The 52647-nt window shown below is 45.8% G+C and overlaps 2 protein-coding genes across 2 annotated transcripts; both read left to right on the plus strand.

Annotated features, from left to right (window-relative positions):
- Positions 1 to 1398: 1398 nt before the first annotated feature.
- On the plus strand, positions 1399 to 32794 carry LOC119456254 (uncharacterized). Its single transcript, XM_037717906.2, has 11 exons — positions 1399 to 1459; positions 5533 to 5625; positions 11756 to 12051; positions 13111 to 13203; positions 17146 to 17283; positions 23111 to 23401; positions 24431 to 24701; positions 25759 to 25860; positions 27882 to 28058; positions 28328 to 28390; positions 30669 to 32794. The coding sequence occupies exons 1-10, from the start codon at positions 1399 to 1401 to the stop codon at positions 28387 to 28389; spliced, it is 1584 nt and encodes a 527-aa protein (XP_037573834.2). The 3' UTR covers position 28390; positions 30669 to 32794.
- A 738-nt stretch (positions 32795 to 33532) lies between these two features.
- LOC119456256 (uncharacterized) lies at positions 33533 to 44688 on the plus strand. The gene is made up of 2 exons (XM_037717908.2): positions 33533 to 33731; positions 44074 to 44688. Exons 1-2 carry the CDS (start codon positions 33712 to 33714, stop codon positions 44315 to 44317), a joined length of 264 nt encoding a protein of 87 aa, XP_037573836.1. The 5' UTR covers positions 33533 to 33711; the 3' UTR covers positions 44318 to 44688.
- The last annotated feature ends 7959 nt before the right edge of the window (positions 44689 to 52647 follow it).

The following is a 52647-nucleotide window of genomic DNA, read 5'->3' on the forward strand; positions in this document are numbered from 1 at the left end:
AGCTGAGTTGCAAGTGTTAGGTAATACTTCTGTCATGTATTGCTCTTGTGGAAGGACTGCGCAATGATCATCGCAGTAAAGGTATTGCTCGCTGTCCTCCGGCCGGAAAAAAAAAGGAAATTTCAAAAGACGCTCAAGCGACATACAAGGGCAAGAATGATCTTCTTTTATGACATACGGCCTCACGATTATTTTTCTATCTTTTTATTTTTCTCGGGAAGGCGCACCAATTTGTAGGTGTATAATATGAACTGCCGATTTAAAATGTCTGAGGTGCAATATTTTTTTGCTGACTCAAACCACTAACGGGGATTGCATCCGAGAAAAGAAAAAAATCAATCCAAAAGAACTTCCCTAAACGCAGCGCTGAAAACTTGCCCTGAACAGAGCAAAGCGTTATAGCACGGAGTGGTGCGCAACAAGGCTGGGGAAACAAAAACAAAGAGCATAATGTTCTGGAGTTTGAAAGGCCTGTTGAACACGGAAGTGCATAAGTTGCTGTTTTGTCGATGGCTGTTATTTTTATATGAGTGGCAAAGTTTTGCGATTTTTATGTATGTCCTTTACGTGCGATTTTGGAGTACAGAGAAAAAGCTTGCATTCAAAGTGAAGTATTCGTTTTTGATCTATTGTCATGTGATCATATCGGAGAAGACCACTAATAGTGCTCTCTGACTGCATACCGCGGTTTCACAAATTTAAAATTGATACTGACAAGCTGGTTTTTGAGACGAACATGATAACTTTCTGAGCGCCTTACCTTTTCGCAGTCATGATCTGTTAAAAGCTCTCCACTTCCTCGAGCACTGCTGTTGACTTGCAGAAGCGAAGCAAACGAAGAAGGCGAGCATGTATCTTAAAATTGTTGCACGCCACCACGCCACTGGCAAGAGCATATGTGATCACATGAAAAAAAAAAAAACTTCTCCTTTATAAGCAAAGCAGTAGCCAGCACCACATTTGTGAACCAAAATATGTTCTTTGAGCATGTGTGTACAAAAAAAAAAAAAAAAAAAAAAACGTCGTGGATTTTGTCTCACAGTTGCTCTGTGTTTGAATTGATACTCTAGCGGTGCGTTTAACTTTAGACTTGGTGTTAGAGATAGTTGCTCACAGGTTATTTCTTTTTTGTTTAATGCTATCTGGTGCAGGAGAGCACGTGAGTATTCCTCTTCAGTCAAATTACCTTTAGTAAAAGCCCCATTTGTCAAATTACCGATCTCTCTACATGCACGTTACTTCTGTCGCTTATGTTTTTGTTTTTTTTATTTGCTTCACTGAAAATATTGCTTCTATTGCTACATTGTCAAATATTCTACATTGTCAAATATTCATTGTATTTTTTCAGCTATTATTGCATAAAAACCTGGCGAGTTAACTCTACTTAGGTTATTCAACATGTACTTTTTTCAGGTTCCTGACGAAGTTGAACAGTTAGATCAGCTTAGAAAAGCAACAGGTAAGTGGGGTTTTCACTCTGTGTGCATGTATCGTTTGGTGCCCGTATTACATAAAGCACTTCCACAAGTCTGGTACGGCAATGCACATGCATTTTTGTGTTTCTTTAGAAGCTTCTTTATTATACTTTCGTATGGACACTTCTGTTCCTGACTTTTGCAATCACGATGCAAGAATGAAAATTATTGCCGCTGTAGTACTGTATTTACCTTGAGTAAATTGGAGAGGTTGTAGTCAGAGATGGGAGATACATTTTTCTGCACAAGGGTGCCGATTCAGGCAGGTTTGAGCGAATTACAGCCAAGGCGCTTTGAAACAGCCATTCGGATATGCCATTACAAGTTCAAGTTTCAGGACATCTTACGCCTGTATTGTCCTGTTAGATACATTGGTTTTCTTTTTAGCTTCGCCCAATTTTAAAAATTGCCTGTGGTAGATACCACAATTATAACCTTTGAACTAAGTTACTCGATGAGGCAGACATTACTTCCGTGAGTACTCAAATTCGTAAAACATAACTAACAGAATATCACTAATTAAGTTTTTACTATTTAATTTAAGGCACAGGTTACAATTAACAAATTGTAACCGGTGAGCTTGAAAAGTAAACCTAAAACAAATTCAGAAGATGACACCGGTTTCGAGATATGCGCCATACGTGCTCGCCCTAAAAATGCGCTGTTGTTCCACTTACTTTTTTAAGAAAACGATTTATGCGCTTAATTGAAGCACGAAAATGACTGCAATGCCAATGCATTTTGTCGCACATTTTGAAAATTAATACCTCGAAGCTGATATCATCCTGAAAATTTGTTCCAAGTGGTCCCGCCTTGCGAACACACCAGCTACATCTCGTAAATTCGAATATGAGCCGTAAAGTTATAATTTAATAAGGCAATTAGTGCAATTTATGAGATAATAAATGTGATCCTTGTGGAAGATGCCTAGCTATCAGATTGTTTTGTCATTTAAGGTGCCGGTGAGCAGAAAAATAAGAAACCATTCTCGCTGAGTGGCGTTCAAAGACAAGACATTCCATTTGATACCAACACGCTTTAACCATTGCTCACGGCTGTTCAATTAAAATGAGTATATTAAGCAGCTCGAGAACAAGTTAAGGACCGCACAAAGAGCGATGGAGCGAAAAATGTTAGGCCTAACGTTAAGAGACAGGAAGAGAGCGGTGTGGATCAGAGAGCAAACGGCGTAGCCGATATGCTAATTGACACTAAGAGAAAAAAGAAATGGAGCTGAGCAGGTCATGTAATGCGTATGATGGATAACCGGTGGACCATTAGAGTGACAGAATGAATACCAAGAGAAGGGAAGCGCCGTCGAGGACAGCAGAAAACTAGGTGAGGTGAAGTTGGGAAATTTGCAGGCGCAAGCTGGAATGAGCTAGCGCAAGACAAGGGTAATTGGAGATCGCAGGGAGAGGCCTTTGTCCTGCAGTGGACGTAAATATAGGCTGATGATGATGATGATGATGATGATGATGATGATGATGCAGCTCGACGCAGTATGGCGAGGCGATTAGACGTACCACTTTGCGACTGCTTGGCAGAGTCCTAGGGCCCGGAGTTCCACTGAAACATTCGTTAGAGAAAATTTCAGTGAATGAGCTGTCTCTATAGACATCATAATAGGGTGTAAACGCGTTATAATAAGCATTAAATTGTTCTGATGTGCTTCTGTAAGCACAGTTATCGCAGAAAACAAGGATGCCGCATGAGTGGCGTAGTTTTGTTTGCCTTCAAAAACATAGTCGCGTAGTTTTTTCTCTCTATTTTGTTAGGTCGCTGCATCTCAACTGCCGTAGTTGAGTAGCTCTGTATTCTCGGTAGACTTGACTAACGGAACTCAAAATTCTAGCCTATATTGTAGATTTCCTGAAAATTTGAATGACGAAAGTTTTCTCAGTAATGTCGAAGTAAGAAGGAAAGCGCAATGGAATATAAACGAGGCACATGAAGAAGCCGGCGTAATTTATTCTCCGAAGGTATACAAGAGGAGCCGAAGAAGCGGAGCGTTGATTAAGGAAAGCAGTTCTTGGAAGGGCTTCATTGTTTGCCGAAGCCAATCGACCGAAGTCGAACTGAGCCGGGAGCGGCGGCACTCGGGCCGAGAGGAGAGTTACTAACATGTGTGACAAAGGAGCGGCGGCGATTCTTATTAGAACAACTTTGTTCGAGTGCATTGCCAAACAACGTTTTCAAACAAAAGAACATTCATTGCTGGAGTGTAACTAGTCGTGACTTTTTCCGCGGGCTTAAAAAAGACGGTCTAGCAAATGTCATTTACTGAAGCGCGCAGCGTTCGCTTCGGAGCACGTCCGAATTCCCGAAGACGAGCCTGCCCGATAACGCCTGCCCCTTCAAAATAATAGCGGTGTCCTTTCGAAAGAAAGGCCGAAAGCATCACGGAATGGTACAACTTTTATCAGTATCTTTATTGTGCGGACACATGTAATTATCCTAGGGCCGAATTCACAAAGCTGTTCGTTTGTAAAAGCTGTTTACCATTGGCGGGGCACTTCCGCTAATGGTATGTCAAATATCAGGATTAACTGGCATACTTGCTATTGCGGTGAACAGTTGTTGTGTAAGAACATTTCTGTGAATACTGACCCAAAACTGTACGATGTCATTTCGTTCACTTCAAGTGTTGTTTACGGTATTGTGAAATGATCATGGAACTTGGTGGGGCTTCAATTTCTGCTTTGAAACGTTCAGGTTTTTTTTTTTTTAAGTCTAAAAATTACGTTCGTGCACGTGAATGTTCCTTCCGTTTTTCACTATAATTTCGAGTTTCCTTTTCAACAAAATGCATTTACTTCAAATCGATCGAGTGGTGGCCTAATGAGAGAGATTCTTTGATTAATATGCAACATTTGAACGGAGAAATCGGAGTTGCGCCCCATATAAGGTTTCCTTTTGCGCATGAGATTTCTCCAGAATTTCTCGTAAGCCTTAAGATCGCCACGTCGTGCGCAACCACGTGGGCGGAGTGTTTTCACGTTTTGAGGGGGCAAAAGAACCGCCGTGAATGCAGTACATTCGAAATATCATTTTCCCCCCTCATGTTTCTTTCATGTGTCTTGTGCTTCAGTTATCGCATTACTGCACACGCCAACTTATTTTTCCTGACTGTTTAGAAAAGGAGATAGAAACAGAGGAAAGGCCGGCAGGTTAACTAGAAAGAAGCCTGGTTAGCTACCCCGTACGTGAGGAAAGGGACTAGTGACGTGAAGAGATAAAGATGCACATATGACAGTTGGTTGTATACTATAAATTAAATAAAGAAAATGAAGGCAGAGAAATTACCACTGACCGCACTGCAACTCTCTATAGCTTTGGCTGCTGACGCCTGAACGGCGGTCGGAAATGGCCTATATGGATAGGAAAGCAACAGATGGGGAGAGAGAATAGTAGAGATGATAGAGATAGATGAATAGGGAAGCGGAAATTGGGACACAAAATCCTCAGGCGGCGAATGTCACTGTCACAGTCTATCTCGCAGGTCCGCAGACAGCAGGAAGCGAACTTTAGCATTTTAGCGCATACTTCCGTTGTGACCACTGCAGTAATATCTTTTGTTCTCGCAGTCGCTGGGATGTCGAGATTCTGTAACGCTCTACACAGCACCGTCCTCTCCTTATTGTAACGTGGGCAGACACACAAAAATATGCGACTGCTCCGTCATAATCGTCACAGCTAAAGCAGTCGACTCATCCAATAAGAAACAAATATGACTTAGTGGATACAAAGCCACAGCCGGTACAACAGAGTTTCTTCAGACCTTGGTAGCGTAGGCGGAAGACATTTCTTCAAATCACGAGCCCGGGAATGTAGGTGACTAACCGTGGAACTCGTTGAGTTCCACAAGGTCAATGTACAATCCCGTACCATCGAGCCAAGTGGAGCTGCTGCTTATGTTCATGAGAGTTGAATAGAAACTCCCCCTAGGTGTGTTAAGAGCAGTCATTGGCACAACTATAAGTAAGTGAAGGTTTGTCGATACAGCTTTGCAGTGCAGACTGGGCAGCTGTACAGTGAAGCTGTTCAATTTGCGCAGGAGCCAAGGTGACGAAACTCGTAGAGGCGGAGTCGTCTCGCATCGTTAACGTGGACGGCCAGGTGCAAGCTTCAAGTAACAAGGAGAAAGCTGGTAAGATATCTTGCCTATAATTTTTCTTCATCATTAAAAAAAATGAGCGTACAGAAGTCGAAAGAAAAAATGTCCTTGGATGTTTAGGGGCCTTCAGTAATAAAGAAAACCCAATGATCAGGCTGCCTATAGATCGCGTAACTGGACCTTACCGACACTGTCCCCTAAAATTTTGGTGCTGTGAAGTATGCATACGGTGCTTACAATTAAAGAATCAGCTGTGAACCAGTCATCGAAACTTTGTGTTTCATTTTACCACTTAGACACATCTTGGTCTGGTCAATATTTCTGAACCAGCACCCGCAATTTCGAGCAATTAACAGATTCGCTGATTTTTAATTTCTAGAATGTCTATCCTATGCTGATATATTAATGTTTTTTTTAACCTGAGCGGCTAGAGTAATGTTGGAACGGTTCAACGGACACAAGAACATATTAGCCTAGAAGGAGGAGGAATAAACTTTATTTAGAGAAATGAGCAGACGCTAAAATCGTCCGAGGTGGGCGGCGTCCCTAGAAGTAATATATTTATAGAGTAAAAAATAGACGACTTTTTAAGATGAACAGCTGCTTTGTATGTCCGAAATGACCCAGTAGTGAAAGGCAGGTAGTGACTTCCAATTTAAATTTCCACATTAATTCATCGTGACGCTTTTAATTGTGGGAAATTCTGGCCGCGTTAAGTTAACCGTGCTCTTGACTATCGTAGCACTTAGTTGGCTCTATTTGTAATGATGGTATTTCGTAATTTACACTTTCCACATTATTTTTTGCCTCCGCATTCGAGCGTGATGAAAGCACACGCGTCTTCAAAGCCCTCATTATTAGTTTTTTTAAATATTGATATGAATAAATAAGGAGATGTTGGCATCGAAATATGGTGCCGACTAGTCCTTTTCTCATGAGTTACATACATCACAGGTTAAGACACATAATCACAAATTTCAAATAATATTAGATATAAACACAAAATGTACATTATAAAATCAGACCTTATAAAGTGACTCATGTTAAGCGTCAGAAGCACCACAGATTCAGTACAGATACACAATGGCAGTAAGAGATAAACGTGCATAGTAAAATTAACCATTATAAATGTTGTAAGCACTACAATACACTACAGATGTACATTTAGTATACATCAACACAATGCGCATACGCGCAGCGAGCGTTTTCACTTTGCGAAACTCAGCCTTTCTCCGCAAGATATGCGACCTCCTTAGATTTGCATTGTATATCAAATGGGGGGATGCGTTTTGTCGGTGTCATTACGAAAGAATCCTGTTACAACACTATTTACATAATGTAGATTCTGCTGCCGCTTGGTCCCTGTATTGCGTTACTTGATGTTCTTACCATTACGGTTTTTTTCAATGCCCAGCCTGATTAATAAATGTTTCCATCCTCGGTATCAAATATTGATACCTGGTTGCTATCCTAGGCTAGCCTGAATCAGATAGCTAAACTTGATCCATCTGCACTGCGTGAGTCTAAGCACTTACAGCATTACTCTAGCAAAGATCTAGTTTCAGTTTAAAAAGCAAAAAAAAAAAACATTAAAAAAGAACAAAGAACCGCAAGATGCGTATCCTTTGAAAACCTGCATCTTTTTGGGGAATACGATTAAGGTCCCTAAGTAAAAAAAGTCTAGGACCTTAAATACGATATGGCCACTGCACCTCCTGGCGGAAGTCTTGCAACCGCTTTATTGCGCAATGGAGGCTTCTGCTTTCATTTCAAACTGACGCGCTGGGCTCAAAACCAAACTTAAGGCAGGCATTAGAGTGCTGATGTGGGGTCATTTGGTTGAACATCGACATTCTTCCCATCGATCTGTTGTTTGCGCTGTTGTTTCAGAATACCCATGTACAACTCGGTAGATGTACAGGGTCGACCACATCTAAGGTGAACACCTCATTAGTATTCAAGACATCATAGAAGCTGATGTTCAGTACATAATTCGAAACATCAGTATTGTGTTTATCGACACCATGATTACACATCGTATAACGAACATTTCACTCGTGAAGTAGAATATACGCCGTAGTTTTACTGGCTTGAATACTAATGAGGTGTTCACCTTAGATGTGGCCGACCCTGTACAAAGAAAACAAACCTTTATTGCGATAGCGCTTCCATGGACTCTCGAGGCCCATTCTCGTCGTCATGCTCTCACGGTATCAACGAGCGTGCGTGGCTCGCGCATGGAGTGTTAGAATGTTTGTGCAGTGTGTTTGGCTGCAAAAGCGACGAAGCCAAGTGTTCCACTCTATAGGCTCTGCCAGAGCCATATATATGACAGTGTTTTGAATACCGCTGATCGCACGAGCGCGCACGCGCACTCAATAGCGTTCCTACAGGACAGCTGTGTGCGTGCCACATCGCGGTGCGTGCACTGATATAAGCGGCACTGGGCTGCGAACGTCGAACCAAATCTATCTAATCCTGTCTTTGGTCGCTGATAGACGCCGGTGGTTTCCCTTCCGTCTCATCTCACGCACCATCGAAGTGCGACGCCAGTAACGCCGCTGGCGGTGCTCCTCATCACGCTTAACTATAGGGAGCCTACAGCGTTGCACGTAGGCTCCCTACGCTAAACGTTGCGAGACAGCGTAACCTTTTCAATGATTTGCCTTCGGGTGAAACTGCACCAACTGCCGATGGCGGTCTTCTTATTGGCGGTTGGCCTCTTTGGTCACGCAGAGCACGCGTGGACAGTCGGGAAGAACGAAGAGTTGCTCAAGTTATTTCGGGTGCATGAAGCTTCTCGACAGTGTTGGCAGAAATTATTGCTGCGCGAATCGGTCGGTGGCACTGCTTCGAGTGACGCTCATTCCAGCACGGTATATTGCCTGTCGCTTGGCGCTTGTCGTCATTGATGCATGCACTGTAAGTTATTGCGGAGCTCAGACAACGTCGCTGGCGTTTTGCGGGAGGCCCAACGCTGTCGCCGATATATGGTCCGATGGTGGCAGTTTAATAAACTCAAATCGATGTGCTAAAACAGAGATTGACTCAGCGGATATGATATTCCAGTGCTGAGCACGAGGGCGCTTGCTCGATTCCCGGCTGTGGAGGACAAATTCATATGGTTGCTGAATGCAAAGCGCTCGCGTACCTCGTTCTGTGTGCATGTTAAAGAAACTCAAGTGGTTAGATTAATCCAGAACATTCTACTACGGTTTCTCTCATAGCCTCTGTTTCGCTCTGGGACGTTAAACTCGGTCAATCGCTAATCGCTCGTCGTCACGTGCGCGTTCGTGTATAACAAGTGTAGGAAGTCGACCAAAAAGTGGGCATGACATATAGTTGCAAATCACTAGGTTTAGCAGACCACTGAGTAAGTGGAACATACAGACAGTCCTGTAACGCCGGCTTATACAGTCGTCACACCACAATCCGGCCAAGGTACTTTTGATTGAAGTTTTTACGTTCTAGTGGCCTATTAGAGAGGCTATAGTTCTCACAGAGGTTCTCCACCTCTTCTATTTCTATCACCCCTTTGCATTATCTCTCCGCTATTATTACTCTCGTTCTCTCCCCCATACATTTCCCAGAGTGCAGGGTAGCAAACCGAAAGCTCTTCCAGTTAACCTCCCTACCTTTCCCAACATATTTCTCTCTCTCTCTCTCTCACTGTGCTCATATCAAGTAACAATGGGCGCTTGCATGTTTACGCAATGGACGCTAGACGATCGAGTTTTTCAAGCTATAGCACACTTGTTTGAGAAAGAAACAGAGAGAATAAACTTGAGTAAGACCATAGCAGATTAAACTTTGGGTCTCATGTTGCTTCAGTGCGTTGTTTCAAAACTGCGTATATACTTATGCAGTGAGCACAGGGCACCTTGTAGTTTAGTGATCAGTCCGTTCAGGATATTTGCTCCACAGAAGTACCCGCAAATTCTTCATTTCCAAGAGTAACATCAATTCTGGACTGCACATGCGAGCTTTTAATTATGGCCAATGCGATATCAAAGCTCCTTAGGGCACTCGCAACAGTTAGTTTCCATCTTTTGAGCACGAATATTCGTGGGTTTCAAAACGTATTCATTTTGCGTACGAAAGCTTGTAGGAGGCGAAAAACAAAGAGATTTCGCCTCTTTTAACAAAAGCATTCAATCATTCAATTTTGTACCACTACATTCTAAAACGAACATATGATACTTTGAGGTCAGATGACCCATCAGAAATATAAACCCTTATAGAAATACGACGAAGCAAAAAAAAAAAAAAAAAAACACACTAATGGAAGCTCTGCCACTGCCGTTTTGGTGTATTGCATTGGTGTTTGCATTACATATATTGCCTTATAATACATTGGTGCTTCCCTTTCCTTCTTGAACTTTCCTTTTTGGCTAGTCTGTGTCGTAGAACTTGTCCACTGCAATGACGCCGAATTCTTTGGAGATATTTACGTCAAGCTTCGTGACGCTGCTCAAAGAAAATATAGTTGCTTAAATGCATTGTTGTGATGGACGCAGTACTTTTGAAAACCACGGCCCGTATTCCCGGAAAAGCTCTTACGCTAAAGCTGTTCTTAAGCGCAGATTGGAACCAATCATGATGTCGGACATGTTGTTAGCGAAGGTGATCGGCCAACCGCGAACAGCACTTACAAACAAAAAGCTTTGTGCATTCGGACTCTGAAGAATTCGCTCGTCTATTCTTTCACCTCTTTCCACGTGTTGACGAGTTGTATGCTGACGAGTTTATGCCGAAGGCCGCAGTGCACGTCAGGAATGTAAATCGTCAAACAGTGTGTCGTTCCACGCATGTGCGGCATGAGAGTGCAATACAAAGAAACTAGGGAGGTTTACACTGTTGACATATAGAAATGTCAGATTCCTTCGGGCTTGTGTAGGAGAAAATGTCAAGCATGCTACACGCGATCCCTTTCTTCGTGGCACTGGTTTCTCTTATCAAAGGGAAACCAGTGCGACGTGACAGTCGACGAACGCATAGGGTAGAGTTTCGTTGCTGTTTGTATTTTTTGGTAGCAACTGACAGCACAGAGCGACGGAAAGGCACGCTCCGCAACAGTGGTCAAAAAATAGGGGTCTTCGTCGTTGGTGTTTATGCCAAACGTGTAGAGCGCGTGGGATTTCTGGAAACCAAGGCGACATGATGGGGAAGAGGATAAACACAGCATACAGGCTCTCCATTGTTGTAGCAGCCGGCACCACCGGACGAAAGAAATACTTGAGGAGTGCATACATAATCCACGGGAATTCTATGAGTTGTACTCGGTTAAGAAGGCATGTGGCGTATAGATTTCGCACTTTTTAAAAAGGGAGAATCCCGCAGGAGTTGTCCTTAGAAAGGACATAGACGTGTAGATAAAATGAAAGAGAAAGGAATAAGGGGAAAGGCGGGATGTTTAAGCGAACGGAAGCATACAATTTGCTACTCTGCTCGTGGGGAGGGGAAAATAAGAAAGGTAAAAGTTAAGGAAAGAGAATGTAAAACACCATCAGGCAGTTACAACACAAGCACGAAAATAAAATACACTTTTTATTTAAGATCTTTCTGGCGTATCCAGAATGACCTTCCTTCTGCATCCGCCAACGCTGGAGTAGCAATCATACGCTAAACATTTCGTATTCGCAAATAATTATTTCTTATCCACAAGGAATTTTCTTATTCGCAAAGAACTTATTCGCAATGAGCACGTGTCTTTCTTCTAAATTTCTGTGTTATTATGCGGCCTGTCTAGCCTTTATTCCCCACCCCCCTCATCCTTCTTACCTTCGGTCAAGTACGTGCACCCCCCCCCCCCCCCCTTAAAAACAATGGCTACTCTATTGCGCAGGTGCCTAAGGAGTCAGGTAAGATTATTCTGTTCATGTGTATCATTTCCAGCACACCCACTGAAGCTGTCCTCATCTCCCCCTCACATTAAGGAGCCCACCATTATCCGCGTACCGATTGAGGAACTCACTGGACAACTTGCATAACGCTTTACCTAAAGGCATAGAATTCTTAATGCACCTTATATAGTACTTGATGTTAACGAATCCAATATCCAGTTATCTGTTCTACGAGAAATCACCTTGTGAAATTTGAATCGGCAGCGATAATAGAACTTTACACATGGCTAAATTGCCCCTTTAATTACAATTGCTTGCAGTGAAGGACGCCAAGACCGGAGCGACGCTTGTGAGCGTCAAGGAGAGCTCGCAGTTGGAACAGCGCGGCCCGGGTGAACGGCCTCACAGCGTGTCACGCACGCAACTAGACGTGCCGGCGCTAGGCATCCACGAAACCAAGGTCGAGGACTCCAGTAACAACAACAACCTGCAGAGGCAGCTGCAGCTGCAGCAGCAACTGCAGCAGCAGCAGCAGCTTCTTCCGGGTCCTGGCCCCGTCGAGAAAAAGAACTATGTCCCTTACTCCTGGAACGCAGAGGAATCGGACCGTACCGACGTGCGTGTAACGGGCGCTGGAAACGTTCACTGCTCATTCTTTGGCTCATTGCTGTGCAACTACATGGAACTCATATCCGGCGTATTTGCTGCATGGCGCCGCATGCGTCGACGCGTTCACTGTGATATTCATTAGGAAGAAATGTAATCTATGTGGTTACTGGAGAGGCTGGTAGTTAACAGTAATGTGTGTCATAGCAGTAGCCACGGCCACCGGATAAAAAAGAAACCTTTTGTTTTATCCAGCGGCCGTGGCAGTAGCATGAATATACATATAAGCAACGTGACGCTGCAAATACGATGAAACTGCGTTCTATGTGGCTCATGGTCTAGAAAGTTCAACTTAAGCTGAACGTCTCATCTTCGATGTTTCACCGTGATATCGATAACGTATTCGGGAATACCTGGGGTAGTCGAGACATACTACGACGATGTGTTGAAAGATAGTGGGTTGAAGGTATTTCTCTGCTGTACGAATGCTGCCCAGCGAAAAAAGTGCACCAAAAAGATCTTTTTAAAGATAAATGCCACTAGCGATATCTGCATCCAACAGATGTAAACCACAGTCGATCATTGCTGCAGGCGTTCTGTCCTTCTCGGTTGATCATGGCGTCACAATGTGTCGTGATTGGTGCTAATGCCATCTGTACTTGTACTGTCATGGCAACACAGTATTAATAATGCTTTAGGATGTAGCTCAAAGGCGCTGTTTTGAGTTGTTGTGATTTACTTGAGACAATGCATAGAATTCACTGCTAAAGTTCTTGTGGGAAACTGTACAGGACTAGGTGCGTAAAAGCAGGTGTGTTAAGGTGATGCTAGAGCCATAACCACCCATAGGTAGTTTAATAATACTTTCAGTAAAGTGAGGCAGCTTGACTGCTTGAAATGTTGCGATGAACTGTTAAGGCATAACTGTGCCCAATTGCGGTATCTGTGTAGCACACGTCAATTGTAGTCTAAGACCCTAATATATGTAAGCAAAGGGCGCACATCTTAGGCTTCACTGGTTCCGAGGAAAATAAATACACGTTGTCTTTGTCTTGTATATTTCATGCAGTACACCCCTACTGACCTGGCTGAATACATCCTGAGGACAGGAGACGAAGAAGGAGTCGCCATGGCTGTGGAAGAGTTGCTCAGGCAAGGAATGGTAAGAGGCTGAAGTTCATTCGAAGTAAAGGGGCAGGAATGAGCCTCACGTCTATAGTGCTGGCTGCGTGTGCAGTGCTATACGAAGACATTCTTTAACCGTCCTGGAAAATACTGGTTTCAACGAGATACCTTAACGAGTTTTGCATATCCCTTAGTTAGATTTGTGTCTGTGCGTGGTGTGTCCATTGCGTATAATTTTAAAGCGATAGCTTTCCTTAGCTACATCACCCACTCTGGATGGACGTTGGCCGATCTAGCACAATACAAACTGGGAGGAAATTGAACTTGGGGCGACCAGGGGCGCTATAACGTAAAATGATTCCAAACTGCTTTGATTCCAATTTCTGCAATCAGCCTCCATGATTGGATAAAACATTTTCGGGCCACTCCCAACTTCGCCTGTCTGTCACGCGACGTCACGAAAACCGCGATAGCTCCCCATCTGATATAACGTGTACACACTGATTACGCATGATTAAACCGCACAAGAGAAAAATAATCATTCCTGATTCGACGCCTTTTCACCATTAGCCCTCTGCTATTGGTCCAATGTTTTCTGGCTACGCCCACTTCGCCTGTCTGTCACGCTACCTCACGAAACAGCGAAAACGCACACGTCAAAGTGACGTGTACGCGAAAAAAAATGCAATAATATGCCTAACGAAACTGAAAATTTTTTTCAATAACCACAGACTGCCTCGTTCCGAAAGGAATAGATGATGGCTGCCCGCCGATCGCTCAGGCCCTAACTACTCGCCCCTGCCGGTGAGCATGTATTTATTTGCGCATGATAAACCTTTTTGCGTGGCAGTAAAACGTTATCGAGCCCTTTCGGCATGCATACGGCATCGCTCTGCCAACTCTTTTTTGCTGAGGATCCGTTTTAGTGGCATTCTTATCCTTCCGTTGCACGCCGCCGCGATTTTCGACCAGCCGCCGCAAGCTAAGTAAGGCGAAGCGGACAAATCGGAGAAGCCGGCACCACCATTTTCCTGCGGTTATCTATTTTCACTGCGCTGGCTCGTCCCCATCGAAACCCTCTCCACTAGAGTGTGCTCCTCGCCTCTTGTCAGCCAATTAGATAAGAAAAACCGCTGAGTGTAGACAATGTTATTGGTTTTGAAAGCGAACAAAGGTGACCTCCTATAAACGAGGAGAGTGTTTAATTGGGTTGTTCAGACAACGCTGCGGGTCACCGCCCGATGCTTGCGTCGGTGGTTACGTAAATTTGAGGTCAGGAGTTTGGAATCAAAACAGTTTGGAATCAAAACAGTTTGGAGTCTATTTACGTTATAGCGCCCTAGGTAAGTGCTGTTTGCTGTCTGGCCTAGTAGGCAACTTGGGCCACTGATCACGTTCTATGGGTATATACTCGGACAGACAACTTCGGCACTGTATATGTAAGACTGGCATGTTCGCATTCTTGGCCGATACCACACAATGGATGCGCCAAGGTGACACAAGGGGTGACACTGGGTGACACAAGCGCGCTGTGATTACAACTTTATTATACAAGGTCGTGGTGTCATTTAGCATTGTTGTTGGCAGCGAGATTGCCACTTCGTGTGTGTGTGCTCATGTGCCCTAAAGGTTTCGTGATTCACGGATGGCATGGAGATATGCAGCACTACTCAAGAAAGCTATCGCCGACTTTGATATTCATCTTCGATGGTTTCTGCCGCATTTTACTGTGATCGTTCTAATAAGCAGTAGCATGCCAGACATACTCAAGGCAAACATTTCCAGTTCTTATTGAAAATATTCTCCCTGTATTATTTGATGCTTCCGCGACACACCTGCGTAGCCAGTTAACCTGGCCACCCGAGTATGTTTCCATCGTTTCTTCATTGTGCAGTGAAGTGCCATCTCAGAATACATTGCCTACATGAAAGATTTTTATCAATAAGGCACAAACTACAATGCAAAAAAAAAGACGAACCAACTATGAGTTTTCTGCTCCAGAAATATACAACAAGACAGTTTTATAACTGCTGCTAGTAAAGAGTTGGATGTAGATAACGTTAAAGTCATCGTTGAAGTTCGCACACATTTCTAAGCTCGCTTATGTTAGTTTAGTTTATAGACTACTCAAAATACTTTTGTAGCTTAAAAGCACGTTTAAGCACAAAGAATGGAGACTATAGAGGAGAGACAGAGCATGGTCCTGTCGTTTATGTGTATCCCCAGTCTTCGTCATTTGCACTGCAGAAATAGTAATCCACGTGTTGCTGAAATATGCCCCCTAAATGCACAGAAAAAGTAGCAGCTACGCTACTAGATTACCGCTGTGAGCAACCATTTATTGTCACTTGGGATGGTACTTGGACGATGGCCAGTAAGTGGCCTTGAAAGAACAGCGACACATATTTTTATCAGTACTGAGAGGGGGCTTAAAATACTACGGCCGAATTTATGCAGTCACTCGTGTTCACTTTTCATCTTTCGTCTTTCTTTCCCCTCTTGAATGCGCTAGTGTTTGTGCGAGCAAAAGTGTCCTATTGCAGGACCTACCGCATGACCTATCGCAATAGAGAGAGGGGGGATATAAGAAAGGCAGGGACGTTAGCCAGTCAAGAGTCCGGTTGGCTACCCTACGCTGGGAGAAAAAAGGGAAAGAGACTGAAGGGAGAGAGAAAGTGATCGTTAGCGGAAACGGGGCCAGTTATTTCTCTCTAGGAAAACAAGGAGTAGGCACTCCACAACCTTACAGTAGCAGAGCTGGCGCCCTTGGAACGTCCCTGTTGTGGTGGCGTTTAGTGGCTTTGGCATTGCGCAGTCAGGCCCGAGGTCGTGGCATCAAATCCTGGTCACGGCGGTCGCATTTAGATGGGGGCAAAATGCAAAAACGCCCCGGTACCGTGCATTGGATGCACGTTAAAGAATCCCAGGTGGTCAAAATTAACCCGGAGACCCCCACTACGGCGTGCCTCATAATCATATCTTGGTTTTGCCACGTAAAACCTCAGAATTTAATTTTCAATTGAAGGCTGTCAAACTGCAAAAGTAAATATATAGCAAGTTGCCTGTGATAGAAACTACAATAATAAAGCGTGTGGATGCAACAGGGTCGATAAAGAAAAAAAAAAAAACACGCTCTCACAGATGTGGCCCGAACAGAACATGCCATTCTGTCTTGTTGATATTGAAAGTGTAAAGCCAGGAAGGGGAGATAAGGAACAATGGTTTATTCAAATCCATAACAATGCAAATGTAGGAAAGAACATTTGTTAGGGCGCACAGTGCACTTGACAAAATGGTGAGGAGTAAACGGTTAAAAAATAACAAGAGTGCATGCACAAACAGAAACGAACTCACAGCACGGCATACTCATGGAAAATAAAGCGAGTGGCGCCGTTACTATCAATAACTGTCGGCGGTGTAAGTGCAGCCGAGACAGGGCGCCTCGCCTAGTCAGCGGGCAATTTCAAAACGTCGCTCCCATTTCTTGACTTAGGTAAACTTGGAAAGTGGTGAACAGCTGTACCTATTTTCACGTGCGTAAACTCCGCTGCAAGTACAAAACTTTCGAAGCGTTCGTAGGCACCACCTCCCACGTCCTTTCCTAAAATAACGTGTTTCCGTTGTTTGAAATCCTCCTTGAGCCGTTTTTTGCGTTGTGTTATCCTTTGTCTAATACCTAAAAGTCTTAAAAAAAGATGCATGTGTACTTGTTTCGTAAAACCTTGTTTCGTGAAAAAAGCTCTGGCTGCCGGAAATATATTCATATAGAGGCTATATTTATACAAAAACTGCCACAGGAGCACTTTTTCCAACTACTTTTTCCAGCGTCGTCAAAGTTGCCGCCGCGCTCATTCATTCATTAATTGAAACGCCTGCATCAATTCGAGGCATAACCAAACACATTTTTGTTTTCTTCCGCACGATGAAGCGACAACGGATGACGTAGATCACAATCTCCCGCCTCCATTCTCTGGCGCAGATGACGCGAGAGGAGGCCATCGTGTACCTGCAAGACGTCAAGGCAGAAATGAACTACATTCGCGCTCAGCAGGAGAAGCTGCGCAAAATCCAGGAGCTGCGCGAGGCAATCAACATGAAGAAGAAGGACGAATTCAAGGTGATGATGGTGATGATGATGATGAATTTATTACTCGTGTGTGACCACGACGTACCCACTGCCTCTTCGCGGACTCTCCAAATCTGCTTCATTGAGCCGCATGCAATGATCTTTTTGGATATGCAGCATCCAACATAACTTCCGAGGGCATTTTTCCCCCTCTGATCATCACGGAGACAGAGACAGAAGAAAGGGGAAAGGCAGGGAGGTTGACCAGATGGGAAGATCCGGTTTGCTACCCTACGCTGGGAAGAGATGGGAGGGGGAGGTAAAGTGATAGCAAAGTAGAAATAAAGAAAATAAGGAGCACAGACACACAATCACAATCGGTCACAGGTGGCACAGCAGTCATCACGGAGATTAGGTAACAGGGCGTGGGCTGCTCTCCCTTCCTCTGACCTCAGAAGCTTTACGGAACTAATTGCCATATGTCCTGCTTCTATCTATCTATCTATCTATCTATCTATCTATCTATCTATCTATCTATCTATCTATCTATCTATCTATCTATCTATCTATCTATCTATCTATCTATCTATCTATCTATCTATCTATCTATCTATCTATCTATCTATCTATCTATCTATCTATCTATCTATCTATCTATCTATCTATCTATCTATCTATCTATCTATCTATCTATCTATCTATCTATCTATCTATCTATCTTTTTCTTCGAACTTACGCAATCGTCGTTGATCTGATCAAACTCACTATTTATTTTTTTATTCGTGCGCCGGACTAATTACAATTATAGGTGTCTTAGTCTTGTATTTCTTACCCATGCGGCCTTTTGTTGCAAAGCTATACGTTACGTTGGACGTTGTTTCTAGTGCTTTTGGTTTCTCGAGCTGTTGAATTTAATACGCTTCAAAATGATCCTTACTCAAATATGCACAGGTGCGTGGAAATATATCCAAGGTTGGGCTTAGAGAGGTCTCTGTGCGCGTCATGAAAATCTGAGTCAGTTCTATCACGCTGGAAATAGTAGCTTATCGTATTAAGTAACCTACCAGGGTAAAAAATAACTCTGTCGCCGGTCAAGGTAATATTAGCAGAGTAAGGAGATTACGTATGAGCCGGCTAACTTGTTCTGCGTTACGTCTCTTACTTTTTTGGTTGCCATCATGGGCAACCTAATTGGCTTTTTCCGCAGTAGGCGTATACGGTGTCATCAATGGAGCGTTCATTCCTTTATGTGTCGGGCATTCTCCAAGCGCAAAGTAAACCAGAATACGAACTCTGCAGACAGAGCGATCAATACTAATTTACGTCCGCGAAATTTCAGTTCTTGCATTGTTACTGGACTAACGTCAGGGGTCTCATTTTACAGGCGACTGACATTTAATTATCTGCTTTTTACTTGCTAATTAGCTGCTCTGTTCGAGCGACCCGAAATTTAGGTATCAAGTGGCCGATGGAGAAGTATGAGCAGCGTTTCTTTTTCTTTTTTTTTTTTTGCGAACAGCGTCCAACTACTCAGAGCAGGAAGCTGTGTGTGACAGCTGTTCTTAGCGCTCTTACCAGTATAGCAGGGCAGTCCTATTTAACACAAATGGTCCCACTTCGCCTGTCTTGCTGCTACCACTTGTCTATAAACCAGGCGCACGGGTATAGCGTGTTGTTCTCGTTCTTGCTGTTGTAACTCTTTAAAACTGACGCATGCACACACAACCAGACACACACAGACAGACTGACTCACACACGCATGCACCATATACACAGACGCACATATACACAACCCCCCCCCCCCCCCCCACACACACACACACACCTCATCCTGCTCCCCTTTACCTCACGTTCGACTCCCGATTCTTTGTCGTCTTAGGTAGGAAGCAATGGATAGCGACTCCCTCACAAACACATTTTATCAAAGTATACTGAAGTAGTAACCCAACCAGCGTTATTAGACTGTCATGTTATAGTTACATGTTTTTTGTGATCGACGCTCCACGAGCTAGTACAGTATGTAGTGTGCAGCCGCATGGCAAAACACTGTTCCTTAAGCTTGCCGAAACATGGTCTAGGTCTAAGGGGTGCCTCGAAAATATTTCGCGTATTTCTTGCAAAATTGCGCTTCGTGTTAACATTTTGGCGCACAGGTTTCGTGCACGGCATCATCTAAACACCTTCAGGACGCAGTACAATATCTTTAAGAGTACTCGCCACGAGCGAGGAGCATCAAACTCTTCATAAGGTGTAAACCAGTCAATCAGGTTCCTTAGAGTCCCCACCTCTTTTACACCCGCCGAAAGCTTAAGTGCTTCCGTAACGAGTATATACTGTGCGCTGTCAAAAATAAAAGTAATAGTGATCGCTCCATCTTGTACGCTCAATAGTTAATTATCTGCACCATAAGAATGTGTGGTTTGATTGCTTACTGCTTGCGAAGTACTGCGTGTATACCGTTGGCGATGTGTCATGTTTTCGTTATATATATAGTGTCTGGCTGTGTTTTGTGGTACCACGGCGCTAGGAGCCATATCAGGCATACTTCCTGGCCTTTAGCTCTAGTGCCTTGGCAATCATGAAATATAATGGTTTGTCAGAATCAAATAAATAAATAAATAAATAAATAAATAAATAAATAAATAAATAAATAAATAAATAAATAAATAAATAAATAAATAAATAAATAAATAAATAAATAAATAAATAAATAAATAAATAAATAAATAAATAAATAAATAGTAACTAAAGCCCATGGGCTGTCCATGCATTCGTAAACGGTGTTCTAAGCCACGGGCTTTAAAAAAAGCAGCAAAATTCGTGTTCTTGTACTTTTGCTACATAGTGAATACAGTTGGGCGGGATTTATCAGGAGAACGTTAAACACTAGGGATTTTTTATTTGTTGTGTGCATTGGATTCATCAAAGTTCTTGGGATTACACTGCCTAGGCAAACGACTACACACTTGCATTAGGTGAAAAGGTGTAGCTGTCGCCAGTAAACGGCGACACCTGCTTTGCTTATTTTTTATCTCAATTACAAAAAAACAAAGGCTACACACTTCACCATGTTTTTGATTTCAAGCACGTGTTCTGGTCTCCGTGATGGCCTTTGTGCTCTCTCTATTTCTCTTCTTTATCCTCTCTTTTCCACTCCCCGGGCTCAGGTAAGCAAACCGGATATTGTTACCTGGTTAACCTCCCTGTCTTTCCTTTTGTTCCTCCATTTCTGTCGATCTTATACTGAGTGCGTTTTACAGCGTAAGCTGTTATGGGCTCATTCCAATTGTCGTTTCGGGTCGCGATGATGCCGCCCGCGGGCGGCTCCCGCCGCGTAGCCGCTGTCGCTGGAAACGCGAAAAAGTACCCGATTCCCGCCGGGATCGAGCCCACGCCCGCTGCGTGGGAACCGGATACTCTACCACTGAGCCACGCAAGCGCTTGCTAACGGGCAGCGGAAACATGCCTTAAAATGCTCCAAAGCACGCAGGGGGAGACGACTCGAGCCTCCGCCAGTATGGTGGCGCCATCTAATTAAGGTGCCTGCAAACCTGGCGCGCTCGACATGTAAGTTGCAGTTGTAAGGCTTGATCGGGCTCAGCAGACTGCTGTTCAGAGAGCATTACAAGCCTCAGCTCGCCGTCGACGCAGGGCGGACAGTTCAGGTCGTTCTCGTCAAAACGAGGCGAACAGACTAGAGCACTGCACGGGCCGATTTTTTCAGCCCGAGCCCGGCCCGGGCCCGTTTTTACGTTGGGCGGCCCGCCCGAGCCCGATAAAAACTTTTATGGCGAGACCCGGGCCCGGCACGGGCCCGGAAATAATCTATGTTACCCGCCCGGCCCGGCCCACCACCCCTTTACCTTAGGCCCGAGCCCGGCCCGAGCCCGGCTCGAAACTGGCCCGAACCCGGCCCGAGACCGAAAAATACATGTTTTTCAGAGTTGAGACGCCCGAGAATAACTCGCTGCACGTTACATGCACACCACCAGAAAGCCCGAGCCCGGCCCGGCCCCGGGTCAAAAAGCACACGCCGTGCCTGAGCCCGGCCCGAGCCCGTGAAAAAACTGCTCTACCCGGCCCGGCCCGGCCCGTGGGCCGGGCCGGGCCCGGGCTTTCGGGTAAGCCCGAGCCCGTGTAGTGCTGTAGAACAGACTGCCGCGAAGACCCTGTTATGCGTGGTGTCCAAATTGGAGCTACTCTTGAGCCGCTCGACCAGCTTACGATGCGACTGTGCTCCGGAGCTTTGCCCACTCATCACCATTCACCCCGTGGATATGCGGTGTTTTTTTTTTTTTTTTTTGTGTGTAAACAAGGTCCATGTCATAGGTCACAGCGCAGTTCCTGTGCTGGTGTGCAAGTGTGGGTGCACTGACTGCCTCTTTATTATTATTCTTGTTTGTGTTTTCTTATCTGCCCCTTACTCTAAGTGTGGGGCAGCCAACAAGGCACGGCCTTGGTTACCCCCCCCCCCCTCCTTTCTTTATTGCGATAGCAATTATAGGGACACTCTAAGCGCATCTCTGCCGGTGGCGTCGCCGTCATTATCGCCGTATTAAGTCCAACGGCGATACGAGAGAGAGAAAGAAAAAAAGGCAAATAAAGACAGGGAGGTTAACCAGAGATTATCTCCGGTTGGATACCCTGTCCGGGGGAGGGGTAAAGGGATGCGACAGAAGAGAGAGAGAAAAATAAGGAAGAAAAGGGGAAAAAAGGAAAGAAAAGAAAATCACACACACACACACAGAACAGAACTGTTTCTGTGGGCACTGTCACGCAGTCAGCGAAGGCGTTCTCGTGTTGCATAGTGTCAATTCGTTCCATCCTACGTCACATAGTGTAGAGTGACAATTTTTCACTGAGTCCGGTGTCTTTTAAGTAACGCAGCAGTGCCTTCAGGGCGGCTCGCGCCGTTGTTTGTGTACGCCAGTTTCCAAGGATGTTGTTTTCTGTTATTGGGCTTTCATGTTCAGTTGATATATCGTGGCTGAGAGAGCTGCTCTCTGAGGGTTGAAACGAGGGCACTCACAAAGAAGGTGTGCGATTGTTTTGTTGCACCCGCAGAATTCACAAAGTGAATTGGCCATTTCGATAAGAAAGGAGTACGCATTTGAAAACTGCGATAAAATCGTCGACGCGCGCCGTACGCTGCGTGCGCGAGTGAAAGCGTGCGAGGGTGACCCGGCAATCGCGGCTAAATGTAGCGCTTGCGAGGGAGGAAGGCAGGCCGGAAGCCCGCGGTCTTCTTTCCCGCGTGAGGCACGGGGGCGAGACGACGGAGATGGAGAGGGAGGGAGGGGGGGGGGGGTACGTTCTGCTCCGTCGGCTGCTGCTCACAGCGTGGGCGCCGTACCCTAAAAGCGATCTGCGATGTGGGCGAAGTGCGCGCCCGCGCGGGCTTCATCTTCAAAGTGATCAGTGATGGGGACAAAGTGCATGCGCCGAGTGCCGGTAGCTTCGTATCCGCTGTGCTTTCGACGTTTAGTTGGCGTTGAAGCGAGACGAGAGATGTTACGAAGGTCAATTTGCCCGCTGCTGCTGGCGCGGTTTCTCACTGCGGCGTTTTCACAGCGAGTTTCCGCGGTCATCGAGGCAGATGTGTTCATGTTTACCTGTGCGCGTGGGACACCGTGCTTGTCTATTTAGTTATTAAGCGATTGTTTACAAGTTTACACGGCCCATTAAACTACTATCCTTGCTTCGTCCCGCTTTCTGCTAATTTGCTACCCCAATCGATGCTTCGCCTTTCGGGCGAAACTGGGAATTTTTTTATATTCCATCCCTCTTTTTTGAAGTGATAATGTTGTAAACAGTCACATGCGCACACGTCTGCAGCTCCGCACTTTACGGCTTCTCTTCTTCTTGCATCTATCCGCAGGCGCAGCGTCGTCTGGGTGAAGCTCTCCGCACACGGGAAATGGAGCACTCGCCCAAGGCCCCAGTCGCCTCCAAATCATCGCAGAAGGCAGGCCAAGCTCCTAACGCCAAGGTGGCGGCGGCAGAAAAACCAAAGTCTCCCGCCGCCAAGCCCGCAGTCTCTAAGGAAGTGACGCCGCAGGGAGCGTCAAAGGCTGGAGGAAGCAGCAAGGCGGCCGGTTCTCCGAGCCTCTCAACTCCCGCAAAGACCACCGGAGAAGACAAGAACAAGGCGTCGGCGTCACAGCACCAGGTGTTTTCCCTTTCCCGTAAATATTGACTGTGTACGGACTGCGTATGGACGGTGCATAGTTCTTCGTTGACAAACTGTGTAGGGATAGCTCGTGTCCGCAGTCCGCAAATACTAGTGACGGGCACGGCCTGCCTATGAATTAAAGGAACACGCAAACATACAGACACGGAGCAGCGCAACACGACAGGCACCAAGAACAAGAAGACACATACAAAGCGCTAACTTTCACGAGTTGAAAGTTAGCGCTGTGTATGGTGTCTTCTTATTCTTGGTCCCTAAAATCCTAAATAAATTTAAAAAAAAACTCAAAGCCCTTCCACCCTGTGAAGAGGGAAGTCCAGTGAAGCTGGCACTCTGGTGGGATTTGCTATGTTGGGGTTTAGCTATATCGGGGATTTGCTATGTTGAATTTCTCTACAGAATGGTAAACCGACCCCTTTGCTACGTACTCGGGAAGGAGGCTTCGGTGCCGGCTCCGAGTACCACAATGGGGTATTTTTTAACACTTACGATCGCTATACAATGCCCGGCCCTGAAAGAACTGGCTCGGCGTCCACGGGCAACGGCGTTCCTAGCGAGCTCCTCACGCTTTTCTACGACGTTCCCAGACAAGGGTCCTTGACCAAAGCTCCGTATATACAAGCAACGCTAACGGGAACTCCTCTCAAGCCCCACTCCTCCAATGACCTACTTTTTCAGTACACCGCCATTGGTTGGCGCGCCTCATGCTCCCCCCCTCCAACGCGAGCATTGGACGGCGCGACTTACGTCAACCCTCTCACAGCATTCTCACAGGATTGAGCTCTTCTTTTCCTCTCCTCTCCCGCTCGGTCACGTGGCTTTAAAACACGCGGACACGATCTCCTGGTACCTAGCTCTTAACAGCGTCGTTGTAATAAAAGTCTCCATTTTCATATTCATTACAGTCTTGTAGTAAATTTATATCATTATCGGCATGCGATTACCACTTGCCCAATGTTTCTACAATCTGAAGCTGACTCCTTGGTCACGGACGCAACTACCTCGCAGGCCTCGGCTTCGTCAAGCGGAACAGAAGCTGAGAAACGCGGCGGAGAGAGGCTGATGCTGCCTGGTGGTCTGGCGCCCAACAAGCTGAGCGTGCTGGAGCTCGAGCGACTGGGAGAAGAGCAGCGAGTCCGGTCAGCGCAGCAGCAGGCCGAAGAAGACGTGCTGGGCGCGCTGAAGAAGCTGCGAGGCTCATCGCTGTATGACGAGTACACGCTGGAGGAGATCATCTACTGGCTCGCCAAGGACATGTTTGCCCACAGCATTGTCAAGGGTGAGGCTTTGACGACGTGGAGCTTGAAAGGCTCTGCACATTTGCATTCTTCTGACAGTACGTAAAGCAAAGTTTTCTTCATCGAGCCACCCCGTGACCTCTGAGACACAGCGTATTGGCCGAGTGCGTTTGGTTTCTGGTAGTTCTTAAATCGATGCGCACTTGTTCGGCTGAGGTGCCGTAGCTTCGCCTGCAGAGCGGGAGCACTAAAACCTGCCATGCACTCTGACATGGTGATCACGGGTTGGGTCGATGAGTTTTGGCTTGAATTGTGCGGCGCGATGCTCTCTCCTGGTCTCCTGGCTTTATGATGCACTATGTTGCAATCCCTCCAACACTTTACTAACCGAAGCTGTTGCTGCTGTCCTTTCGAATAGCTCATACACAACACAGCAGTCATATAACAAATCTGCTTATATAGTATAGTCATTTTTACTGTCTACCACTACGGAGGTGCCGATGGCCGGCTTTGTTCTCTACTGAATTGCACATTGAAACAACAAACAGTAACAACACATCCTCCTTGTAAAACCAAAATACGTCAAGTGCGTAACTCCTGATTACGGCAAAATTTTTGTGCCTTCTTTCATGCGATTTGGGGCGTCTGATTGGTCAATATTCCGCCGCGTAAAGTGGGTTGATGAATCACGTGATTCACGCGGGTCACGTGAATCACGTGATGGGGACTCCGCTCCGCGTCTTGCCGTCTTTCCGGGTCGGCACGTAAACGCTTTGCTGCAAAGCACTATGCAGAAGGTAACAGTGAAAATATAGGGTGCGTTAAGCACTGTGCTATCACGTAGCGTTGACGCTCGGTAACTTGCGAAGGGTTTGGCGCCCATACAGACTCCGAGACTGGTGACGTCTGTGCATGTATTTCGGAGGCCACAGCAGGTAATACTGTAGCTAGCGGGCAAGACAGTATCGTGTTCATCGCAAAAACGTTGTTCTTGAGAAGATGGCCTTTTTAGCTGCGAGATCCTGCTGGTGCCGCAATAATTGAGTTCAGAGCCGGTGGTGTTGCAAAGCGTGCTGATCCAATTTTTCTTCTTTGCAGGGGATCAGAGTGCCGAAGAAGCCTTAGCGAGGTTTGCCAACTTTGTGGAAACCGAGGTGTCCCAAAACAAGCTGTCTGGTGAAGTTGAGAAGAAAGTTCTCGGTGAGTGAGACAGCACCTTCGATGCATTTTTCTCCGTTTTATTTGTTATAAAAATTTCTTGAAGGTTACTCTTCTTGGCTAGCGTGAGGAAATATACGAAGAGCACATCAAAACCTACGGGCCATGGGTACAAATGAGACAACGCTGCCCACCTATCGGCAAAAGCATGAATGCTTTTGCTAACCAGCTAACCAGTGCCAACTAACTTTAGGTAGAGTTTCAAAATATGCCGATGCACTCGAAGACGACGCGACCAAATGCATGTCGCTGGCTATTGTATGGAGTAAGTGACACTATTTTTGTACTCTCCTTAACTGCATAATTAGTCAAGATTTATTAACCAACTTCTCAACCAACGAAGTTGGGCCAAAAATTCCAGTTAGAAAGTTGTAGAACGGTTTACAAAACCTCCGATTAAACAGTTCTTAACTTTCTATCTATTAAGTATTAGTTTTTTGTCCTGCTTACTGCAGATGCCCGCGAAATACAAAAAAAAGTCACAGGCCTGCGCGGCACACGCAGCACAGTCACAGCGTAAGCTGGTTGAGCGGCGCCAGAGTAGCTCCAATTTCGACGCCACGCACGACAACGTCTTCGCGGCAAAGTGTCTTCGTCTCGATTTTGACGAGAACGATCTGAACTGTTCGCCCGGCGTCGGCGTCCACGGCGAGCTGCGGCTTGTAATGCTCTCTGCACAGCAGTCTGCTGAGCCCGATGATGCCTGCTTGTAGCCGCGCACGTAGCTCTACGATTCGCTTCTTCAGCAGCGGTTCGTACCTTGCGAGGAGACGCCATAACGTGTACCGAAGAGGTACCAAGAATACGTAGCGTACATCTAACATCGGGATAGCGTTCATTGCTCGCCTCGTCTGAATCGCATCTCGTCGCACGCGGCGGTTGCAGGCACGTTAACTAGATGGCGCCACCATACTGGTGGAGGCTCGGGTCGTCTGCGCCTGCGCGCCTGCCTATAGGGCGCTTATAACGGGAATTTTTCCTCTGCCTGATAGCAAGCGCTTGCGTGGCTCAGTGGTGAAGTATCCGACTCCCACGCAGCGGGCCTAGGTTCGATCCTGGCGGAGAGCGGGTACTTTTTTTCGCATTTACGGCGATAGCGGTTACGGGGCAGCGGTGGCATCATCGCGACCAGAAACGGCTATTGGAATGAGCCCATAACAGCTTACGCTGTAAAAAGAAAAAAAAATACCACGTGACATGCCCGCTTGCGCACCGTGATTGCAGTGCTCCCAAACGTTCCGCGTACATACGAACATAGCATTTAGCAGGGTGTGCTGCCGCTTAAAAGGTGACCGGGCAGTGATGCATGCGCTGGCTGTGCGATTTACACCAGCAACCGTTATCGCTTGCGCTGCGATAACGGTTGCCCTGTCGCCTTTTTAGCGGCCGCACACCGGGCTAAATGTTATGGTCTTACCAGCGAAGGAATGGCGTTTGCAGCTAATGAAGTTGGTTAGTAGCGAGAAAGAATTTATCGTGTGACAAAAGTATGGCACAGTTAAAGTAAATCAAAACGAAAATGCATTTTTTTTGTAGAACTGAACGCATTCGTGCCGCAGTATAATATGGACAACCTGAAAATAGCGCATCCGTTTTATGAGCATAAAAAAAAAAGAAAGACAATGCTGACACCGGATATTGACAAAATCTAAGTCCCCTACCGACGGTCCTCACAAAATCGTAGGAATAACAAAGCTGTTTTATAGCTTTCAAGATTTACAACAGGCACCCCTTTTAAGACAAACCAGTCATCCATTCTTACTTTACCGTGTTTTCTTACTGCAGTGTGTTTACTGGCGTCCTTTTGTATAGGGTTGTGCCGTACCTCTCAGTACTTGCATAATTAGTAGGGGATCTTTTTTTATGCTATACAAATGGAACTGGAATATAAAGACATCGTACATATAGACATCTCGGAGTGTTATTAATGTTTTTCACCAGCCAAGAGGAGGCGTTGCATTTCGGGAAACCTTTGAAATGCTTCTTCCGAATCTTTCCCACAGACATCATGCTCGCTGCCCTGGTGGACATGCTTCGGGAGTTTCCCAGCGCTCAGTACAGCGGTCCGGCGTCGAACCAGCTTCCTCAGCGGCTCTTTCCAGAGGCCACCGAGCATCAGGCGGCCAAGCTCGCCAACGCCAGGGTTAGGAACGCCGCCATCCGGCTCCGAGAGGAAAAGAGTAAGCGACATTAGGACAAGCACACTAAAAGAGGTTGCAAATGCGGCAAAATGTGCGATAACTGATAAGAGAGTCAGAAGTTTGTGTTATGACGAGATACCTCTTACGGTTTAGCAGCAAGACGATGTAGTATGTATGCAGGACCAATACAGCGCAGCGCAATATAGCACAACTACTACAGGCTTACCACAACAATGACAATGTTATTGTATATTATCAATGGAAGTCACTTTCTCTGAGATCTTTCCATGTTTGCAATCGCTTTACAGAAAAGACGATTCCAGCGGTGATCAAGCACAAGGAAGTTCCCACAGCCTCTCAGAAGTCCTAAGGCAAGCATTTTATAGTATTTTACTTTTGTCTGTACCATTTCACCTGATATTGCGTTGGAATTTCATAACGTCATTGTTCATTAACTGACAGTGTAACACATTTTGATGTATCGCACCAGGAAACTATGCCTCCTTCGGTCCTCTTTCCGGGGAATGTAAACGCGGCAGATAAGCTGTTGTGTTCGTAATCAAATAAAATACTTGGTAAACATGAACTTGCACTATGGGCTCGCTTTAGACTCAGGCGTTTCAACATTGTTATTCTGCCTATTAAAAGGTTATTGAGCAAGTTGCGAACTTGGTAAAAGATGCAGATAAAACAATCCATTTAAAGGTCCTACTTGGACTTCAGTTTCTCGTTCAAGCCAACCAATTTGTGGCATAATGGGCAGCTAATTGCAGAAGGCAAGTGCGGACTAATTATTATTGCGTCTAAGTATGTGAAAGTGGCGTGCTTGCTTTTGTATTTTCGTTTGGCTGTAGTGGCTGGCGTTTACTGGGCTCAGTACACGGAACATATTTCCAGATAACTTCAAGTTCTTTTAAAGCCTATATGAATGCATGCTTACGTGATTGCGACGTGTCAATCTACAGTGCTCCTTCGACACAATGAATTAAATCAAATGCTGGTTTCTTAGTAATTTAGTTGGCCGCTGTCATTTCATCTCGGAAGCACCGAGCCTTTCTTTCTTATTTTTTTATGTTGTGGTGTCGCAACAAAAATCAAGATTTATGAAAGAAATAGTCTGCATAGCGTTAGAAAACAGGAGAATGATTTTAAAGCTATAATAGGTACTAAATGTTATACGTAATATTGCTAACGTGTATTTCGTCGACAAACGAAAAAAATGAGGGCAGCTTGCACTAGTGGTGCAAGGAAGAAGAAACAGCGTAGCTGGGGGTCGACCAAGGTTTACGAAGTTTTGCTAAGTTTTTGCTATGTATTACTATGTTATGCCAAGATTTTACCGAGTTTTGCTATTTATTGCTATGTTACGCTAATATTTTACCGTGTTTTTGCTATGTATTGCTTTGTTATGCGAAGATTTTAACGAAGTTTTGCTATGTAATGCTATGTTACGCCAAGATTTTTGAAAACCTTCATCTCTCCGGGGTCGTTTTCGGCGGGAAACACTTCGCGCAACACTTGCACGACGACATTGCGCATCTCAAAGTCTCCAACCGAGTTCAGAGTAGACAGGTGGACGTCAAACCACAATTGATCGCAGACGCGGTAGCCGTGACCTAACTCGACATTCAAGAACTCTCGCTGAAATCGGCCGTTCGCGCCACCCATGGACTTGTAGGCTTGACATTGAAAGTTAGGCATCACACGGTAGCCAGGATCACTTTGTCGGCGCTTGCCATCACTCAGACAAGAGCATTCCCTGCAAAGGGCGAGATACTCGGGATTTACCGCTCTTCACTGTCCCTTTGACGAAGATTCACCAGCACGGTATTCCGGGTTCGATCGCAGCCGTTGGATTCGTTCACGAGCAGCGGTGCGACGGGCTTCCCGTCGAGCATCTTCTTCCTCGGGGGTTACGTACTTCTTCGGCCGACCCATGTTTTTAGGCGGCGCAAACGATGTGCTCGGCGCAGAGACACTAGGCAATGTGCCGCCGTCGCGACGTCACGGAGCTTTATACAAAGGCTGCGAACGAAGCGGCGCGCAGTGCCGTCATGGCTTTTTTTTTTTTTTCTCCGCCTAAACGGCTGTGGAAGCTTGGCGATGTACGGGAAGCTGTGGTGCAGCGTGGCGCGGCCGGGCGCAGACATGCCAGTTGGTTGCTAGGCGGCGCATAGTGACGTCAGAGCTAGGCGCAGCGCGAGCCAGGCGGACCTGTGCCAAGTGGTTGCTAGGCAACGCAGTGACGTCATGGCTCGGAGGAGTTTCTGTGAACGATTTGTAGCCGATCCTCGAGCTTAAACAGCTACGCTGTTAAAAGTGCCTATTTACAGAGTACAATGTACTGTTTAAAAGAAGGCACCACCCGTGTTTAGTACCTTTACGGCTATAATTGGATTAGGAAATGCCCAACGAGAAAAGTATTCCCTTACGCTTCATTTTCAATCCGAACATATATCTAAACTTTCCCCTGTCTGTAGGGTTGTCTTCTATGCGGATTGTGTTAGTTCAAGTTCTGTAGAAGTACCTTCATAAGAAACATTTTGGGCTGTTAAGGATGAACTGTCTCAGTAAATACAGCGGAATAGAGCGGAGCTATGATGTGAGTCACTCCTCATTTCTTAGTTGTTTTTCTTTTTCTCCTTGCAGATTCACGCTGCGAGAAGGCCAGCTGTGCGGAGTGCTTACCATGACACTGTCGATGACCGTGACAACACTTCACCGAATCTTCCGAATCGTCCCACACCCGATCTCTGACCTGTAGCCAGATGCTCTAGAGTCCTCGAACCCCTACGCCAACGCCAAATCCCTTCCATCGTTTGCCTGTATACAAGCTATTCTACAACTGAACGTATCGAAATATCAGGATAGCTTCATTGCCATCTGGCACCCTCTCCCCGACTACGCTAAACTTAAACCTGTCTTTTCTTTTCTAGAAAATGAGAAAGGGTAAAAAAAAATGACGACGAGCAGTCGACTGAAAGGAGCAACCTGTCGCTTCTGTATAGGTATACAAGTCGTGTTCGTGAACACCTTCGTATCATTCAACGGTGTGCGTGATATATCTATAAATCTCTACTGTGGTTGTGTTATGCACTGTTGGTAGCGACATTGCACTGTTAATGAATTCCAGAAGAGAATTTTTTGCTCGCTCATTTTTTTCGAGACGAGACGCAAGGCCATGCTTTTTATTTTTCCTTTACTTTGATTATGTAAACACGCGCCGTGCAATGTCGTCGTTCGCTTCTGATATAGCCGTCAAAGGTATAGATCCTCTTGTAGATTGAAAGACCGTTCGAACTATCCTTCGCTGCCTATCACATTGATGACTTTTTAAGCAATTAGACTCTTGACGCAAATAGGTATTGTGAATATCAAATTTATTCCAAACGGGCAGTTCAATGCTCGTAACTAGTCAGTGAGTAAACGTTACGGTGTTCTGCGCAATGAAACAAAAAGGTAGAGAAGCGGGCGGCTAAAAGATGGCGGTTGACTGATGCGTTTGGAAAAAAAAGGAAACACCGATGAGGTGAAGCGAGTAATTCTGTGTATCTAGATAGGGGCAGTGTCATATAGGTATGCTGTACACCTCTATTTCTATCTTCCTTCTTTGGTCACAAAAGACCACGTGGTTATCAATATCGGTGCTTTGTTCAATCTGTATAAAGCACGTAAATCGCACTTGTGAAGCAACTGACAAAACTTGGGCAATCTGTTATTGATTAGGCACAATTTTTGCTTGTTTCACCGTTGAAAAAGCAAAATAAGGCGCATATATATATATATATATATATATATATATATATATATATATATATATATATAGTGCAGCTAGTTTTACAGGGTTCAAGAATTCTTTTACAATACAAAGTCAGAACTCCGACTAAAATGTCACTCAAGGAAACCGTAGTCATGAAAGAAACGAAAACAAAAACAAGATCGAAAAACGTTCTTCACAGTTGATATGCTTATGAAAAAAAAAGAAACACAATTCCTTCCCTTTGTTGTTGGTTGAATGCTATTTTTAGAACCTTTTTGCGATTGTTGACCTTGATGGAAGGACGCTAACGTTGTTTGCTGACCACCTGGAAACGTGGTCGACGGTAAAGCGGCAACTAAATGAAGCATATATCAGACACATTTTCGGCGAGACATCACCAGGCATCGACGAGCCCCCATTTCAAGCCGAGCGCCAACCACGTTGTAGTGAAGACCAGGGGTGCTACTCTGAATGCAGTCAAATTCCGCCACGTTGGCGTTTTGAGCCAATAAGGCAGGTCTTATTGCAGCCCTGTGAGCAAATCAGAACTGACAAGATGGCAAATTCGAAAATATGGCGAAATTTCGACGATGCCCAGAGTAGCACCCCGGTCGATATGTGAACCACGGAGAAGCAACCAGCACTACGGTAAACACATTTTCGCTCTGAGCAGAATGAGCGCTCCGGTGCCGGGCGATGCCAGGCCGCTGACGCGTCTGAAATACGTCCCACGTGGCTTGCCGCTTTGATAAGACGCGGTTGCACTGAAGCGAGACATGTAGATAAACAGGAAAAGGAGAACCCACGTTGACATCAAACCTTTTTCACGCAGCTCCTCCTGATGCTTATATCGTAATGGACTCGTGCGTATTTTGTAAACGTAGTCGGATTGATTTTAGCGGTTGTTTTCTCTCCCGCAGCGGCGCCGCCGACGAGCCGTCGCCCACTGTTTTCACTGACAATGGTCATATCATGAATGTTGTACAATTTCGGCTAAAATAAAGTCACCGAAAAGCACCCTGTTTCCCTCTAGCATTTCCACCCGTTTACTGTTGGTTCTTGCTTTACACACACACACACACACACACACGCACGCACGCACAATAAATTTTCGGAGTAATAGACGGAGTTTTAGGGCTCAACGTCACTCATAGGTTCAGGTTTCAGTTTTAATGACAGGTATTTCGGCATCCGTATGTATCGGAGGCTACAGTACTTGTCTCACAGGGGTAGTTCAAAAACGTGCGAAAAGACGTCGAGAAAAGTGTGCAGATAGACTGGGCAAAATTGATCTACGGCCTACACACATACAGATACATAGCTTCAAAGAGGCTAAGTTTACCATTCAGGCAACATAAACGCACATCTACAGAACCCAAGCACACGCACACACAAAAGACCAAAACAATGCGGACGCTTGACCGAAGCACGAGATCACCTGAAGAGATAATTCGTGGTGACAAGTTAACAATGGGAGCTCCCGTACAGTGTCCGCTACGCGGCACGCTGACTCCCTCACCCGAGCTGCAGCTGCGCTCACGAACTCGCCGCGGAGCAAGCAGGTATACACAGCAGCATTGCTATAGCAGCGGCGCGGCCTTTCTGTTGGCCTTCTCGCACTCTCGTTTTCTCTCTCTTTCTTCTTTTTTTCTCTCCCGTCGTCGCTCGAGTGCCTCCATTGCAACGCTGATAAAGATGCGCCGCAGCTGCGAAACTGGAGTTTGCGGTGCTTGTTCCGCGCCTCTCTGTTTGTTTTATACTTGTGTTTTCGCCTACACGTCGGCTGCGCTGCGCACGCGAACAAACCGCTGCACAAGCGCTGCTCGGAAGCGCATACGACAGAGCCGCAGCGGCAGTGCGCAGCACGAAGTATGGAGTGGAATGTGAGGCAGTCCTAGAACGAAGGATACTCGTACGAAGGCAAGCAGCGATATGACGCCGGCAAGCGAGTGGTAAGTCCCCTTACGAGAGCGAAGGTGTGGGGCTGAGCTTTATGGTTAGACGCGAAGCACAGACAACGAACGGGTGGGCGGAAGCTTGAACGCGAAATGAAAATGCTGTTCATATATATGTTCTGCAGTCTTGTTATGCGTCCTCGTCAGATCAAAACCCAGCGTATGATGTTGCTTTTAAACTAGTGCGCTTGAACTCGGTGATATGAGCTTCAACGATCACAGTGCGCTGGAAGGTGACCTTGCAAAGGCAGTGAAAAGCCTTGAAAGAAGCCTCTCCCTGGAAATGCTTTAACAATTATTGCTTTTCACCTTGATACCAAGTTTTCAATACACTTTTGCTCGGAGACATCTAAAACGAGCGAAATTACATTTGCTAGGTGCTTGCTGCGATCGCGCGTGTGAACGACTACCGCCCCTATTTGCTGGGATAGAACGAGTGGTCTATACAACAAGCGATAATGGGCTTTCGCTTATCCTGCAACATGCGTCGCCGCACGATTCTTATTGTAGAGAAAACCGGCGAAAACTGCATGAATAACGAATCAGTTTTGTTTACACGAGGAAGAAACCTTGCGAAAACACTCCGGCCATTGACTCTTGCGAACACTTTCGCCGAAGTATACCCTTTCGCTAACGAATTCGTAGAACTCTAAATTAAACCGGTGCTACCTGTGATGCCATTGCTTTTAAAAGCGCCGTTCGATAAAGAATGTTCCTTTCAACTGGAAGAAAATCGCCCAGACACAACAAAAGAAAGCGCGTCAAGTGAGGCCCATGTGGACGCTGGCACTAGGCGCGTTCAGGGCTCGATTGTTGAAACCAATTCTCGCGCTGAATTAATGCAACAAGTTCACGCCCGCTATCATGATCAGGCCAAATAGTAAGGTTCCTGCAGTATAAAAATGGTGAAAGATATGCTTACATCTAGCCATGATCAGGTAGCTTCGTTCATCGCGTGCACAAATATTTTCAAAAAAAAAAGAAAAGGAAAGTTGACGAAGCGCAAGTGTACACTATCTACTGATTTACTGCACACAAAAAAAAACGAAAAAAAAACGCTTTAATCTCGTTGTCTGCGAACCTAAGAACTACTCGTAGCACAATTATTAGCTTGCTGTTTCGACTCAACACATTCTTTGATGGCCCATAACAACTGTCAATTGCATGTACTATTCTCTAATTGGTGCCTGTAGCAAGCATTCCACAGCACAGGCTACAATTTGCAATCGCTACGGAAATGTATTGAGGGCAATGACAGGAAGCGTAGCATTTGTACTGCTGCCATAGAAAGTTTAGAAGTAAAAAAAAAATTAAGACCACAAGTGTCATACGTCCGGAGTTCGCGCACATGTGCGACCCCCTCGCGTACACGTCACACCTCGTGTTATTTTCCAAATGGGCGGTCTACAGATTTACATCGCATGTGGTTTAAACGTTGGCGGAGACACAGATAGCATCGCGACACGAAAGTCATCCAGCCAAACATCTCGTTTATTATAGCGTCACCATTCTTCCAGCTTGACAGACGAGCGAAATGATGCGCCTCGGAGCAAATACGATTGAAACTGTTAATACGTGGCAGGTGCTGTTTTCAAAACGGTTTCAATGTCATCTTGACAACCGTGAGGGACAGTAATGCCAGACACTATAGTAATGCACTATACTCGCGAACAACTTTCTGTGGCAATGAAGGGAAAGCTACGAGGCAAACCGCGCACAAGTCAGAGCGCTCCTGAAAATAGTCCCACAATCTCCTCCTCCGCGTTAGTTTAAACTGGGAAGAGAAAAACAAACATAATTTTTTACAACAGCAAAATAAGACAAAATACACTACTGAGTGTTAAGTTTGACTTCTTTCAGTTCTTTATTCCTCCGCGTTTGAGCAAATGCGAAACTGTCACGCGTGGAAGCTAAGCTGATTCCGTTATAGTTCAAGGCATAGAGTTTCTCACTATATTACCCAGAGGGAAATCTGGCACTGCTGCGCTGTGGTATGCTTAGGAATGCCATGTATATTTTGACTTCGGATTGGCATCGTTCTCGGAGAGCCAGGAAGCCTTGAAGACGCGCCTGGCTCATAGAGTTTCTCACTATAACACCTAGAGGGTAAACTGGCGCCACCGTCTATGCATGTTTCTTAAAGGGCGCCGTGCCCTCATGGGAATGACGGGATATGTGTCTGCGAGGCTTGTGTTGGCTGGTGTTGTACGAGGCTTTGTCTAAAACGTGGCTTTGGCTACACAAATAACACGTTCTTAAAATAAAATCTACATAAAAGGCTTTCATTCACCCATATTACATCTCTCAATAAAGTTTACTCACCTACAATGCAGCATCAAGCGAAGAAAAGCAAGAACAGACGACAAGTTGTTCCAAAGCGAGCGAAAATCTTGTCATCTGCCCTCCAACTTTAGCGGCCAGCTGATACTTTTTACGTTTCATAGAATTGTGCATCCGATAGTATGTCCTCAAAATTACACAAAACATGTTTTTGTGTAATAATAAAGCTAAAGCAGTTTTTAACGTGCTGTTTTAGCAGGAAATGAATCGTGACAGACGGAACAGTGCTATCCAGGCGCGTCTTCAAGGCGTTCTGGATCTCCAAGAACGATGCCAATCCGAATCCACAATATACCGGCATTCCCATGCATGATGATGATGATGATGATGATTTATTGGCATCCCCTTTGAAACGGGGCGGCGACAAATAGTCACCTAGCCTGCTTGATTTAATCAGGTATACTATACCTGTTCTTTATCTAGCATTTTTGTAGACCTCTCATTATTTTTATTTTTCAAAAATGTACCTTGTACCGCTGCCTATGATTTTAAGAGATCAGGTCGTATCCATCTTTTCCCTGCTTTTTTTCCACCAGTACTCTAATCGTCTCTTGCTGATCTCTACGGCTGATCTGTTTATGTTTCCTTCCACTTTAAACCCAAGCGCTTCTGGGAGTTGCACGTTACCTACGGTTCTCGCTGGGTGGATCCCGTCGCATTCCATCAGGATGTGCTGAGTGGTTTCTGGATCTTTACTGCAGCATACACATGTCTCATCTAGTTCCAAATATTTGTTGCGATATGTTTTCGTCCTTAGGCAACCGGCCCGAGCCTCAAATAGCAAGGCACCGCCCTTTGTGTTATCGTACAGATTTTCCCTTCTAATTTCTTTCTTCTCATTCTTGTAAATCTCCATTGTCCTTGTTGTTTCCATTCTTTGCATCCAATTCACGGTCTCTATTTACCACAGCGCAGCAGCGCCACATTTCCCTCTAGGTTTCATAGAGTGAAACTAGGGTGTACTAGATTGCGGGAGTGGGTCCAACGAGGGCTCTGCGTTGAGGCATTTTTTATTTAAAATCCAGGTGGCGCCACCGTCACTTTCTTCCGAATGAGCGGCCCCGCTCGCCGGCCGGACGCTTGTAGCGTCGGAGACCCTACCGCAGCTGCATTGAGCATTGACAGGCGGATACTCGGGGGCGGTAACACTGAGGTTATTCCCCACCGATCTATTGTAAATAAAATGGAAAAAGAGCGGTGGAAAGAACGCAAACGACGCAACAACGACGGTGCGTCGAGCAGACGACAGCTACTCAGCCCGCGAGCTCGCCTCAGCCAATGAGCGCTGCCGAAACAGCCGGAGCCAACGTTTATTGGCCGGAGATTCAGAAGAAGGCGACGGCAGCGCCACCACATTTTCCGTGTTTCTTGCTTCACCCTCGCCGCTTGCTATGGCGTCCGCTGGACCCACTCCCCCTTCTAGTACACTCTAGTGAAACTCTATGGCCTGGCTAGCACCGTTCCGTCTGTCACAATGATTCATTTCCTGCTGAAACAGCACGTAAAATGCTGTTTTAGCTTTATTATTACACAAAAGCATGTTTTGTTTAATTATTAGGACTTGTTATTTGATGTACAATTATATGAAAAGTAAACATAATCAGCTGGCCGCTAACCTTGGAGGACAGGCGACAAGATTCTCGCTCGCTCTGGAACAACTTGTCGTCTGTTCTTGCTTTTCTTCGCTTGATTCTGCATTGTAGGTGAGTAAACTTTGTTGAGAGATGTAATATGGGTGAATGAAAGCCTTTTATGCAGATTTTATTTTAATAACGCATTATTTGTTTAGCTATATCCACGTTTTAGACGAAGCCTCGTACAACACCAGCCAACACAAGCCTCGCAGACACATATCCCGTCATTCCCATGAGGGCACGGCGCCCTTTAAGAAACATGCATAGACGGTGGCGCCAGATTACCCTCTAGGTGTTTTAGTGAGGCGTGGTTCATGGGAACCAAAACCACCGTCAAAATATGCCGGACTATTTGGAGCACTACCACATGCAGTAACTACTCCCCCATACGTTTCCCTATATTGCTGGGCCCCGTGAAAACAATCCAATTAAGCTTCGCTCTACGAAGTACACTGTCACTGAATTCCTGCACGCCATATCTCTTGTCGGCGTTCCGGTTACGTGTGAGGAAGCTATTCATATAATGATGCATATTTTTAATTTACTGCTTCGTCTGTACTAAACATAATTAACATTTTTATTTTCTACGTTGGTTGGTTGGTTGGTTTGTCGATTGGTTCCTCAGGGAAATGGTGCAGCCCACTGCATCAGGGGGATCGGCTGTGAATCGGGCATCGCGAGGGTTCAAGGAAAAAAAAATGAGTGAGGTAAATCGACAGAAGTGTAGTGATTGAAAATTGTGAAATTAATAATTAACTGACGCATGCATGAAGCGAATAATAACTAAATATTACTGATTACGTAATACAACCATGGATCATCTTTTTTTTTCTCGTGTTAATATTGACTCAGCGCTTCCAAGGATTGTAATTGTGCTATCTGCAACAGGCAATTGTTAAAAAAAATCGGTGCAGCTAAAATGAAACACCCTGTATTTGAAGCGCGATGCGTTGAATGAACTATCATTCTTAAAAAATTCGAAGCTGCCTTTCGACACAGCAGAAACAGAAAACAAAGAATCAGGCCATTACCAAGTTGCAATGGTGCTGGCTGCAAAACTCAGAAATAGAAATCGAAATTACTGAGGTGCCGCTAAACGTAACGTGTTTTTCAGAGTGTGTTTTGCGTGAAAGCGTTTACCGCGAAGTCCAATCCCTTCAAAGAAGTAAAACATTTTCTTGTGGGAGTTGGTTCTTAATTGAGAAGGAAAACAAAAGCGCGGAAGAAACAAGGACAGCGCCATGGAGTCCTGCGTATACTCGTCTCGTGCTTGTTTCTTTTGCGCTTCCGTTTTCTTTCTCCCTTTGAAAGAAGGCTGTTGTATTACCTTCCGCGACAACGAGCTTGACGGTTTACGAATTGGCGCTACATAGCTCCATAAACAATGGTTGGTAACACTGTCCAGGAACTCGGAATAGCGTGTTAGAACAGTTGCGTTGCACAATTTTCGACGTTCCAAGTTAACACATGGGCTGTGGTAGATTCTGCAGCGGAAGGCGTCTAGTTAAAAATTTGACCACTTTGAGTGCTTGAACCAGCACTCATAACACTCTAAGCAAGCGCTCTTGCATTTCGCTCCTTTCGGGAATGCGGCCGCCACCGCCGCCACCTGGAATCGCACCCACAACCTTGTGATCAGCAACAAAGTGCCACAGCCATGCACTGGCCCACCACGGCAGGTGCCCTCGGTATGCGGCTGCCTGTAAATGATTGGTATAAGAAGCAGGCCAGCGACTGCATGCTGCTCCCACACAACAGAATTGCACAAGGCAAACATGCAATATGCGTTCGAGCCTTTCGGACGAGTGGCGGTACTCTCACGTTCCGCAGTTTATTGGTAGGTTTAAAGCTTAGGGGCCTAGTTCCCGTGCTTCTGGAAGGTGCTGGAAGACTGGCTACAGATAATCTACCGCTCAAATTAGTTCCCACGGCCCGTTATCCCACTGATGCCCATCGGTATCATGATGAGGCGAGCACTAACCATAAGTGCCTTCTATCCTGGTGGTTTATACGATATCTGTGTGCTATCAACAACAACGGGAATCATATTTTCATAGTAGATTGGACAGTTAAAGAATAACTTGCTATCGAGTGTAACGACGGTGGCGCAGCGCTTGAACGAATCTACGCCTTGATTGCGCAATGTGAACAACGGACAAGGCCCTTCCTCATTTTCTGGAAGAGCTCACTGTGTGCCATGTAAACGTTAGCTCTTTGTGAGCACTGGCCGGAGCGCATTATAGTAGTAGTGGTATATCGCAGCCATCTTCACTGGTGATGTCGTCTTCAGCAACATCGCTATGAGGTTTCTTTGACAACGGTATTCTCCCGAAAGCCGCCTTTCTTCATAGTGACCGACTCCCAACAGGCGTGCCGCAACTTCGCTAGCGGCAGAATTCATGCCACTACGCTCAAGATCATAAATCAAAAGCCGCCAACCAGATAAGTCATGATCATCTTGGCGCCGGCTCATCACGGTATTCCTGGCAACGAGGTCACCAACCACGTGGCTCGAGATTTGACCCACCGAGCCGACGCCGAGGAATCTGAACCCGAGTGCATGTACCCTCTAGTATCGTACCAAGATATCACACAACACTACAAGCTAACCCGCAGAACACATGCACCCTCACACAAGTCACTACCTAGAGAGCAGGAGCGATTCCTCCGAGCTCTACAGGTTAATACATTCCCCCACCCAACCAGAAATTACCTCAGAGTCTCCACACAATTCTCTCCGCAATGCCGCTTCTGCGCAGAGTCCGGGTCCCTCAGGCACTTAGTAGGGGGTTGCAGAGAGGCACCACTCAATCCTCCGAACCCTTACCACACCAACGAGCTTTGGGAGAGAGCCTTGGCCAGCTCCGACCCCGAGGATCAGCAACGGCTGATTGCGAGGGCCCAGGACGCGGCCCGAGCTCAAGGCATTCTAGAATGAGCACGCCTCTCCAAAGCTGCATTTACATAATAAAGATGTTTATTCTCTCTCTATCTTGGACAATCGAGAAGGTAACTATTATTACAGGTGAGAGATAAAGAGAAGTGATAATGAAAAATTGTGGCAGAGGCCATAATAGATGGATGTCAAATTCAGGGATAGATTTATTGGGTAACCTGCCGCACACCCCCATGTCATCAGTGAATCACGAAGCCCTATAGACACATCAGCAGACACGAAATGACCGCCAAACACAATGCCGGATGATACCACCACGCAATATATCTAGTTGTAATCAATGCACGCCGGCTGAGACTCCGTACAAACCCCACTGTCCCTAGCATCGTGACTGCAACTTTGTTCCAATGTATGGCTAGCCATCAAGCGGTCGCGCTCGACATAGAGTTGTTCTTTGTCGTTCTGCTGCAGAATTGTCTGTTACGGATAGGCCACTTTCGGTTTAATATATTTAAGGCTACATACCTCTTGTGCCACCTCAGCACATCTATTTTGGAACATTCAACAAGAATGATCACATGCCAATGTCCCATACGCAGTGCCGAAGGTGTCTGTTCAGGCACATACCCAGAGGCGCATACCAACTGACCGAATTTGTCTACTAAGCCAGAAAGCAGCAAGTTGTCTATGGGGCTCATATCCAGTGGCCTATGTTGTCTGCTCGGCAACTTCAAGCAGTGTTGCCGTTGGGTGCTAAGAAAAGTATTCAAAACTGTAGTCAGAAGTAGCCAAAAGCAGCCAATTGGTCTATTTTCGCCCCAAATGCGTCACCACTATAAAACAAAGCACTAAAGGTGTAAAATCAAGGATAAGAATGCACATCATTATGGCACATAAATGCTGCCACAGTGCGTACTCAATCAAGATGGAGTTTCTTTAGGGGATTGGCGAGCCGTCGAAGCTAGACGTGTTACAGTGTGCTAGTTGACGTGATTGCTTCTTGCAACCACAGTCTGAATTTCTGATAATCGCGTTTGCGGGTCCGGCTTTTTATTGTTTCATAGATATACCTCAGTTAAAAGCAAGCGCGCGATAACTTCCTCACATTCGGCAGTTCAAATGGGTAGGCTGAGTTTTTGGGGAACATTCCGCGAGGAGCGATAAGGCTATGCGCAGGTGATATTAAATTCGTAAGCATTTGTATGACTACCCAACAAGGAAACACGTGTAAGACAATCGCTTTCAAGATGGTGCCCGCAGCAGCGAGCGAATTGACCTTCGTGCTGCTTCTCGTTTCAACGCGAAGCGGTGTCCCCATCCCAGATCGCTTTCAAGATAGGGCCTGCGCGGCCGCGCCATACGCAGCCGCCGCCGGCGTACGGTTGATCACGATTCATAATGGTTCGACGCGGATGGATAAGGCGCTAAAGAGCGATAACGGCTTATAATGATTGGAATGTCATCAGCGCACCTCCCAGAGGAGTTCACAACTCCCAGAGGAGTTCCTGCGTGCATTTTTCTTGTAAGCTACCACCTTGTTCGAGAAGGTCACGCTTCTTTCTGATCTAACGTACGTGCAACCATCCGCAAAAGCTGAATTTGAGACGCGAGCACGAGAGGGGAGGTGGAAGGACCGTTTTATCAGCCCGACTGTTCGTGCTTTCTTTAGTTTTTGCGTAGATGGCATACAACCTACGAAGTGCCGACAAAGTATTTGGCAGTCGAATTACAACTGTACCTTCGCGCTGAAGATCAAAGGAATATCCACGAAGTGCAAGCTGCGCTCTCGGACGCTCCCTCGATCTTCAGGGTGAAGGTTAATCAGCTTCTCGCTGAACACATCTCCCAGATCTAGAGTTCAAAAGGACCGATGTCATCTTCGTCTGCTTTCGCGTGGCTTATCACCCTGTATCTTACAGTAACTACACGATTGCTCATCCTTCGAAATACCATTACTATGACAAAGTGGTGCTTCTACTTTTCATTTATTCATTCATTGTTCGGCGTTCCCAAAGTCGAGTTCTCTAAAAGGACTTCGAATATGTTCTGTTATTTTGCCTGCAAATGCTACACAACGTTGCGTGCAAGCCACATGGTGTCAGAGCGATAGTAAATACGAGAAGTGGAACATGGGGCAGGAATTGAGCGAGGTGACCGACGATGCGCGCTACTCTGGCGCCATCTTGTAACCACTGTCGCCTGCAAAACCCGTCTTACGTGGCACTATGCTTTTATTCTCACGCTTTCGCCATACCATCCTCCTCCGCTTCCTGTATCATGGTACCGCTCGCTGCACCCTCCTCCTCCTCCGGTTTCCTCCTCGCGCTCCCTTCGCTATCGCCGTCATTTATCTCCCGCTACGCTCCGCGTTCGCTTTCATCCTTCGTTGTGCTCGTTCGCTGGGTTACGAGGGAGAACGCCGGCGCTTGCCGCACGAACAGGCGCCTAGAATCTGCGCTCTAAAAGCGAGGAAGGAACAGTTGTAGAGTAGCCTGGTTGGCTGTCCCGCACTAAGAAAGGTGAGAAAAGGAAGAAAAATTATCAAGAAAGGTGAGCAGGAAGTTTAATGCATGTTGCCAGAATGTGCAGGAGGTACGGCTCCCGCACAAATTTAAATGTATGTTTTCTTTTCCCGTGATCTGAAATGGGAATGCGGGGTGAAAAGGGACTCGATTTTTGTTAGTTACAAACACATGACGCTAAGAGACATTGATGCTGGGGGAAAGGGTAGGAGAATAGCCTGTTCGTTCTAATTGAAATGTAGAAATAATAAGGAGCAGGGAAATGACAGTGCAAGAAAGGACAACATGCCGCCGGTGGGAGGCGAACCCACATTACCCGCATTTCGTGTGCGATACGCTAACATTGAGGTACCGCGGCGACTGTCCTCCAGTGCACTTTCTTTGATCCTTGTGTATTTGTACTAGATCTAGCCAGTGCCACTCATGACCATGGCTACAGATGTTAAATATCGTTTCAACCACTGGCGTAAGCTTTGGAGCAGGTCAATAAGCAATGAACCACCGTACGCTACGTCAGGACATCAAGTGATCAAGAGTGTTCGATCTCTCTTGATCTTTGTCTCCATCTTCTTGACAACCGCTGTCTTGTTTGCACCTCATGGAATAAAGGCTGCCAAATTCGAGACCGTCACTAATATATATTAGCAAGAGGAATAAGGGGAACCAAGGGGCTCGATATTTTGTAATGAGTTAGTACAATGGGACATGGTTACTCGCCAATTCAAACACGTATCTTGAAGCGCGTGCGTCATTACTTGTCGGTGTGCGCATACTCTAGCCACACGCTCTGTAGCTTCACCACTCTGGCTGCCATTGTGATTTCGGCCCGCCAAAAGCGACTCCTATAATCTCGGCCGTGTCAGACCATCTCATTCACGCTATCCGCTGCCATTGTGTTTGTGTGTGCAAAGCTTAGCACTACAAATCCTTCTGTATCACGCATGCAGGTGGCTCTTCGACACACGGCACGTGTTGTTTTTGCTTGCCGGCTCGGCGGCCGCATGCTGCGTCCTCCTCATCGCCTGGAAGGTGGCGCAGATGGTCCGCATCGCGCGGAAGCGCCAACTGCTCGCCAAACACGTCCAGGACGGGTACGTCTTCCTCGGTGAGACCAACGTGGCTCTGGAGTACAGCTGCCTGGAGAACGACACGCGCCACTACCGGCTTCTGGAGGCTGCGCAAACGTTGTGATAACAGACAGTGTCGCTACGCGCGCCTTGGCTCACCCAAATGACTGTCTCTCGTGGGCGCTGAACGCGCTCGGGAGCAATGCTGGCCAGTCACTGCCCTTGCAGGGTAACCGCAGCAAGAAAGGAATCGCTGGTCGGCCTTATGTTGTCAGCGGTTTGAACTTGGAAGCAAACAGTAGTTGACAGTAGCGGCTAATCCGAAGTGTTACTGCGTCAGCCACTGCAGCAGTTGAAAGCCGCCTATATATAACCATGCGCCCAAAGGAAGCCGCTGCGATACTTCTCCTCCTAAACCTTCGACTAGACAAACTACGCGTGATTTACATTTCATTGTATACCAATGTCTCTCAAGAGTAAACGGAACATGATTCTCATGTGATCGCGTTCTTGCGTTATGGGGAACTTACTAATGAATCAGCTGCGCAACTAACACAGCGCAGCCGGAATCTTAAGGGAATCGAGCAAATAATATTTTATTTCCAAGTGGAGGGTTGTCTTTGCGCAGCATTCTTCTTGCGCAAATGTGTCGTGCGCTACTTATCAGTTCAAAATTTTATAAGGGATCATCCATTCTGCAAGTTGGAAAATCTTAGCCATGTTGCACTCGTTAGTCAGTTGTGCCTTTGCGGGTCGAGCGCCGTGCGCGCCATAATCTTTGCATTATCGCTAGCCAGTCACATTTGGCAACAGAAGCATCTCTCGATTACATTTTTTTTCGGAAGTTTGCCTATAGGCTTAAGAAATACATAGTTATATATACACGCATATTATAACGCGCAGCTAGTCAAAAAGCGAACATTAGCAGCGGTAATGTTTCCAGCCTTCTATGTCTTGAGGGAATCCATAGCGATGGCGTTCCTCGCGAAAGTGGCGAAGACGGTCTTGATGAAGTCTGGGATAGTTTCAAAGCAGGTACGTTACACGCACATGTTCAGTTGTGGTGTCACAAAACAGACGAGAAGAACCATATGGGGCAGCGTCGTTGTTGCGGCCAGAAGGCAGTCACAGCCGGCGTGAGTGCAACCCAGACTCCGCAACGCCACCTCCTCCTGGCGAGTGAGCCCGCCATGGAGGTTTGAACCACAAGGGCGTGTACATGATCCTGGGGTGCATCTGAGGCTTTCTTTGTGCCGAAGCAGGTGTCCCGGTGTGCATTTAGGAAAATGTGAGAGAGGGCCAAGCACGGTACGAGGGCGGCTAGCCAAATCGACCAGTATATTGCCGGGTAGAGCCGCCCCCATTGAACTTGTATCTGGATGAACATTTACTTTTGGTGCTTACCGTACAAGATGATCGTAACCCCCAGGCCCACCTGTTATTAAAGCGAAGCTTTCTTGGCCTGTATTGCCCACTTTTGTGTATGCTGCTACCTGGCCGAGTAGACAACTTAGGCAATTGCATCTGGGCCAATGGATTTGTGCCCGAATAGACAACTTGCTGCTAGCTGCTGTCTTGTCGACAATGAAGGTTGCAGACAAGGATCACTGGTGGTCCCCGAATCAATAAGTGAGTGGCCTAAATTTTAAAATAAACCTGTCTGTATCTTTGTTTCAACTGCTTGAGCTCAACTAGAAAACATAAAATGTGATCGATGCAGTATTCCCGTGTCACGTGGCCTGGTGGACATTTAATATGATTCGACAAGATCAACTGCTATCGTACAAAGAGATGAGGCCCTTTTCGTGACCATCGTCACGGTTTCAAAATGTAAGCATAGCGATTGAACTGGAACCATAGGTTTCTATAGGCAATAGGCCGTCTTTACCGGTATTCGCTGGCGACGTGCCAGAGGATCGAGTGAGTCGCTTGTTTTAAACCATGTTTTCTTCGAAGTCTTGAGTTTGTCAAATTTCTTTCCCTTGGACGTAAACGGTTTCAAATTAAGACAGTGACTGGCAGTATCAGTGATAACATTCCAAAAGCTGTTTTTAACGATGACGCTCTGGAAAAAGTGCCTAAAGAGAAGCCGAATGTGCTTAACTAGGCTGAAAATTAGCTGATTGCGCGAGGAAACTAGATTTACTGCACGACTGCTAGCTCGCGGTCCCAGAGTGACACAAAAGCTTTAAGAGACAATGCTTTAGAGAGTGCCGGATTGCCTTTATCACAAACAGGTTTACCAAGGACATGAAAGGAGGAGCACTAGATCAATTTGGAATGATAAACTAGCATTTAAAAACGACATTGTGGTTAGTTTCGCGGTAAGAGGTTGATTAATGAGAGAGAAGACTCACTCGCATTTCTTGAATTTTGCGATGAAACCCCGGCACCGGTACGCCAGTGTGACGTACAAAGAAATCCATGACATGTCACGGCGACTTTCTGCGGGAAATTCAATGTGGCGTCGGTACATATCTGCGTACTTTCTAGCTTACCAAGCCCGCTCTCACGGCAAGAGTGGCATCTTCTCCCTAAAGTGCCATTACCAGGGTTCTGTTACCCACAACACTTGAGGTTTCTTTTGAGTTGCCCCTACCTTTTCAGTTAAAACTTGATTGTGGCTAAAAGCTTACTGCATCATTGTTGGCGCGGACATGCAGGGCTTTCAATACATACTTTCGCTTTATTTCTGCAAATTCCGACAATAGGAGGACAAGCGCATTAGAAGCACCAGCGGCGGCTACCTCATCCGTATTTTACAGCGAAGCGGTTAGCCTCTAGTTGGCTGGGAGTTTTCGTGGCGTGCTCACCCAAAAACAAACGGCAGCTGGAAGGCATTGTGTTTGAGTTCCCTCGTAACAAAATTATGTTTTCTCGTATATTCGAATTACAATCGGATGCTATCATGCCTGCAGGTTGTGTGTAATTCGTACTTTACGAATTTTCTGATGCATCTCACTTTGAGAAATTCAATTAGTTCAATAACGCATTTGCGCTAGGCGGAGAGCCTACAAGAATGAGGATGTATGGATGGATGGATGAATGGATGGATGTTATGAGCGTCCCCACTGAAACGGGGCGGTGGGTGGCGCCACCAAACTCTTGGTAGCCTAATGTCCTATCTATCTTTTAAAAAAAGAAAAAAAAAGAAATCAAACAATTCTGCTGTGCTAACGGTACCGCCACCCAGTGGCCGCGCCCACTCAGACAGAGCTCAAACGGCAGCTGCCAGCTGCCAGACGGCAGTTTGGTTCTGCGTAACAGTTTCTGCGTAACAGATTTATGTTTTCCCGCATATTCGAATACCAATGCGAAGCTGTGATGTCCGCAGCTTGTGCTTAAGTCGTACTTTACGCATTTTCTGACGTAATTAACTTTTAAACATTCATTTAGTTCAATAATGCACTTGCGCTTGGCGGAGTGCTTTGAAGAATGAGAATGAATGCTGCACTTCTGCACAGGTGCGTACGCAGGTGACGCACATCGCTTGTGGGAGTGGTGCTTGTGCTTGCCTGCTTGCTGTACATCCACTTTCACAGGGTGCAATAGAGGCTAATTTTTTCACTGATTTTGTTTAAAGCTGTACATCCACTTTCACAGGGTGCAATAGAGGCTAATTTTTTTCACTGAATTTTTTTTTAAAGTTTCCACTGTGAACACTATGCACAGGCACAATATATTTAAATATATACACAGGACAAAGTTTATTATATTTTTAAAGAAGAGGAGATCGCCAACTAACAATTATTTCGAATGGTATGGATAGCCTATGCCTTGAGAATGAATATGTTCCTCCATGTTCCCCTCGCTTTAAATTGCTTTGGGTGCTTCTTTGACCCCGAAAAAAAAAAGAAAGAACCTGCAAAAGAAAAATCTTTCGCATGCATGCCTGCAACACCTTGTGGTCCCAGAAGGGCAAGTTATAGCACGCAAAGATGCTTCAAGTTATTTTCTTGCATTCGTATTACAGACTGGTTTGATGGGTATGGGGTGACATACCGTGGTAACGTTATAAAAGGCGCTCAACTGGAGCAATGTCCACCCTCGATTGCCAGTCTAAAGAACTGGCGATCCAACTTACTACAACCTATTACAACTTATTACAACTTACTACAACTTGCTACAACTCATTACCGCCACAAGACTGTGGCTACTTATTGTCGCGATGCCCAGTGCTTAATTAACTGTTGCTGGCGTAAGGGCAAGGCGTTCACTATATGGCCAGTGAAAAACTGAAAATTCTATCGTAGGTGATTCCGTGACATCAGCGTCCTAAGAGGCCGTCGCTATCGAGGCATGAAAGCACCTTTTCATCTCTGTCGGCCAACATCTAGTGCACCTCCTCCTGGCGCTCTTTACTCGTTAGTCATTTCGACTTAAACGACTAATTGTAAAGGACACCGTTCATGTTGCTTGAAAAAGTGGTTAAATCTCTAATGTAAGAGCTGCATATTGTTACGGATGAGGCGTGTTTATTTACAGGTGATCAATGAGAGTCCAGGAAGACAGTCCAGCACCAGTTTCGTTCTACGCTCCGCACCCAAAAAGATCCATCGTCCTCCTCTTCTTCCGTTCGTCTCAACCAAGCCGGTACAATATATTCAGCGCTAAAAATACTGTTCATATATTACAATCACAAAAATAAGTGTTTGTGAATGAGTCACGTATATATCGAACGGATAAAAACATACTGTTTAACGGCCAAGAACTTCTATCTATAGAGAAGTTGGCTGCACTATGCCAAGAAGAATTGAACTACAGCTCTTACTGTCTATGAAAGCAATTGAATTACGCAATCAATTAAAAAAATGGAAGTGACTGAATTATAGTGAGCGTTACGAAATAGGCAAAGTAATCATTACATTAAAATTACCATTAAATGAAATTGATTACAAGTAATTATTTACATGTAATTCGTTACGTACAAGTCTACACCACAACCAACCACCTTCACTGGGATCGGAACCTATGTCAATGAAGCAATGTGCATTTGTGAGTGGAGAGCGCTCGCGAGCGAGCTATCGCACATTTTTTTAAGAGCGAACATTTATTTCAATGAATAAACTGCGGTATATAGAGGAACTCTTTAAAATATTGTGAGCACCAGATGGTCATAACCAATGATAGGACAACGAGCAATATATACAAAGAAAATTAAGGTCATACAAGGCAACAGCATTCATCGCACCAAAAAAAAAAAAGAGAGAGAGAGAGAGAGAGAGAGAGAGAGAGAAGCTAAACACCTACTCAAAAGTGTATACCAATCCGTCTGACATTCCTTTTGAGCGTTAATGTCCTTCGGCTGCATAATCATGTGACTGATATGTACACTTGAGGAAACTAGCCTTTCTGCATTGCGGTCTTGCCATACGACTTTTCCATAAGCTATGCAGGCCTATCAGTGAGAACACATAATGGTACGTCATCGAACGGTATAACAGGGTATATTGGATGCTGTGAGAATTTAGATCAGAATCTTTCTACAAACCTCCATTTAGAATACCCCAGAACAGAATGACATTTTTACAGTTAATAAAACAGTGTTCAATCGTTTCAAGCACGCTGCAAAGGTGACATCTAGCGTTCTCTCTCGCTACTGCCACACCACTCGCATTTTTTTCTTCAAACAACCCCCGACAGATGGTTCTGGCCCCGCATGACCGCGCCAGATTTAAACATTCTGTTCGAGAGCTCCATTTTCCCGCAAAACACAAAAAGCAGAGAGAACGGCACGCGCAAATCGGCTATGTATAATGAAAGAAGAGGATTTCTAGGAAGCGAAGAATAATATATAAAAGAACGGTCGAATGAGTAAAAAAATCACGGGAAGTCCACGCTCCCATCGTGGACTCGTGATGTCTATTGGAGAAAGTAACAAATGAAGAAAGACTAGGCCGCGAGTCAGCTGCAGCGCACGCGACACGCGGCCTCAAGTTAAAATGCGAAAACCACCGCGTACAGACGCATTGCTTCGCGCCCGTCCTTATGCGGGCAGCTCTGTCTGCTAGCGTCGCACACCGTCTGTTATCTACAGGGGAGACACAAAGACTCGCACCTAACCTTCCTGAACGTACGTCGCACAGCCCACAGCCGCGTATCCCAAGCGCACACTTCGTGCACATCGCCTTTCAGATGCCTCGCTTTACAGGGCAGACACGATGCGTCCGACCGTACACCACGCCGTGCGCGCAGAGGGTGTACGTTTAAATATTCCACTACACTGACTACTCATCCCTACCCGTCAACGAGGCGAGCCCTCGCTGCTTGTTTTTGCAGCAAATGATGACGCAACTCTGGCCGTGCACTTTTGACGTCACACAAGCCATGCCCAAGTGGCAGTCGCTGTTGGTCGGCGCGGGTCTTAGAGGCAGCGAGTTCAAATTGACAGTTCGGGTTAGAACTTGCGCTGAACACCCAGTTTTAAAGAAAAGTTTTCTTTTGTCGATCGTCCTGTTTTTGGCGTGGCTATTGCTCCTGCTTTGTGCTGCTGGGTCGGTCAGTTAGGTTGGGTCGGCCTATTAGGCGGATTATTTTAGGAAGCTCTGGGCGTATTCAGAGCCGTCTAGTCGCACGCATCTTAGGCGAAAGCCAAGAGCGAGTGCGAGATGACCCTGTTGGAGTCAATTCACCGTTCCGGTCACCCAGCCTAAGCCATGCCTCGCAGTATGACACTCGCCTCAACCTGAGTTAGTGGACACGGTGTAGAGTGTGGCGCTGTCACTCCCAGAAGAGATGGGCCATGGTCCGGCGTGGGGCGAGACCACAGTCCAGGGAGCTGTGCGACTCCGGTGGCCCGTCCTGGTCCGCGGACGCTGTTCTTTCTTTAATATTTTCTTATTCATAAATCACCCCGGCATAGCCAGAAGGATTTATAATAGGGTGGTTACAGCGTTTAAACAAATTCCAGCAGAACCTATCTCACGAAGAATGCTGCTGTTAATGCGATTAGCATTGAAGTAATGTAGTTGAAGCAAATGAAAGCAGTTTTTGCTAATCTAGTTCATAGCGCTATCGGCATTCAGCGGAAAGGCTGTGCCGGCTTTGGAAAAAATGGATAAGAGGATTTGCTGTGAGATTATTTTATATTCCCGGAACAATATTTATGACGGTGTTTTACACCCAGAAACTACATGCGAGATACAAGTGTTGCCTAATGTAGAGCTCGGCTTAAGAACTCTAGTTAAGCTTTGCACTGCATCTCAATCAGAACACAGCTAGCTTCGCAAAAAAAGTGACACATGCATTTACATTTAGCCCCTTTGGGTAGAACAGCACAGCCACTGTGTCCAAGCGACCAATTTCCAAAATAATTGTCCTCCCTTCAGAAATGCATAAAAGGCAGATATTAAATCCAGTAAAATTGATAGCGTTCACAATTTCTATTCATCAGACTACTTAAGTCGGCCTAAACACATAAATGATGGCACTTTCTCAACAATTCAAAGAGCCTCAGTAAGCTAGCAATGTAGGATTGAACAGCAGGTGGTCACTTCTTTGAAACTGACATCAGTCATGCATACCTATAGCCGCGCTTGTACGTAACCACTATGTCAGTATGAGCGTTCAGAAACACCTTGAATTCTGTTGGATTCAAGTTTTGTTCGTAAATTCTGGATTAACTATGTGTATTCAAGAATCTATAAACCAAGCATTTCTTGTCAAGGATACCAGCGGATTGCACTGCAACGAGCAATCTACTGAGAGATATATACAAAAAAAAAAAAAGAAAGAGAGAGAGAGAACGCAAGAGGTAGTTTACTGAAAGGTGCCACAGAGCTAGTAGAGAGGTTTAGCCTGTTTGTGCAGGCATTGTCATTCGCCGAAAAACCAGTGGAAACAGACGCTGCTGTTGTGGTGCCACCGAATAAAATAGGGTTCAGCCCAAGTGCACAAAATTGACAATACAATGATGGGCCGTGTGCCACTTATGTGCTGGCATAAAGGCACTGGCAACAGCATAATCGTGATTGCACAATGACCTTTATTTCCCTCTTTCTTTTTTCGAGAACAGTATGAAAGACAAGACCGTTTCTGAAGCACGGCTTCCAAGATTGGACGGCGCGAGCACCGCACACTGCCCGATCTCGCGGGTCATGTCTCAAATTTGGTGGTTGAAGAAAGTATCACGAGATGTCGCTGCTAGCGCTGCTGATACTGTCAACTTCTTCACCATCCCTGCATTCACACGGTGCCGGGATGGCGGAAACAAGTATGGAGGGGCTCAAGCCTCCCGTGTTCCGCAAAATGTAATGTGTAAGGAAATAGACCAAAACCTTCTAGTGACAGTGTGATGTTGCATAGCAGTCACCATACATTTAGTAATCATTCATTACACTGACATGAGCACTGACCCATTGAGAACAGTAAAGTTACACAAGCAACAAGGCTGCCTACATTGCCTGCAACTTCGCAATGAACGAAATTGACACTCCCTCCAAATGATATTATCTT

Source organism: Dermacentor silvarum, chromosome 6 (genome assembly GCF_013339745.2).
Source record: "Dermacentor silvarum isolate Dsil-2018 chromosome 6, BIME_Dsil_1.4, whole genome shotgun sequence".
NCBI classification, from domain to species: domain Eukaryota; kingdom Metazoa; phylum Arthropoda; class Arachnida; order Ixodida; family Ixodidae; genus Dermacentor; species Dermacentor silvarum.

Bases quoted from the DNA above. Each gene is read 5' to 3' on its own strand.
- LOC119456256 (XM_037717908.2), top strand. From the start codon at position 33,712: ATGACGCCGGCAAGCGAGTG. The intron at 33,732-44,073 runs GTAAGTCCCCTT...TCACGCATGCAG, and splicing joins ATGACGCCGGCAAGCGAGTG to GTGGCTCTTCGACACACGGC.
- LOC119456254 (XM_037717906.2), top strand. From the start codon at position 1,399: ATGTACTTTTTTCAGGTTCCTGACGAAGTTGAACAGTTAGATCAGCTT. The intron at 23,402-24,430 runs GTGTTTTCCCTT...ACTACCTCGCAG, and splicing joins CGTCGGCGTCACAGCACCAG to GCCTCGGCTTCGTCAAGCGG. The intron at 28,059-28,327 runs GTAAGCGACATT...ATCGCTTTACAG, and splicing joins CCGGCTCCGAGAGGAAAAGA to AAAAGACGATTCCAGCGGTG.